The 72,089-nt window shown below is 44.4% G+C and overlaps 3 protein-coding genes across 6 annotated transcripts in view; 1 reads left to right on the plus strand and 2 right to left on the minus strand.

Annotated features, from left to right (window-relative positions):
- Nucleotides 1–6,019: 6,019 nt before the first annotated feature.
- On the plus strand, nt 6,020–30,221 carry LOC138770371 (zinc finger protein 300-like). Of its 4 annotated transcripts, XM_069949448.1 has the most exons (4): nt 13,305–13,394; nt 20,755–21,357; nt 23,737–23,814; nt 24,076–24,625. In XM_069949448.1, exons 2-4 carry the CDS (start codon nt 20,886–20,888, stop codon nt 24,591–24,593), a joined length of 1,068 nt encoding a protein of 355 aa, XP_069805549.1. In that variant the 5' UTR covers nt 13,305–13,394; nt 20,755–20,885; the 3' UTR covers nt 24,594–24,625. The 4 variants fall into 4 exon arrangements, with proteins under 4 accessions (XP_069805548.1, XP_069805545.1, XP_069805547.1 ...); XM_069949447.1 differs by lacking the exons at nt 20,755–21,357; nt 23,737–23,814; nt 24,076–24,625 and adding exons at nt 6,020–6,123; nt 27,616–30,221 and having other exon boundaries at nt 13,294–13,394; XM_069949444.1 differs by lacking the exons at nt 20,755–21,357; nt 23,737–23,814; nt 24,076–24,625 and adding exons at nt 9,498–9,674; nt 27,616–30,221 and having other exon boundaries at nt 13,294–13,394.
- Nucleotides 30,222–38,436: 8,215 nt separating this feature from the next.
- Nucleotides 38,437–39,333, minus strand: LOC138770448 (olfactory receptor 5P6-like). The gene has a single exon (XM_069949550.1). The coding sequence runs from the start codon at nt 39,331–39,333 to the stop codon at nt 38,437–38,439; it is 897 nt and encodes a 298-aa protein (XP_069805651.1).
- Nucleotides 39,334–45,975: 6,642 nt separating this feature from the next.
- The window catches only part of LOC138770449 (matrix metalloproteinase-18-like), a 30,506-nt gene continuing 4,392 nt past the window's right edge, over nt 45,976–72,089 (minus strand). Inside the window, exons 5-11 of the mRNA XM_069949551.1 lie at nt 69,602–69,752; nt 65,280–65,461; nt 61,292–61,526; nt 54,886–55,263; nt 54,016–54,182; nt 50,128–50,299; nt 45,976–46,223 (exon numbers count right to left, since the gene is read on the minus strand). Coding sequence (XP_069805652.1) covers nt 45,976–46,223; nt 50,128–50,299; nt 54,016–54,182; nt 54,886–55,263; nt 61,292–61,526; nt 65,280–65,461; nt 69,602–69,752 — 1,533 coding nt within the window. The remainder of the gene's footprint in view (nt 46,224–50,127; nt 50,300–54,015; nt 54,183–54,885; nt 55,264–61,291; nt 61,527–65,279; nt 65,462–69,601; nt 69,753–72,089) is intronic.

Consider the following 72,089-nt stretch of genomic DNA (forward strand, 5'->3'; position numbering starts at 1 on the left):
TCTTCTGGCAGCTTCTCACCTGTGCTGAGCTGGCTTCCTGGGGAATTGGGCTCCCTCTAGTGGCAGACGCACACCTGTTCACCTATATTTATTGGCTCAGCACACAAGTTCTAGTAAATTCTAGGCTGATCACCCAAAGGTATTTATTGCCATCACCTCCAGACCTCTGTGTTCAGCTGTTGCTATTTATTCAGTCAGCAAACTACATCTGTGTTTCCATCTGTGTTCCCAGCAAACTACATCTGTGTTATGCGCCACTTCCTCACTTCCTATTGACCTTCAGCTCAAGTCTGAACTACACATTCTCATTGCATTTTGAAGTTCAACTGCAGAAGAAGAGCATCTAGCACTGGGCTCCAGAACACCTTCATTTCTTTCAGTTGGTGGTCATTGCGGACCTTCTCAGGGGTATCAACCTCCATGTGTGGTGAACCCCCAGGGATGTTGTGTCGGAGGAGCAGACGGTCACTTGCCAGATGTTGCAGTGTGACACCACGCTGGTGGTGGATGGCCGAGACACAGCCGGACCTTAGATAGTTGTCACGTGATGCCAGTGCCTGGTGGGCACACAGGTGTGATGGCATGCCTGCTTTTAGTGGGTAAGGCCGGTTGTACCCGGTTGGATCTCTTGGGATAGTGTCACAGATTATGTAGTCACAGGTGGCCAGGGCGGTGTAATGACCCTGCCGGATAGTAGGACCCGCCACCCACAGAAGGGGGAAGTGTCCCAAGGTTGCGGTGTGTATGCTGTACAGGTGGTGACGAATAATCACAGACTCTTTAAGTAAAGTTGAGTTGGTTTACTACTTGTAAATATGCAACAGGTAATACAGAAAGTCTCGGGTATATACTTGACAAAGTTCCAATAAATACTTGAAAATAGGACAACCAAATCTGTAGGATGAGTTCAGTGTAGGAGATAGTTGTGTTGGTAGAATTGTGCTGAGGTAGAGTAGCAGAGAGGAGGATGCCGTGAGAGTCTCAACCTAAGTAGTAATGTGCTCTGCCGGGATGTTGGAAGATATAATAGAATACTTGTAGAAGAAGAAAATAAGAACACCAGTGCCCGTGTATTGACCTTTGCTTTCAGTCTTCACACCACCTTATGCCCACTAGCTTTGGCCGAACCGTACTAATTGGTAACACAGGTCCAAGACCTTGTTACCTGGGCTAAGCGGAATGCTGAGGGTTCCCTGCTGACACCCGCGCTGTGAGATGGAGTTCATAGGCTTACTGCAACTTTGTTCCACCCGGATCAGTTCTTGACTCTGTGGCTCTTTAGTGGATACTGTCCTGCACCGTTACTTCTCCTAATCCACGGCGTGGGTTGTTGTTATCTGTTGGCGAGTCCTCTCCTAAAAGGTTTAACAGTGCATAGTACTTGGTGTAGGGACTTGTGAGGAAGTGAATAACAGTGTGCTGTCTTGCGTCTTACCCATGCGGGGTACTGGCTAAGACTAACCCTTTGGGGACCTGGCAGGGGCCCAGGGCCCAGACAGGACCATTGTATAGAGCTATCTAACTTGCGTCCTTCCTCCAACTGTCTTGAAAGGAAAACTCTTGCTCCTCCCTCACCCCTGGGACTAACTTCCTCTACAGCGTGTAGGGTGCGCGGTAATTGGGCGAAATGAGTGCAATAGAAGAACAGAGAGGAGAGGTGATAGGAAAGAAGAAAGCAGAAATTCTACTGGACTACAGATTCTGGTAACACATAAACACAATAACCCTTTGCGATCCTTCAGCTGTGCAGCTTCCATATATCCATACACAATACAGCGACATCCAGTGATCAACTCTTAATACTGCTTTCACTACAATAAGACCACAAAAAGTACAGACTTTTGCGAAGGGTGTGGGTAATAGTAACACCACTAGTGGGACACCACACATGCACTTGTTTTTTCACAGTTAGTGTACCCCCCAAAATTGCACACAATTGGCAATTAAACAGGCTGTGTGTAAAAACTCACAACAATATTTTACTCTTAACTTGCCACACTTACCTTTATCTGTGTTGTTCACTGATCGCTGTACTTCCAAGATCGTCTAGCACCTGCTATTAGAAAATGGCTGCTGCAGCTACATGCATAGGCTTATATAGTAGCTCTGACACCACCCCTCTACTAAATTCTTAATGGCTCCAAGAACTGTTTGAAAGGAATTATGGGTTACCCTGAGGTCATGTGATCCTCTCCCCTTCTCCTTTCTGCCATGTTGCCAATGCTATTTTAGCAGGTCGGCTAAAACAAACTATCCACCGTGACCGATCAGGAGAATGAGGCGGGAGAAGTCAGTGTGTGGTGGGTTTTCTCTCGGTTATTCGTTATGTGAACTGAACAGTCACATTATGTAAGTCTATGGGTCCATCCAGGTCAGACAGACATAGAGCGGGGAGAGGAACCCTAACCAATCAAAACATTTGACATATCTCTATACATAACAAAGAAGTCGGGGACCCAATATGAAGATGGGGGGAATGGAGGTTGGACCCCCGCGATCTCTTACTTGTCCCCTACTTGTCTTACTTGTCCCCTGACAGGGTGGTGGCTAGAGAGCGGGGCGGGCACAGACAGTGCCACAGACCCACCTCTGTCATACTTTCAACTCATAATAAAGATTTTACTGAAGATGCCGGATCACACAGCAGCACTAAAATATGCAATGCTTGTGTAATAGCCATTTGGAAATTGGCAGCACGGATATATGAATAGCAAGGAAAGGAAAGCTAGGCTTCCTCCCTGTAGTGTCTGGGGAACCCATGTTCCACCCGTTGTGAACAGGTACTCTCTAAGCTAAAGGGTTAATTATTCATCCAATTAACAGATCCTGTTCCAGCATGGTTACTGTGTTCCTGTCATCTGTCCTAGTCTGTCTGTGATATTGGAAGGTTAAGTCACTCATCAAACAATTTAGGGACCATTCACACACCCACATTATATGGTCTATGCGCTGACTGTATACTGCGTACCCAATGGCACACATACGCAATGTGGGATAAAATGTTCTCTATCTTTCGGGGCCAATCACATGTTGACAATGTTTAAACTGTTTTGGCGTTCCCGGCATCATAACGAATCATGATATTGGGAGTTCTAAGGTTGGGTCCGCAGTATACCCTCTATGCACAGACCACATAGTGTGAATGTGTTAGAGAACATTTTATCCCAAGTTGACTATATCTGTTATTTTAGCAGTGATTAAAGGGACAGAGACCAAATCTAAAAGCGATGTAACACTGTGCCTTGAAGACTGTATGTCCTGTCTATTCTGCAGTTGAGTGAAGTTTGTTCAAGTTATCTTGTTCATTGCTTCTCTCTGTACCTTGGTAAGCTACAGCAATTAGTATATAGATTTATATAGAAAGTTTATGAGATTTCCAGCAAGTCCACAAACCGGTGGTTTCCTGAGCTGCAGCCTGTGCGCTCTCCCCTTGTAGTATATAGCCCCCATGTGCACTATCCCCCAGTAGTATATAGACCCCCTGTGTGCTCTCCCCTTGTAGTATATAGCCCCCATGTGCGCTGTCCACCAGTAGTATATAGCCCCCCTGTGCTCTCTCACCTTGTAGTATATAGCCCCCATGTGCGCTGTCCCCCAGTAGTATATAGACCCCCTGTGCGCTCTCCCCTTGTAGTATATAGCCCCCATGTGCGCTGTCCCCCAGTAGTATATAGACCCCCTGTGCGCTCTCCCCTTGTAGTATATAGCCCCCATGTGCGCTGTCCCCCAGTAGTATATAGACCCCCTGTGCGCTCTCCCCCTCCCATATAGCATATAGCCCCCCTGTGCACTCTCCCCCTCCCATATAGCCCCCTTGTGCTCTCTGCCCCTGTAGTATATAGCCCCCTTGTGTGCTTTCCCCCTACCATATAGCATTTAGCCCCCTGTGCGCTCTCCCCCTCCCATATAGCCCCCCTGTGCGTTCTTCCCCTCCCATATAGCCCCCCCCCCCTGTGCGCCCCTCCCCTCTCCCATAGAGCATATAACATAAAATAAACAAACACACTCACCTGGGTCCGGGCTTTTCCTCTTCTTTCCGCTCTTGTGGCCGCACTGCAGTAGTCACAAGAGGCCGCTCTCCCCTTTTCCTTTTCTCCCCTTTAACTTTTGTGCCTGTATACTTGGTCTACTTGACCCATGTCAGGTGAGTCCTATCTTTTGTATACCATATACTTTCACTTGTTGATATACTATTAGGGTACAAACACACACATACGCAGCAGATACGCAGCAGATCTGCAGCAGATTTGATGCTGTGTTCAGTTATTTAGATCTAATCTGCTGCGTATTTGTTTCGTATTTGCTGCGTATCACAGCAGTAAATACGCTGCGTATACGGTGTGTGGGTTTATACCCTTATCTCACTTTTTTAATGGTAGCACTGACTGTCCGGTGGTCCCAGGTTTAGACCACACATAACTGATCTTCTGTCATCTAATCTTGGGGTCCCCAGTATTAGGCCTCCTATTATAAGATATTTCCTATAGTTTCAATGTCTTTTTTTTTTCAATAAACCAGCTATAACCATAGATTTCTTTAACAATACCAATTATACATTGCAGCATAGGGATTTAATCTTCTCCGTCTCCTGTCTGTTTCCCAGAGGTAACAATAAACATACTAAATTAAACAGTGTCAAAGGTAAATTACACCCTACGGAATAGGGAAAATATAACTGCAAAACAAACAGTGGAAATGCAGTAAGTGGCTCCCAGGACGCGGCTTGTTTGAGGTCTTTGGAGAGTTCTTCGTGCCAGCGGTGATCTCATGTCTCGCTCGATTTTTATTAGCAGGCAAAATGGAGTCTATTCTGTATACATGTACATTGCAGATATTATAGACAATGATTTGTTTGTACATCATGCATTCTGGTAGGGAATTTATCTGTAGGACAAGTAAAGGATTATGGGAAAAACTGTGATATTCTATTAAATACACAATGCACTGTAGAATATATATATATATATATATATATATATATATATATGTGTACCTATGGCATGCATGTTCAGCTGGACAGGAGGATCTCCTGGTGGGCCAGCCGCCAGTAGATGCATAAGCTGCCCCCTACTGTTGGAGTGGAGAAGCCACATGTCTGTGCACTGTTGGTGCAAGCAGCATCATAGCACTGTAAGTCAAAGTACAGTTGTTCCAACCTCATCGCATAGACTCAGCATTAGATACAAGTTTTTCTAGTAGCTCTCTAGGTTATTGGACATCTTAATAGAGTGGCGCTGAAAATAACCAGAGCATGCCATCTGCCAAACAAGGTGCCTAATTACACTATGGTGGCACAAGGAGTCTCAACTACAGTGAGAGCACACAAAAAAGGGGCCTAACTACATTGTGGAGGTGCAAAGGGGACCTTGCTACTATATGAGGGCACAATTATGGGCCTAACTACTGTTTGGGGGCACAGATGAGGCCTAACTACTGTGTTTGAGCAGAGGGAGCCTAGCTACTGTATGGGGGCACAGAGGGGGGTCTAAACTATTGTGTGAAGGCACAGAGGTGACCTAACTATTGTGTGAGGGCACAGAGGGGGAGCTAACTACAGTGTGATAGCACAGAGGGGGCCTAACTACTGTGTGAGCCTATAGGCGGCCTAACTACAGTATCAATATAGGGGCACAAATATGGGTTTGATTACTGCATGAGGGTGCAGAGGAAGCCTAACTGCTGTATGGGGGCACAGAGGAGGCCTTACTACTATGTATAGGAGCAGATGGAGCCTAATTACTGTATGCGGGCACAGAGGGGGTCTAACTATTGCATACCTCCCAACTGTCCCGGATTCAGCGGGACGGTCCCGATTTTGGGGTCACATCCCGCTGTCCCGGTACAGCCCCCGTGTGTCCCGCCGCCCCCCCCCCCCCCCCGCACACTGGCAGAGCAGGAAGCATCGGCTTCCTGCTCTGCTAAAACTCTTGTGGCCAAAGGCGTCATTCTGTCTCCGGCCACAAGAGGCCGCTCTCTCCCCCATAGCTCCCAGGGCCGGATCTATGGTGCGCCCCCTATACACCATCAGTACCTGGCAGAGAGAGCTGGGGCCGGAGGAGGAGGCTGCCGGGGTCCAAAGCACATGACCTGCATCAGCCTGGAGGGAGGGAGAGCAGAACAGTGGTGAGTGCTCCGGGGAGGGGGGTCTGTCAGGTGTCCCTCAGCTGTGCATGGTGCTTATCCCCCCTCCTTCCCCAGCTCTGTGCCCCTGTGCTTATCTCCACCAGCTCTGTGCCCCTGTGCTTATCTCCACCAGCTCTCTGTGCCCCTGTGCTTATCTCCACCAGCTCTCTGTGCCCCTGTGCTTATCTCCACCAGCTCTGTGCCCCTGTGCTTATCTCCACCAGCTCTGTGCCCCTGTGCTTATCTCCACCAGCTCTGTTCCCCTGTGCTTATCTCCACCAGCTCTGTGCCCCTGTGCTTATCTCCACCAGCTCTCAGTGCCCCTGTGCTTATCTCCACCAGCTCTGTGCCCCTGTGCTTATCTCCACCAGCTCTGTGCCCCTGTGCTTATCTCCTTATGGGGGTCACAGAGGTGGGGTATCTACTATATGAGGGCACAGAGGTGGTTTATCTACCTTATGAGGGCACAGAGGTGGCTTATCTACTATATGAGTACACAGAGGTGGTTTATCTACTATATGAGGGCACAGAGGTGGGGTATCTACTGTATGAGGGCACAGAGGTGGCTTATCTACTATATGGGGGCACAGAGGTGGGGTATCTACTATATGAGGGAACAGAGGTGGGGTATCTACTATATGAGGGCACAGAGGTGGGGTATCTACTATATGAGGACACAGAGGTGGTTTATCTACTATATGAGGGCACAGAGGTGGTGTATCTACTATATGAGGGCACAGAGGTGGTGTATCTACTATATGAGGGCACAGAGGGGGTGTATATACTATATGAGGGCACAGAGGTGGTGTATCTACTATATGAGGGCACAGAGGTGGCGTATATACTATTTGAGGGTACAGAGGTGGGGTATCTACTATATGAGGGCACAGAGGGGTCTAACTACTATAAGAGGGCACAGAGGTGGTGTATCTACTATTTGAGGGCACAGAGGGGCCTAAGTACTATTTGAGGGTCCACAGTAGGCCTAAACACTACAGGGTGGCATAGAGTGAGCACTGTTACAGTGCAGAGCAATATAGATGGGGACTTAGTATAGATGGTGAGGATGGTGCAAAAGCAAAAAGCCTAAAATATTTGTCTGCCAGATTCTTCAGGGACGAGGCAATGCCAGGAGTGGTTTTCATGATGGACTGTACCAGATGGAGAAGAAGAGAAAAAGTGAGCAATTCCGATCAGAGAAGATGCCCCCTGTGAGTCACTGAATGTGGCTGTACTGTAATCACGTATATGATGTAAAGAGCCTGTGCAGCATTTGTATCTACCTCCATATGGGTCAGTGTAGTGGAGATACTGGTCTTTATATAATGGATGTTATGTAGTAATGGTATGGGGGGTATAAGTCATGATGTGGTGATATTTGTTTTTTATATAATGGTAATAGGTGACGTGGATATGAGGGTGTGGCTATGGGGGCGTGGTTATGGGGAGGGCGTGGCTATAGGGGGCGCGGGGCATTGCCGTGACTGTCCCTCTTTCCTCTCAGCAAAAGTTGGGAGGTATGCTATTGTGTGAGGGCACAGAGGGGGAACTAATTACAGTGTGACATCAGAGAGGTGGCTAACTACGGTGTGGGCCCAGAGGCAGCCTAACTAGAATATGAGGGCAGAGAGATGGTCTTGATTTCACAGAGGGGGTCTAACTATTGTAAAGGGACACAGAGAGGGCCTAACTACAGTGTTGGGGCACAGAGGAAGCCTAACTACAATATCATAGTAATATGTATGGGTATAATATTTGATCTTTGTAAACTGGTATTATTTGGCTTACTGTAACTCCCAGTGGATGTTGATCCACTATGCTATGCAATTGGTTTCACTTATGGTCAAACTCAACTTTTCTTTTGCTTCAGATATGAACTAAACTTTTGCTGCTAGAGGGTACTAGGCTGCTACCCTTTGAGTATTGCTGTATGGGACAGCAGTGATTGTCCATAGAGCAGAAGATGGCTGAAGCCTTCTGCCTCTTAACGCTTACTTCCTGTCATTCTACATCTTGGTAACATCCCTTCCGAGACATTGTGGGTTGGGTCTAAGTCCTGATCATCATGTATGGTCAAAACCATGCCTAATATTGCGGCAACACTATGCATGGGGACATGGTTTTACCATCACACAATGATTGGGGACCCGCTCCTACACATCGCTAAAAAATAGCCAGAAAAACTTCCAGTGATGGGGAGCAGAAGTCTTTAGCCATCTTCTGCTCCTCAAACAAGACTTTTAAGGAAGCAAGTAAGATGATTATGACTAGAGATGATCGAACAGCGGAAAATCTTAGGTTCTATAGAACTCGAACCTTGTCAAACCTTCCGCATTTGATTCCCGACACCTTCCCGATCCGTGCGGAAGGTTCAAATTCTATAGAACCTAAGATTTTCCGCTGTTAGATCATCTCTAATTATGACCTGGGGGGTACACAATAAATAAAAGGGACCTAGGGCAAAATTGGGAGCTTTTCCAAAGAGTAATATACTTGGCGGGGTATTGAGAATTTTCAGCTTAGTTATCAAGAAGTCTCAATCTCAATCAAAATACTTGGTAAAAATAAAAAAAAACTGTGCAAATTTGGTATTGCAGTAAATGATAAAATTATATGAACCCCGAAATGGCGCCATTATAAATAAAACTTGTCCTACACAAAAGCTCTTAAAAGGTCACAATGGACAAACGAAGAAAACTGTAGGAGGATTTTTTTTTCACTGTTACCCAGGCAGGTGGTAAGAATAATATAAAGTATTGTTCCCTCCCCAATCCTCATTGTTCCCGCAGAGCGCTGGTCCTGCTGCACAACACTTCTCCAATCAGGGTCAGCATGAGGAATTGCCTGCTCAGCCAATCAGTGGCCACCATGGTGTTCCCCCTGGATGCAGTCTGGGACTTAAAGGGATACTCTAGTAGTTTTTTCTTAAATTTTGCCCAGGCTGGAGGTAAGAAGACTGAAAACGTCAGATTTTATTTTCCTTACTGTCTGCTAAAGGAATTATAAGAAAAGTACCGCTTTAAGGCCCAGAATGCATTCAAGGGGAAGGGGTTAAAACATAAAGTGAAAGAGGTGATTTTATTGTTACAAATATGTAAAAAAAAATATTATTATTATTAATTTTTATAACAGTGAGGTAAATGGATCCCCATGTTGTCCCATACTTCTCATCATGGCAGTATAATATAAACTCCAGCCCACATATACGAGTCCTATCAGTTTCACTAGTTATATGCATCTAGAACCACTAGGTGGCGCTGAACCAAGCCAGAGCTTCTGCTGCGCGAAGTAATAAAGTTTCGTTTGAGAAAAAGAAAAAAAAAAGAATAACATAAAACCAGTCCGTCGTGTAGAGACTGTGATGCATTCTGGGAGTTGTAGTTTTATGATTACTGCTCTACTCGGGAACATCCTACTGAAGAACTTCAAATCCCATAGTTCAACGAGCACGCCTCGGTTAAGCCTGTCAGCCAATCAGGTTACAGAACTGGAAGAGAACCTTTGTCCGGCGAAATATAGTCTCGGCGCATGCGCAAAGCAAGCCGAAGCAGGTAAGCGCTGGAGCTACTAGTTGACTGTGTACGCAGGATGGATGTGTTGTCAGGGAGTGGCTCTGCGGAGAGATGCACTGAGTAGTCTAAGGAGAAGGATCTAGGATCGGGTCATGGGGTGATGTGCTCATGTAGTACTACAAGTCCCAGGCTGCTGCACGACTCTATACATGGCAGTGTCTGACGTGTGCATGTAGTGTTATGTATATACAGTATATGTATATTTATATATATTTTATATATATATATATATATATATATATATATATATATATATATAGTTTGCATCTGTTCTTAAAGGGGCTTTATCCTGGGCAGAGCTCTGTTCACACTGTTTCCTGATGCAAGAATGGGAAGAGATGCACAGCTATAGAGTCCTCTTCCTCTATTACCTTGCAACCCCATGAAGACGCCATGTATGGTGAAACCCGTCGGAGAAGCCGGGTGTGCAGGCTGCTTGTACACGTAGTGCTTGTGGTTTCCTATGTGTTTCCACGCAGCCCCTGCTTTATGTGTGAGACCTCAAGAAACAAAACAATGCAGGAGATCACAAGCTGGTGTGTAGTGTACGGGCAGACCTAGGCCACGGCCCCTCAGCGGTTAAAGGGCCGTTTTACTTTTCAGGTCAAAATGCCCTCAATACATTCTCGGTATCAATGGGATATATGTGGCCTAGTTTACAATGCAATACAATTACGATTAGCCCAGTGGAACGTGTCCGTTATACTAAGAAAAGCTAAAATTGCAGGGTTATTTCTGCACAATAAATAAGAATAACTCTCTCCCCCCCCCCCCCCAAAAAAAATAGCTCTTGCACGTTTGAAAAAATAAAGAATTAAAGTGTCACTGTTACAAAAAACTTTTCACATGTCATAGAGACGTGTCATAAGTTTTAAACGGGTCTGGGTCTGAGTGTTCTGCGTCTGATGCGCTGCCGCACGGTCCTCCCTCTGCTCGTTCTCCCGATTGATACAAGTATGAAAACTCAGACCCGGAACGATCAAAACTTTTGACATGTCTCTATGACCTGCTTTTTGTAACTACAGTGACACTTTAATATGACACTGTGTAATCTATAAAGAGGGGAGGAGGGAGATTAGTCAGAAGCAACGAAGAGTGAACAAAGCATTACACAGTGGGACCTGTGTGAAAGCCGCATTCAGAGATCAGAGAGGTCAGTTCTGACTTCAGAGGAGATAGCCCGGTGATGTAGCTGTAAATTAACTGCTCCTGGCTGATATGTGCAGCCGGGGAGCATCTCTATTAGCCAGCGCTGGTCCCATTGCCACGCTGGCTAATTAAGCCTCTAAATGCAGCTGTCAAACCTGACAGCTGCATTTAGAGGCTTTGCTCGCATGTCTCTGGTGTCTAGTGGGACTGATCTCCCCCCCACGATGCGATCGCGGGGGGGTGGGGGTGGGAAATCCGTTCTTCTGGCCGTGCCGGGCCTCAGCGTCCGCAGGCCATAGCAATCTATCACCGATTACAATGATCTTTGCTGTGTATATACACAGCATTGATCTCTATGAGAGATCAGTGCTGTTTATATACAAGTCCCCCAGGGGGACTTCTAGTTATTGTAAAAAAAACAAGTAAATATGTTTTTTTATTAATAAAAAATCCCCTCCCCTTAAAAGTCCAAATCACCCCCCTTTTCCCATTTTATAAATATAAATAAATAAACAAATAAATAAACGTGTTTGCTATCGCCGCACGCGTAATCGCCCGAACTATTAATTTATCACATTCCCGATCTTGCACGGTAAACGGCGTCAGCTGATCTGAGCAGGACCGGAGCCGGCAGTCTCACTGCAGCCGCGCCGACGAGCAGGTACTGTATGCTCTCGGCGGCGGGCTGCAGGATGCGGCCGGGGATGGGGGGATGCGGCTGGAGATGGGGGATGCGGGCTGCTGAATGTGGTCGGGATGGGCTGATGCGGCCGGGGATGGGGGATGCGGCGGGACTGCGGACAGCGGGGGGTAAAGCACATATTCACAGCAGGATGTCAATCCCGCTGAGAATATGTGCTATCATAGGGGTGAGTTGATACTGGATCCGCAGCTGATCTCGCTGCGAATCCGCAGAAGTGAGATCTGCTGCGGATGCGGTAGGTGTGAAGGCACCCTAATGGTGTGTTTACGCAGAGAGATTTATCTGACAGGTTTTGGAAGCCAAAGCCAGGAATGGATTTGAAAAGAGGGATCCCAGTCTTTCCTTTATGACCTGATCCTTGTTTATAGTCTGTTCCTGGCTTTGGCTTCAAAGATCTGTCACATAAATCTGTCTGTGTAAACGCACCATTACACAGAGTAATCTATATAAACAATATGTCATTTTAATTATCTTTTCCTATTGAATTTGTTAGTGAATATTTTGTCAAAAGTTACAATTGGAATCATTCAAATGTAATTTTAACCCCCTTGTGTGATATGTTATTTTTTTTATCATTTCTGTAAATCACTTTGTTTTCCAAAAAAATATTCCTTAACCCTCCAAAAACTGCTTTAACATCTTAACCACTAGGTGTCCCACTTCTCTGCGATTTGCTGCACTGCCTGTTGTTAGGAGCACAGAGACCAAGACAGAACACAGAAAGTAGGGTGTGGCTTAGGTAGTGCTATGTGCAGGAGTGATCCTGGACTATGTACATGCACCCTGGCCTTATTAGCCTCTTCCAAAGAGTCCACACTCTGCCTGAAAGGCAAATCAAGACTTCACTCCTATATTTACTACCCATACAGTTCTGGGCAGCTGTCTGCTGCACAGTGCTGCCTCCTGAGTGTAATCCCCTCTTGAATGATAGCAGTAACAGCAGTTCACTGCTTGGAAAAGGGGCATAATCCCTTCTTTGCTGTGATCCTACTGCAGGTTCATTCCCTTCTGCCTAGTGCATCAATTAACCCCTTCTCCACCCACCGGTCATATATAGAACAGTGCCAGTCTGTTCAGTCCAGTGCATTTTCTCCAGCACAGTGTCATGTAAGTAATTGGCCAGCCACATAAGGGAAAGTAAGTCCAAATGTGAGTACTGCTGGCTTGAAATCGGAAAATGAGAGATAACTGTGCACCTTAACACTATAACAGCAGTAGAAGCACAGATTTTTCAAGCCAAAAACCGTTGTGAAAAATAAGTGTGTGAAAGGATCTGATCATTTTGGGTCTGACTTCTGGGTCCTTCACCTACCTTGTTCCCCCAGCAGCTCTTGGGTGGCTTCATCCAGCCCTCTGCATTGACAGCCAATGATTGACTGACACCGAATACCACTGTGGCGAATGATTGGCTGAGCAGGCAGTCAGTGTCAGCATTAGGAAGAGTGGTGAGCAGGGGAACCACATGATGTCATACCTAGAGCTGCATGGGACTGGGGTAAGTATTTGTTTTTACAGCACCCCCAGCAAAATATAAAGTTTATATGCCCGCATAACCCCTTTAGGGACTTAAGAGGCTGACTGTGACATTTTTTAGTGGATTGGCTAAAAGTTCTGTAGGCTCAGAAAGTTAGGCACCGGCAGCCCATCTTCAGGCTTATTGGCCAGCTGGCTCCTGAGCTGTATCCAGACATGAATCTGATTGGTTTGTGTAAATGACAAATTAACCGATATGTTTTGGTTTTACAGAGATCTAACCATGGACCAGGAGGTGACACCTAAGGGCGACACCAAAGACGAACAAGGCACAAGTGTCCAACAGAACGGAGCGGAGTCTGAGCCCATCACAAGTGAGTAACCCCAGGCACGTTGGTGTTAGTATATAGTAGGACAACTATGGGATAGGCAGGAATCAGTCATCCCGATCGATCGATTGTCACTGTGTTCTGGAGACATGTTGCCAAAATGTGCAGACAACATCCATCCACTTTGATCTAGACTAATGAACCCGCAACCTGGCGGACTCTGCTTAGTAAATGACGGCCATTGCGATCAGTTGTCTCATCTCTTATGTAGAGGCTACTACAAGCAGACTCATAATGGAGTCCGTATCCTGCAGTGAGATAGGGATTGCATGGGGACAGGGAGTGAAGCCCATAACCACATGCCTCTAGCGGCTCATTCTACTGTCTACTGTACCATGAAATAAATAAGGACAATCACACATGATGCATTGTACCTCAGCCCATACAGATGCTATAGTATACTGTATCCGATACTACTGCTAGATAACATAGTGATTCTGTGTACTCAGTAAGTCTGGTAGTTCTGATCGGTGATCTGTGCTGGTACTTTGTGTAGATTTACACTGTAAGATTTGTGACTAATGTCATCTGAAACTGAGCTGATACATAGACGCCACTTTATGTTTGAAAAACTCCAGTGTAGGTAAAGGTGCCCATACACTGGGCAGTACTGTGTAGGTAAAGGTGGCCATACACTGGACAGTACTGTGTAGGTAAAGGTGCCAATACACTGGACAGTACTGTGTAGGTAAAGGTGCCCATACACTGGACAGTACTGTGTAGGTAAAGGTGCCCATACACTGGACAGTACTGTGTAGGTAAAGGTGCCCATACACTGGACAGTACTGTGTAGGTAAAGGTGCCAATACACTGGACAGTACTGTGTAGGTAAAGGTGCCCATACACTGGACAGTACTGTGTAGTAAAGGTGCCCATACACTGGACAGTACTGTGTAGGTAAAGGTGCCCATACACTGGACAGTACTGTGTAGGTAAAGGTGCCCATACACTGGACAGTACTGCGTAGGTAATGGTGGCCATACACTGGACAGTACTGCGTAGGTAATGGTGCCCATACACTGGACAGTACTGTGTAGGTAAAGGTGCCCATACACTGGACAGTACTGTGTAGTAAAGGTGCCCATACACTGGACAGTACTGTGTAGGTAAAGGTGCCCATACACTGGACAGTACTGTGTAGGTAAAGGTGCCCATACACTGGACAGTACTGCGTAGGTAATGGTGGCCATACACTGGACAGTACTGCGTAGGTAATGGTGCCCATACACTGGACAGTACTGTGTAGGTAAAGGTGCCCATACACTGGACAGTACTGTGTAGTAAAGGTGCCCATACACTGGACAGTACTGTGTAGTAAAGGTGCCCATACACTTTACACTAAAGTCTGTGAACAAACTTTTTTAATTAGAATAGGACTTATTGGATGTGGCGACCTAATTCCCCTGCCAGTGTAAGTTTCCATGTGGTTTATCAAGAGTTGCACACCTCTTATTAAGTCGTAATGCATCGGAGGCTGCCGCATCTATGTCAGCTCAGATCTGGCGTAAAATCCCCCCACAAATTATGCCTAACAGGCTAGCTGACATAAAGCCACGCCCCTCCACTGTAAGCCCGCCCACTTGTACAGATTGTGTGTACAGATTGTCAAAATGCTGCAAATTGTTGTGCAAACCAGAAGGTTCACCCTGAGTGTTCATTTTCTCTACAGTGCCACCACAGGACAATAGAAGTATTATACATTTCTCTATTTTAGCTATTAGATTCAGGTCGTAAAAATATATATATATATTCTAGACAGCCCCTTTAAATATTGTTTTACACCAGACAAGAATGGATTACGAGCATAATTCGTTCCGGGACCGTACTTGTAATCCAAATCCACTCTTAAACCAAAGCAGTTTTTCCCATAAGAAATCATTGAAATGCAGACAATTGGTTCCACACCCCAAAAATAATACTTTATTATTCTGAATAACATGTAGAACAGATGAAACAAACATTCAGAAACAGCAGAATATGTGATATTATAAGTTACTGTACAGTAATGGAGAGGATGGGAAACACAAGGGATGACAGAGACTGCAGGGGGCATGAAGGAATGAGCAGGACATATATGGGCACAGTATAGCAGCTCTCTGTCCAGGGAGAGAGGGGTTACAGCTATGGAGAGATTACCTCCACAGTCCTGTCCCCTGATGTAAGCCCCAGCCTGAAGTGGATCTGCTATGATTTGGAAGGTGAGGGAGACTTCCTGGGTCAGAGTACAGGGCTGTAGGCCACACTATGCAGATCATGTCCCTCCCCCACTCCCCCTCCCACCCAGTACAGGGAGCTCTTAAACCAAAGCAAAACTCTTATACCAAGTCAGAATTTTGAAAAACTGTAAGCTCTTAAACCAAAACGCTCTTAAACCAAGTTACTCTTAAACAGTGTCGGACTGGGGTACCTTGGCCCACCAGGGAAATTGATTCTTGGGGCCCACCCAACATATAAAGACATAATCAGCGCCAAACCTTTCACGTTAGTACAGCGACTTTGCATAGAGCTGTGTATGTGACCAGCAACGCTAGTGCACTGCCAGTCACTTATACAGTTGTTACTGATTTATGCAGTTGTGGTAAAACTGCACCATTTATGTAGAAACTTTAATGAAATTCCAACAATATTGCTGTAAAAACACATAAAAAATGTCATGTGTGAACACAGCCTCAGAAGATGAAGGAAAAAAAGACCATCTAGTCTGCTCCTCTATTACAATCTCCAGCAGAGGAGACCCATGACGGTTTTGCCTCACCACAAGGTGTTGGGCTGGAATAAGACTTTAAAGGACCATCATGAAAAGCACATCAGTGGTCATTAAAGCGTTAAGGGGTACTCTGGTAAAAAAAATATATATATATTTTTTAAATCTGATGTCAGAAGTTACAGATTAGTAAATTACTTCTAATTGAAAATCTTCAGTCTTCCAGTACTTATCAGCTGCTATATGTCCTGCAGGAAGTGGTGTATTCTCTCCAGTCTGACACAGTGCTCTCTGCTGCCACCTCTGTCCATGTCAGGAACTGTTCAGAGCAGCAGCAAATCCCCACAGAAAACCTCTCCTGCTTTGGACAGTTCCTGACATGGAGAGAGGTGGCAGCAGAGAGTACTGTGTCAGACCCAAAAGAATACACCACTTCCTGCAGGACATACAGCAGTTGAAAAGTACTGGAAGACTGGAGATTTTTAATTAGAAGTAATAAACAAATTCGTATAACTTCCTCACACCAGTTAGTTTGAAAAAATATTTTTCACTGGAGTACCCCTTTAAGGTCAATACAAAATGTCAGACAGATGTGATTAAAAGTTTAATCTGTCTCAGGGTTGAGACACCCAACAATGGCCAGAATGTCACTCAGTCCATCACAATGCAAGTGAGGGGCTGAGCACTCATTATAGGAGATGGGTTCCATTATAGTCTATGGGCCCGTCATGTGTAACATGACTGATGGAGTGATGATCTAGCCACCACAGGAGGTCTCAGCACTGACACCCCGACTGATCGAAACATTTCACACGTCTGCATGATGTCAAAAGTTTTCAGTGGAAAGAAAGCGGTAAGCATGGTGTCACACAGCTAGGTTCACACAGTAGTTTGGTCATTTTTTTGTAACCAAAACCGGGAGTGGATTTGAAGCAAAGAAAGGCTCTGTTCACACACTGTTAAAATTTAAAATAACGCCAATTATTTGCCATTAAATGGCGGTTGTGCAGGAGATCCGTGAGGCTTGGGCGCTGATCAGCTGATTCAGGATTCTCACATCAAAGATGATAGGTGTTGTAGTAGACGTAGGAGTAAGATTTAAATCAATGGATAATGTGTTTCTAAGGGAATCCTCAATAGATCTGATGATCTCATTTGATGAAACCCGTCATCCATTGATTAAAGTCTTACTGTTATATCTACTACAACTCCTATCATCTGTGATGTGAGAATCCTCAGCTGATCAGAGCCCAAGCCTGACGGATCTCCTGCACAACTGGACCTCCAAAGTGTGAACTTCTCATCACATACATACAGTATACATATATACACAAATAGACATACTGCAGACATACACACTGTATACATATATACACAAATAGACATACTGCAGACATACACACGGTATACATATATACACAAATAGACATACTGCAGACATACACACTGTATACATATATACACAAATAGACATACTGCAGACATACACACTGTATACATATATACACAAATAGACATACTGCAGACATACATACTGTATACATATATACTCAAATAGACATACTGCAGACATACACACGGTATACATATATACACAAATAGACATACTGCAGACATACACACTGTATACATATATACACAAATAGACATACTGCAGACATACACACTGTATACATATATACACAAATAGACATACTTCAGACATACACACGGTATACATATATACACAAATAGACATACTGCAGACATACATACTGTATACATATATACACAAATAGACATACTGCAGACATACACACTGTATACATATATACACAAATAGACATACTGCAGACATACACACTGTATACATATATACACAAATAGACATACTTCAGACATACACACGGTATACATATATACACAAATAGACATACTGCAGCCATACACACTGTATACATATATATACACAAATAGACATACTGCAGCCATACACACTGTATACATATATACTCAAATAGACATACTGCAGACATACATACTGTATACATATATACACAAATAGACATACTGCAGACATACATACTGTATACATATATACACAAATAGGCATACTGCAGCCATACACACTGTATACATATATATACACAAATAGACATACTGCAGCCATACACACTGTATACATATATACTCAAATAGACATACTGCAGACATACATACTGTATACATATATACACAAATAGACATACTGCAGACATACATACTGTATACATATATACACAAATAGACATACTGCAGACATACATACTGTATACATATATACACAAATAGACATACTGCAGACATACACACTGTATACATATATACACAAATAGACATACTGCAGACATACACACTGTATACATATATACACAAATAGGCATACTGCAGACATACACACTGTATACATATATACACAAATAGACATACTGCAGACATACACACTGTATACATATATACACAAATAGACATACTGCAGACATACATACTGTATACATATATACACAAATAGACATACTGCAGACATACACACTGTATACATATATACACAAATAGACATACTGCAGACATACACACTGTATACATATATACACAAATAGACATACTGCAGACATATATACTGTATACATATATACGCAAATAGACATACTGCAGACATACACACTGTATACATATATACACAAATAGACATACTGCAGACATACACACTGTATACATATATACACAAATAGACATACTGCAGACATACACACTGTATACATATATACACAAATAGGCATACTGCAGACATACATACTGTATACATATATACACAAATAGACATACTGCAGACATACACACTGTATACATATATACACAAATAGACATACTGCAGACATACACACTGTATACATATATACACAAATAGACATACTGCAGACATATATACTGTATACATATATACACAAATAGACATACTGCAGACATACACAAACATGCAGACACAACACACCTTACATATATACATCTAATCATACTAACACACACAGACTCACCAACATGGATACACAGATACAAAAGCATGCAGATTACACATATAAACCATCTATAGAACTACATTACATAATATACACTATATACATGATAGACAACACACACACACACACACACATATATATATATATATATATATATATATATATATATATATGTCACTCACATGCATAAACACATGACACATGTACAGACACCCACGGATGACAGATAGACAAGTATATACACACACACATGTTCAGCAGGGCAGGAGGCTTCAGTCTTCTTGTCTCCATCTTCTCTTCTCCCAGCCAGGCCGGGCAGCCTCCAGCCTCTCCCCATCTCCTGTGCACCGACTGCACACACAGCAACAGGAGACAGTCACATGATTGCAGAGGGGAGGGGGATGGAGGAGGCCCTGCTGCTGCTGCTGCTCTCGTGACAGGCAGGAAGAGGGCAGCGCTGAGGCCCAGAGCTGATGTAAGGGAGTCAGGTGAGCAGGAGGGAGGGGAGGGCCCATGATTACAGAAAGAACAGGCCCTGATGCCGTGCTGAACTCACCCAGCAGTGTGGGAGCCAGCAGGGGGCCCCTTGAGCTCCCGACACTAGGCAGCTTCCAAACGGGAGGCCCCTCTCTGGCTTAGGGGAAGGGCCCTGCAAGAGGGAGGAGGGGGTGGGGCCCACCGGGGAATCCCCCGGCTCCCCGGTGGCCCAGTCCGACCCTGCTCTTAAACCAAGGTACCACTGTATATATTTATTTCATAATGGAAATTAGTTATAGAATGAAAGCATTAGAAGAATGCATGGCCACCTGGCACTTTTGTAATAGTAAGGGCCCTTTTACACGGCCAGACTGTCCTATTAACTTCATCAGAGTTGGCAAGTTATCGCCAGTGCGAGTTCTTGCCTGCCGATAGTCATCCGATGTACCTTACATCTACCCTATACTGTAGTGTATGCTAAGGGCCCTATTCCATCGGACGATTATCCTTTGCATAATCGTTAACGATTAACGATCTGAAACGACCGCTATTGCGAAAGACCTGAAAACGTTCACTCATTTCCATGGAACGATAATCGTTACTTATGATCGTAATTGCGATCCTTTTTTCTTCGCTATTTATTCACTATTGCGTTCACATCTATTGCGAACGACCGACGAAGTCTTATTCAATGCAAACGATTTGCGAACGTTTTGCGAACAAGCAACGATAAAAATAGGTCCAGGTCTTATATAGCGTTCAACGATTTCTCGTTCGGTCGTTAATCGTTAACTGCATTTCAGCCGACGATTATCGTTTAGATTCGAACGATTTAACGATAATCTGAACGTTAATTGTCCGGTGGAATAGGGCCCTTAGGCGTTTTACAAAGGCACATGTCTGTCTTGACTCCTTATCCTGTTTTTGGATTGTATTGTTGTTTTAGTTTTTATGCTTTAAAAAAAAAAAAAAAAAAAATTTAATAATTTTTTTATATTGCAAAGAGAATCTCCTCTATTCACTTAATGGGATGTGCTGCTTTCTAATCCAAGGTAAAATAATCTACTGTAACCCAGGAACCACCCAGAATGGCAAGAGCCTGTGATATCTTTTTTTGTTCTTTTTCCAGCCCTGCTATAAGGACACTTCCCATGCATCGCACCCATTAACATTCATGTATCTGAAGACATTCAGTTTTTCCTTTGCTGTCTTTCATTTACACATCTAACTACATTACAGTTTATATCTATTAAACTGAGAATGCAAAGTACTGGAGAGGAGGTTGTCCCTGGCCATTCAGATGAGGGTGCTCAGAGAGGGCAGGGAGACAATTGTGCCGGTCAGTCGGGAAGAGCCACTAGATTCTCCTATCAAGAAAACAGCGTCCTCATCTCTAAGGTGGTGGAGTATTACCATCAGATCATTGGCCAGAAGGCCACCAAGGTACCCAAATCCAGGAAGAAGGCTCTGTGGATTAGTATTACCGATGCAGTGAACGCCGTGGGCCCCCATCTGCGCAGTGTGGATGTCTGTAAGAAGAGATATCACGATATCAAGAGACACGTGAAAAAAAAGTTGTCCGAGGCCGAAAAACATAAGAAGTCGAATGGGAGAGAACCGCCAGGAGATGTAGAACTCACTGACTATGAGGAGGAACTGAGGAAAATTCTGAGCACTGAAATGACAGATGGTGCCAAGATCAAGGGATACATAGATACTGGCCTTTCCTCAGGTAATACCCCATTTTCTTGTGTGTGTTTTTTTTTTAATCTCTTTAAATGTGACAGAAATATTAAAGCCTTGCTTGCAGTACCACATCTGACAACATGGTGTGCTGTGATTTTTCCATGAGCAATAAAGAGGACAAGCCGCTATCTATGAATGTGTAATGTGCCACTTGGTGGTAAAAAAAATCTATATAAAAGAATCAACCCTTGCAGATTATGGGCACCGGGACAATCAGCCGCTCACCCTGTGTCCTACTGGTGAATTCTCTACAGCTAAGGAAAGGGCTGAACAGCTAGCCATTTGCTATAGGGGATTTTTAGACTTCCGTTTACTGTTTACATGAATGGTTGTCCTTGCAACACAAAGGGGGGGCTTGAGTCTGCTACAACAGGAGCCGCTTATACATAACAGCACCTCAGGCTCATAGAGGGGAGTCCCAAATTCAGGATATCCATACTCTTTGAATGGGTATTCCACTGAAACATTACTTTTCATATATTGCTGCCCTAGTGAGAGTAACAATTTCTTTCATACTTGTCTCCTTCCCCCAGTTCTCAGCTGTTGCTTTCTGCTGAAGACACAAAAATCTGTGTGTGAGCCTTTCTCTCTGTCTCCCCCTCCCCCCTCCCTTCTGAGACAGCTAATGTAAACAAGTTCTTGGCAGGCTTTATCTTCAACTTTGTAGCTTTATTGTGATGCTGGGAGGGTAAATCTGAGGTCAAGTTGTTAATGAACTCACTGTTATTATCCCTCCCGGCATTACAAAGAAGTTACAGAGTTGCAGATAGGGACTTTTTACATTAGCCGTCTTAGAAGGGAGGGGGGAGACAGAGAGAGAAGCTCACACACAGATTTTTTGTGCTCAGAACACAACACCTGTATGCACTCTCAGTGAAGATAGGTGGTAGCTGTAGGAGCCAGGTTTCAGAGATGTACACCGCGATCCTAAGCCATCAGGAGTAGATGATTGAAGGATAAGTGTCAGATCCACGGAGCTCACCGGGGACCATAGGGACCGAATGGACAGCGCTTCACAGCTTTAGTCAACAGGTTCCGTAAAACAATGTAGTTTAACAGTCTTAATAAACTTTATTGTTTTACCGAACCTGTTAAATGAAGCGCCGTCTATTTGGTTCCTATGGTCCCCAGTGAGCTTTGTGGATCTGACACTTCTCCTTCAGGCTGGAGTAGATGTTATCTATAGTGTTGAGGGGAGATGTCGAACTATTTGGGTTTGGCAAGTTTCTCCAAACGCATATGTTTGGCATTGCAGCTGCGGGAAGCCAAATGCTGAACGTTCAAGTTCAGATAATGTTGACTTACCCAAACAGTTTGGCATCTCCGCTCAACACCAGCTATCAATGCATGATGAGAATTGTCTTCTGCCACCAACATGGGGTACTCTTGAATGCTGAGAAGGAGCAAATTTGTGTGTGATTTCTCTTCTTACTCTGGAATACACATTTAACTTTAACTGTTTTAAATCTTCATTAAACATATCCTACCTTTTTGTTGCTACTGCTCCTAAGCAGGTTATTGTGTCTCCATGGTAACAGACTACAAACAAATACTGTGTAGTCTGACCCTACAGTTATACTTCATTAGTGTAACTGGCCAAATATGTCTCTAAGCAGCCCTGCCTCTCCCGCTATAATAGGTTGCTCCAAATAGGGGAAATCAACAGTTCCATTCTGTCTCACAGTTGTCCTCCGCCAGGGTCAGTCCCTACATGTTTTGTCATATAAACTCAGGCAAAGGTCTAACGTAAAGCTGTTAGGCCCTAATGCAGAATCTGGAGCAGCACCCACCATGTTCTTTTTGTTATACTGATGTATTGTTATGTGGCAGAGGGGCCTTTTGCAGCCCAGGGGCTCCAGGGCTTGGGTGCCACTAATGCCTCTGCACTTTAGAGTGAGAGAAATATTAGACACGACCACCAAATATTTTTCTGGCTACAATGAGCGGTAGCCATTAAGCGTAGTAGTTAGAGCTGTTGTTCTTTTATGTGGTTGTGGGGCCTAAGTGTAGCTTCTGCTATAGCTAACCCCATTGAATCCTATATTTATGTCTTCTTGTATTTATTATGCCTTTACCTCCTGCAGAATTTAGAACTCTGTTGCAATATGTTAACACTCTAGTCTTCATTATCTGGAATCTAAGGGCTTACAGACTTTGGGCGTGCTCTCTAGGGGGTACGCATGTTGTATGTGACAGCTATGTAACGTGTGTGGCTTTAGTGTTAGGACTTTGTTTGCAGACTGGTTGGATATAAAAGATCTGTTCCTATATAAGATACCCAGTTCTAGAGCAAATACATGTAGGATGTGCACCACCCTTGGCTTATAATTCATTTTTTAATTTGCTTCCTTTAACGTTCTTTCAGAAATGTTTCAGGACCTGATGGGCTTTGGGGCCTCTCCCGAGCACACAGCCGACAGCGACTTTGGTTCTACATCTTCCGGTAACTATGTAGCTGTAAATAAAGTGAAACCTATCCAAAGACCACCGCTTTTGAGAAGGCCACCCCCCTTATCCAGACTAGACTTTGTTTGAGGATTTTTTTAGTCCACCATACATAACTATAGTGGCCAGCAGAGAAGACCACTTTTATAATGCAGTATTGGGTGGTCTTCTCAAGGTTCTCGAGGTTTCACTGGACTTGCATTCTTGTTCAGAGCTGCTTGCGTAGACATCTATACTAAGTTCTCTTTTTCTTTATTAGATGAGAATCAAGAAATCATAGTAACGAAAGTGGACCCTCAAGACGTTGAAGCAATGTCAACCATAGAGGACGTTGAAAAGCAGGGAATGTTACAGGATAAATCTGATTTGGACATTGTAGACTGTGAACCTTTGTCTGACAAAACGGTAAAACCTGAAGAATGTGTGCATTGTCAAGGTAAAGCTATGCAAGAATTGGGCAGCAGTATACAGCGCTTACATGCAGAGGTGGTGGCCATGAACCACATGCTGGACCTTCTAGCTACCAACCAAGAAAAAGCAAGAGAGGACACTGCGCGCTATCGAGAAGAGACGGCGCGCTATCGGGCTAATAAGCTCAGACTTCTCAAGGAAGCCAATGAAATTGCAGCCAAAAGGCTTGTAAAGGAATCCTCCTTGGAGACTAACTCTCACCGTCAACACCTTCAACCAGGAGAAGGCAGGCCAAGTAACAAGAGGAGGACTACCTTACGTACAAGGGGAGGAGCTTCTCACGCTCGGAGAGGAGGGAAATTATAAGGATTTTTTTTACTTTTGCTGGCATGGCAAACTTGGGTTGGGGTTATATTTTATTATATACACTGGCTAATTTAGTAGAACTACATTTCGTGATGGACTTTCGGGACTGAATGACCATGTCAGTGTTTTAAGCTGTTGATATAAATATATACAGTATATTGGTTGTAGTTTCTTTTATTTCTTCTACATTATTGATATAGAGACTTGTTTTTTATTTTGTTCAGTGGCTTTTGGATATCACACAATTGAGCTTATAATTGAGCTGCAGTACTAGACACAACCACCCTGGTACCCACTGGGTTTATTGAATGGGACTAGGCTGCAGTACTATGCACAGCCACCCTTGTACATACTGGGTTCACTGAATAGGACTAGGCTGCATTACTAGGCACAGCCACCCTTGTACATACTGGGTTCACTGAATGGGAATAGGCTGCATTACTAGGCACAGCCACCCTGGTACATGTTGGGTTTGCTGAATGGGATGGAGTTTCAGTACTAGGCACAGACACCCATGTGCATGTTGGGCTCAATGAATGGGACTGAGTATCAGTACTAGGTGCAGCCATCCTAGTACATGCTATGTTCACTGAATGGGACTAGGCTGCAGTACTGGGCACAGCCACCTTGGTACATGTAGAGTTAGGGGAACACAGCTCGTTTGGGGCTTTGAGGAGCTAAACTGATCCAACGTGGATGGTATATCCTAAGGCTCGGCCACCAGAGTTTACTAACTGGAATAGGGAAGGGTATTTATTGGGACACAATTAAAGGTTAATCACTTAGAGCCCTTTCATGTGACTATTTCTACCTTCAGTGTCAGCTGCTTACCGTGAGGACATAACAAATTTGCTAAAACAGTGCATGGACTAGGGCCAGGTATACAATGACTGTAGAGCAGTCTTTATTCAATGGCACCCAAGAACAATGGAGCATTCAATTGATGAAGGTTAATGGTCATGGTAAGGCTGGGTTCACACTGCGTTTTTGCAATCCGTTTTTTTAATCCGTTTTTTGAAAAAAACGGATGAAAAACGGATTTCAAAAACTGATGCATTTGTGTGCATCTGTTTTGATCCGTTTTTCCATCGACTTCCATTTTAAAAAAAAGGATCCGTTTTTTTTTGACGGACGCAAAAACGTTGCTGACACTATTTTTTTTGTCTGTTGAAAAAACGGATCCGTTAAACGGATTGCAAAAACGCAGTGTGAACCCACCCTAAACCCGAGGTGACAAGTAAATGGCATCACAAGTGGATATGCTCAGATGAGTATAAAAAAACAATAGTTAGTCAGGCCATGTTTATAGTGCCCTGCTGTTATAGCTTCTACCTGCAAAATGAGATGATGATTGTTACTGAAGAAATCCAAAATCTATGAGCTAGAAGGTCATATAGGCAGGTACTTGACAATGGCTAGGAAGGCTTATAATAATAGTTTCATTAATATAAACTTTAAACGTGTCAGAAGTTTAAATTGCACTGGATCATGAGTAAATGGCTCCATGGCACGCTTCCCTTCCTGTCCGGCCAATTGCAAGATCCGGCTTATAACAGGAGTCGGGTTCCATAGACTTTGATGGAACCCAACTTCTATAATCAGTAGAATCAGGAAGCCAGCCTGGAGTGGAGTGCTGTGTGCTTCTTCCCGCTATACATATACAATGTCTATGACACCACCCGTATCCTGACACTTTTCTAGCAATCCCTTTTATCATGGAGGAGATTTTCTTTAGCCAATAAGAACATTTCCCCCAAAGACAAGGTCATTGTCAGTATATAAGACTGAAGTAGCCCATAGGTCCAGGCTGCAGAGATCTATCCTATCATATATACTTATAGAAGGTCAAGGATGTAGTGGAGATTGCAGATGGTTAGTTATCAAAAATTGTACACCCTTTTCTTTAGAATAGGACATTAATATGCGACCAGTGGCAGCGCCGATTCCACGTTCTCTGATGTCTGAGGCGAAACCTGAAAAGTCGCCCCCCCCCACAAGCCTATTGCTAATCATAAGAAAATATGATATAGCTATAAGTGCATACACACAACCCAGCTTCACTATAAATCACCCTGCTAAAGCCCTACCTTTCATCCTTGGTGGGGACAAGACAGAAAAAGTTTCCAATTCCATGAGTGTTTATACAATTCTTCAATCTATTGCTTCTCCCAAAAAAAAATCACCTGACATATAAAAGAGTCAATGCATTATGAGTACTCATGGTGATCTTATTCATGGTCATACTACCATTACACCTTGTGCTCCATTTAAAGGGATAATGATCACTTTTTCTTTCTGAAAGATATAACAATACCTGCAAAGTCCTGACTGCCTTGCATTCTGCGTCTTTGTCCAGCTATCATTTGCAGGTCATGGGGTCCATTGGCCTAATGGCAGGAACAGCCCTGATCACAAGGTGTCTTTGGGTCATCATGGAAGCCAGTTGCCTAGTCGTGTGAATTTTTGGCCTTTAGATAGAAAAGAGAACAAAAACTAGGCAAAGCCTATTGGAAATGTTAAAGGAGAACTATCAGCAGATTAGACGAATCTAACCTGCTGATCTGTCCCTACTGTACAGGAGACGCTGAAGAGGACGGGATGGCTCTTATCTTCCTTAGTGCTGTTCTGGTCCAGAGAGACCATTAGGAGCATTGCTCACCTCCATAGTGTCGATTTGTAATGATAATGAATGGAGCGGGCCAGCCAGGGGCGGCCTTGATTGGTGATATGGGGGCGGGCAGTGCTTCTGACAGGTCTCACCGAACCAAGGAGCAAACAACTAACTGCACCGTAACGGAGAAGAGGAGAAAGGTAAGAGACGTTACCTTCCTCCTCGGCATCTCCTGTGCAGTAGGGACATAACAGGTCAGGTTCATCCAACCTGCTGATAGTTCCCCTTTAAGGTCTCCACTGTAACCAGTAGTTTTTTGTCAATAGTATATAAGTAATAATAATGACAGGTATTGTACTAAAATTGTGTATAAGAATAGTTTTTAATGTCTTGTTTGTACTTTCCTCTTAGCGGAACCTGTCTCACCAGGCGGACATCAGTCTTCATCTCAGAATGATGAGGAAGATACAAAGAAGCATAAACCTAACCGTACTCAACAAACATTAAGGTGCAGGAAGTCAACCAAACAAAAAAACACTGAGAGAAATCCAAGTAAGAAATCTACTTACTGTAAGGAACCGGATAATGCCTTAGAGAACGGGAGTTCTCCAGAAAGCAAAGCAGAAAGTGAAAATGAAAATGAAGAGGACGAAGAGAAGAACAGCAGGAAGCCTCGTCTACGGAAATCACCTGCGGAGTCTAAATATAGGAATAAGAAACGGAACAAAGATTCTATGGAGATCTCAAAGTTCACTATCCCTTATACCGCTTACAAGGTGCAGAAAACCTATGTATGCACTGAATGTGGCCGAAGCTGCATCTCAAGTTCTCACCTCATCATCCATCAGAGGTCCCACACCGGAGAACGGCCTTTCTCTTGTAATGACTGTGGAAAAAGTTTTGCCCGCAAATCTTCTCTGGTCATACACGAAAGGATCCACACAGGAGAACGGCCATACACTTGCACGCATTGTGAGAAGAGCTTTACCAGCAGTGCCACGCTCTCTACTCACATAAGGATCCACACTGGAGAGAGGCCTTATGTCTGCTGGGAGTGCGGGAAAAGCTTTACCAGTAACTCATCCCTGTTTATACATAACAGGACTCACACAGGAGAGAAGCCATACATCTGCGTAGAATGCGGGAAGACTTTTTCATGCACGTCCGCTCTTGTTATACACAAGAGGTCTCATACTGGGGAGAAGCCATTCACCTGCGAAGAGTGTGGAAAAAGTTTTGCCGATAACTCTCGACTTGTGAAACATAAAGCTGCTCATACCGGTGACTGGGCTTTTGTCTGTACTGTGTGCGGTAAAGGATTCACTTGCTACTCCAACCTTAATGTCCACCAGAGGTCACACACGGGGGAAAGACCATACGCATGTAACAAGTGCGACAAGAGGTTTGCTCTCAACAGGGATCTTGTCCGCCATCAGACAACCCACACCGGTGAAAGACCCTATGCTTGTTCCGAGTGTGGCAAGTGTTTCACTCGTAAGGCTCACCTGACCACCCACGTCAAAATCCATTCACGTGTAAAAACAGTCACATTGGCCGATTGAACAAAAATTGCCGATTCAGCAAACTTCATCCATGTGGGTAACCAAGGTGCCATCTCTGAAGTATTGCTAGAAAGGTCAGAAGTACAGCGGGAAGTAGTCTTCATATAGGGCTGATAACATTGTGTCCTGCACGACCATCGCAAAGTATTAACATGAGGTATCACAGGACGTAAGACCTAAGGAATTTAAATTTTATGAACTTTACAGCAATTTATGTAACGTTGTGGTTGTCATGAACTTGTTTGCCTCCATGATACAGTGTAGTATGTTTATGAGGTGTAAATTCACAGTCTCCAAGTCAGGGCACATGGTTTCTTTTACATCTGTTTTTGATGTTAAAGAACATGGGTTTATCATGTAGGACATCATCTGCAAGTTATGGGGGTAACCATAGACATCGCACCTGCAACGGGGCCCAGAGCCTGAGGGGACCTACCCAGAGCAATGCTTTTATTATATTCTAGAGGCAAATGCCATGGGCAGCTTCAAGCTATGTTCACACAATGTATAATCAGCTGCCTTTTTTTACGTTCAAAACAACTATGAAGGCTATGGACAACAGCCGTAAATAACATGTTCATTATTTTGACGCCCTTAGTAAACGACGGCAGTTGTTCAATACATTGTGTGAAACGACGGACGTTGTTTGCATTAACAGATGCAATATGGAAAGTATGGCTGATGTTATAATTGAAAACAACGACCATTGTTTTTATAAAAAGTACGTTGTGTGACCATAGCCTAAGGGAGTAAAGGGAGACAACAATACGGAGAGTACCAGGTGAGCAGGCAGCCACCCTAGAACATTTTTTTCTGTTAGGTTTTGTACAAGTCTACTATATGACTTTCTATGTGTTCCTCTAGATATATAGTATATGCCGTGCATATTGATTTACACCTAAAATTGAAAGTAAACTATCAGCAGTTTAGACAAATCTAACCTGCTGATTGCTCCCTATTTTGCACAGGGTGCTGGGGAGGAAGATATGTTTCTTACCTTCATCCTCGGCACAGTTTCTGCACTGTTTGTAGTTGAATCCAGCATCATGTAACATGGTTTGGCGCACTGGGGGTGGGACTACCACTGATCCACCACCCTTGTAATGATTATCAGTGGAGCAGACCGGTCGGGGGTGGGCCGGATTGGTGCTCTGGGGGCGGTAGTCCTGCCCCCAGTGCTTCAAACTCCCTTACTATTTGGCATAAACTACAGATAGCTCGGAGACATACATTCCTCCTCAGTGTCCCGTGCGCTATAGGAATATATGAGCAGGTTAGATTTGTCTAACCTGCTGATAGTTTCTCTTTATACAGACTATAGTAGATGGCGACATGGATGATATTTATGGCTCAGAATATTGCATATTTATATTTTCTTAAATATTGCATAAGGCCTTAGGCTTATATCTGCTATTAGTTACTTTGGTGTATTGTTATGTTGACACATTGTTGCTCTGTACCTCATTGCATTGTTTTGAAACTCAATAAATTCTAGACTATTGAAAAAGCTGTTTTAACTGCACAGTATGTACAGAACAGCACATGAAAAAAAAAGAATAGCATTAGATATAATACAAGGGGCTCAGTCTGCTTTTGTATACCTTCTCTGTGTTTTACTGAAGCTTTGCTAAGACTGGCCAAACATGTGAATGAGATGCATATGGTAAACAGGTCTTAGGGAGAGCAGCTAAAGAGGACAATGTCAGCTGCCGCTTAAAGCGCTCAACACAGTGAAATCCTAGGTGCATTGTCCCCTGGGAAACATGAATATGCTAAAAATGTTATTGGAGCCTAATTTATGAGTCTCAGGACACGGAACTAGCCAGATATCCCTTCAGGGAGGGACCTAAAAAAGCGATGGCTCCTGTACAGAGACCACCATACCCACCATATTACGTGGCCCCTTCAGTTAGTATCCAACTCAATTACGAGTCTGACGATAATGACATCCACAGACAGCTGTTTTAGGGTGTTGTCCTTCATCAGTACGGAGCAGGATTCTGGCTAGGTGGGAGTAGTGCCTAGTAGAGCAATAAGGTTAAAGGGAGACCAGCTAAAGAATATTAGACTAAAGAAGGCTAGTCCCATGTTTTGAGACCCGTAACTGAGGCTCCATGTATTTTTTTTGCATATTGATGTTTCTCAGGAGGCAGTGTACCTAGGATTTCACTGTATTGAGTGCTTTAGCTGGCAGCTGACAGTGGCTGGTCTCCCTGAGATCAATGACCTGTTTACTGTATTGGTCTACAAGGCATTGCTCCCATCTAGCCAGAATCCTGCTGCACACTGATGAGGGGCAACACCCCGAAACAGCTGTCTGTGCATGAATACCTGACCTATGTTTTTCCTTTGTCATGTCCTTGACCTTGTAAATTCGCTTGAATAGTGACTGAAAGGGCTACTTAATATGGTGGTTTTTGTAGTCTCCGTACGGGGAGCCACCCCTTTGCTAGTTTTTTCCTTGGAGGGATATCTGGCTAGTCCTGAGTAGGATCCATTTCTGTAGTTATTAGGGAGAAAAAGGATCATGTTAAACTTTAATGCCTGATCCTTTTTTTCTCTGGGTATATAAACCAGCAAGAGTGGTTGCTATCAATGGATAACTCCCCTTTCCCTATCGCGATACCCATGTGCTCTCTTAGTTTGGAGACTATCATGTACAGTATTTTCCAGCATATAAGACGACTTGGCATATAAGATGACCCCCAACTTTTCCAGTTAATATATAAAGTTTTTGGGATGTACTCCCTGTATAAGACTACCCCTCTTCCATTCTCACACCAAATAAAATTAATAAAAAACATCAGACAGCGAGATCTGAGAGGCAGAAAAAAGAGATACCGTAATACCAGTAGGATACACAGGTGGTCAGATGGGTGAAAGAGGTGTGTTTTTATGGGCACAGCGCCACTCTACCAAATCTCTTTTTTCCATACCCCGGATGCCTGAAGCTTGCTCTGCCCTTCATAGGGCGGCTGCATACGGCGGGGAAGTGGCCGTTTATTTGCTCCATCCTCTGTATGCGGTGACCATGGATTCTCCAGTCTGGTTCCAAAGTTTTTCATCACTCGCCCTATAAGTCGACACCCGACGTATAAGACGACCCCTGAATTTTGAGAAGATTTTCCTGGGTTAAAAAGTAGTCTTATACACAGGAAAATACAGTACATATATGTCATGGGAAAAGTCTACATCCAGGCATATACCATGGTCACTTGAAACTGGACAGAACCATATCAGAAACGGAAATGTGTGTAACACAAGACAGACAATAAGAAACAAAATGGTGCCGATTTGGCCGCTGGGAGGCCACGAGAAATGGTCTGCCTTCGTCAGTCCCAGATTAAGGGTCCTATTACACAGACCAATGGGGGCCTGATGAATACTGTAAACAAGCGCCGATCTGGTAGATCAGCGCCCGTTTACCGGGCCTATTACACAGCCTGATAATCGTTGGACATTGTTACATGGGCTGATCGTTGCCTCTATTACACTGAGCAATAATTGGGCTGATTGGGCAAATTATCACTCCGTGTAATAGGGCCCTAAGTGAGTGATGTGGCAGTGTACATGGTTGACCACTGCACCAGTCACATAGAGGACAAGGGACCCTGGCTTTCATGATCAGTGGGCATCTAAGTGGTTGCCCCTCCGATCACCTAATCTAATGTAAGTAGCATATTTTATCAGTTGTTATAATGCTGATTAACACACCATAATATAGCCAATATAATATAGCCAGAGCATAGTCCTTCTTCAAGGTTACGTGCTTCTCGAAGATGAGCCCCATAACTGTAGGGGAACAGCACTAAACCCTGTACATTGTGCATGCTTACTTAAAACATCCACCCTAAATGGTGGTTTTCCATTGGGCAATGAAACTCTAAGGGCACAGGATAGTCATGGAAAAATTAAGTCAATGGTCCGGGCCTGAGCCAGTTGGTCTTGTCAAATCCAAATTAAGACCCAGATACAAAGATTACAGGGATCAGAACCAGAGGGTAGTGTCAGAAGACAATCAGGTCCAAGTACAATAGCAGAGATCAAGCTGTGTCACCACAGGGGGTCATGTCAGGTGCATAAAACAATAATAAATTATTTTAGGAATATGTTCTTTGGATTCTCGAATCATGTCTGGTGTGCAGCAAATCCAGCAACAAGACCTTCACTAACAGTCAGACATGGTAGTGGTAGTAAGATGGTTAGGGACATGTAGGGTCATGATATTGGTATATCTAAACCTTCTTAAAGGAGAAGTCTGGTGAAATTTTTTATTAAAGTATTGTATTGCCCCCCATAAATTATACAAATCACCGATATACACTTTTTACAGGAAATGCTTAGTTCTTTTTTCCCTGCACTTACTACTGCATCAAGGCTTCACTTCCTGGATAACATGGTGATGTCACTTCCTGGATAACATGGTGATGTCACGACCTGGATAACATGGTGATGTCACAACCTGGATAACATGGTGATGTCACTTCCTGGATAACTTGGTGATGTCACTTACTGCATAAAATGGTGATGTCACGACCCGACTCCCAGAGCTGTGCGGGCTGTGGCTGCTGGGGAGGATGATGGCAGGAGGACACTGAGGGACACAGGGCACTGGAGGGACACTGAGCATCCCTCTGCCATCATCCTCTCCAGCAGACACAGACACAACTTTGGTCAGAATGGCCCACATAGCAGGCATCTTGCTTCTTGCTTCTTTTAGTGCAAATATTCTTTGCCCTCTCCTCAAAGTCTGTCAGCTGGGCAGAATATATTTGTGTGCATTGTAGAGGCAGTCAACAGGCAAGAAATACTCTACCAAAAAGTAGCCTCTGAGAGCCTTATTATAAGGCAGCAGGGGAAGCACTTTTACACACTCTTGTGGTAAGACCCAGTGTTCAACTAGACCACACCTGTATTTATTTGCATGTCCACCTAACACGTACACTACAGGCTGAGTTTTGCAGCAATCCAACATTTCTGTCTGGGTCCATTATTTTTTTTGGGGGGGCAATTAATGTATTTGTGTTATTACAATACCATATATAAAAAGGGATTGTGGCAAAAGATGTATTTTTAAGATCAACAGAGGTTTTGATATGACCGCATATGACCACTATACGCCTCCTTTTTGTCAAACTGCTGTCCATGCTCCCTCCATGCCAATGTTTGGTCCTTACTCTGTTCAGAAAAAGAGACCAAACACAGGAAGTTCCTGTCCTTTTTGCACTCACAGGCATGGTTTGGTATTAATTGACAGCCATTCCTGAGCACGCACAGAGTGGGACAAGTCATCACTCTGCATGTGTACTGCTGCTGCATGTCCACAGTGAGTAGCAGAGAATCCTGGGGGTACTTGCATTGTATGGTCAGCTCTCTTGTGACACAGCACCAAAACCTCTGCAAGCACACAGTGTCACTGTGTTAAAGCGCTGTGGAATCTATAAACAGCTGCAGAATCTGTTGGTACTATACAAATTAATATTATTATTATTATTACATTTTTTTGTAACAAAGAACATTGTCTCGTGATAGATAAGCATGCAGAGTTGATAATAGAATTAGCAAATATTAACGGAGAAGTCCGAAAATATTTATTGAAGTACTGTATTGCCCCCCAAAAGTTATACAAATTACCAATATACACTTATTACGGGAAATGCAGCACATAAAGTGTTTTTTTTCCTGCACTTACAACAGCATTAGAGATGAGCAAACCAGGTTCGGGTTCGAGTCCATCCGAACCTGATCGTTCGGCATTTGATTAGCGGTGGCTGCTGAAGTTGGATAAAGCTCTAAGGTTGTCTGGAAAACATGAATACCGCCAATGACTATATCCATGATTTCCACATATCCATGCAACCACCGCTAATCAAATGCCGAAAGTTCGGGTTTGGATCGACTCGAGCATGCTCGAGGTTCGTCAGCTCTATACAGCATCAAGACTTCACTTCCTGGATAACATGGTGATGTCACTTCCTGGATAACATGGTGATGTTACTTCCTGAATAACATGGTGATGTCACTTCCTGAATAACATGGTTATGTCACGCCCTGACTCCCAGAACTGTGCGGGCTGTGGCTGCTGGAGAGGATGATGGCAGGGGGATGCTCAGTGTCTCTCCAGTGACCTGTGTCCCTCTGCCATCATCTTCTCCAGCAGCCACAGCCCGCACAGTCGGGTTGTGACATCACCATGTTATCCAGGAAGTGACATCACCAGGTTATCCAGGAAGTGACAATACCATGTTATCCAGTGAAGCCTTGATGCAGTAGTAAGTGCAGGGAAAACAACACTTTATGTGCATTTCCCGTAATAAGTGTATATTGGTAATTTGTATAACTTTTGGAGGGCAATACAATACTTTCATAAACTTTTTTGCCAGACTTCTCCTTCAATACTAAAATTAGCCTAAGTTAATGGCCCTCAGTTGATATACAACCTGCATGATGAACAGGTGTCTTTCCTTGTGTGATCGCACAAAAGCCTGGGACTTCCTGTGTTTGGTCTCTTTTTTTGAGCAGAGAAAAGATCAACCCCACTATTACACAGAAAGTTTATGGTGCGAAAAATCGTTAAATCGGTTAAATTTAAGCGATAATCTTTCCGTGTGTGTGTGCAGGCAACAATCAAACGACTAACGAAAATTCATTTATATGTAGATGATCGCATCTTTTGGGCTGACTATAAAATCGTTGTTAATCGCTCGCTAATCTTTTGGTAAATGTACACATCGTATGATCATTAGTATACTAGAGTATAGAAAGGATTGGAATTAGCGGGCCGTGCCCGCTAATTAGCTTTCTAAATGCAGCTGCATTTAAAAAGCAGCTTTTCCCCTTCCCTGGTGTCTAGTGGGGGGGACGCCTCCCGCAACGTGTCTGTTACCAGCCGAGGTCTGTGCCGTAATCTCATCGATCTATGCAATATAACTATACTGCATAGATCTTAATGAGAGATCAGTCTGGCTATACTAGAAGTCCCCCAGGGGAAATAACCCTAACCCCAGGAGGAATACCCTTAACCCCAGGGGGAATAACCCTAACCCCAGGGGGAATAACCCTAACCCCAGGGGGGATAACCCTAACCCCAGGGGGAATAACCCTAACCCCAGGGGGGCTTCTAGTAGAAGTGTAAAAATTTTTTTTATTATTAATATAAAAGTTTGAATCACCCCCCTTTTCCCATTCTATAAATAAAATTAAATAAACATGTTTTGTATCGCCTCGTGCATAATCGCCTAAACTATTAATTTATCACATTCCTGATCTCGTACTGTAAACGCTGTAAGCGTAAAACAATTCCAAAGTGCAAAATTGCACTTTTTTGGTCGCATCAAATCCAGAAAAATTGCAATAAAAAGCGATCAAAAAGTCGTATATGCGCAATCAGGGTACCGATAGACCAAAGGATAAAAGCGCTATAAGCCTGGGAATAGAGCGATTTTAAGGAACATATATTTGTTAACAATGGTTTGAATTTTTTACAAGCCATCAAATCAAATAAAAGTTATACATGTTACATATTGTTGTAATTGTAACAACTTGAGGAACATGCATAACAAGTCAGTTTTACCCCAGGGGGAACAGCGTAAAAAAAAAAAAAAAAATGTGTTTTTTTTTTCAATTTCACCACACATTTAATTTTTTCTGGTTTCGCAGTGTACTTTATGCAAAAATTCAACCTGTCATTGCAAAGTACAATTAGTCGCTCAAAAAATAAGGGCTCATGTGGGTCTCTAGGTAAAAAAAAAATGCAACTGCTATGGCCTTTTAAGCACAAGGAGAAAAAAGCGAAAACGCAAAAATTATGCATTTTGTGATGCAAATTATACCCCCCCTTCCCCACTTTGCTGTCAGCTGTGCAATATACTACAGCTACTACAACTACATAATAATATTCAGTTACAGTTGGAAGTTTAGTGTTTACAGAACAATTTCATTCATTTTTACAGAATTTTTGGATGATGACATCACAGATGATATCGCATGTGCTAACATAGTGTTTGCAAGTACCAAGAGTCTGGTGGCGTGGTAAGACAAACTGACTCTTAACTGGGAGAGGGGAGAAAGCCACTGCCAGACATCAAGGTTACCCCCAGGGGAACAAATGACTTGGAGACTTGAAATGTAACATTTCTTCCCCTGCTGCTGGGGGACAGATAGGAAACCTCCTGCAAAGTAGATAGTTGACCGGTCCTTCTAAAATCAGTAGGTTCAGTCGATGCTTTTCAATGTGTATGGTCACTTTAAGGATTATTGGGGTTCCCAGTGGTCTGAACCCATATGCCATCACTTACTCTAAAGGAAGAACCCCTTTTAAGAACCAATAGTGCAATACCTGACACAACCCATAGACAAGAGCGGCGCTGTGAGCAGACCCCTTTTTCCAACCCTTCTACAACCCCTTTAATTACTAGAAAACTATTTTAATTTTTATTGGGGTGTTCTATTGTAGGCCCCTCTGGAAGAAGAATTGCAAAGGAAAGAAGCTCAACAAATACACAGAAGGATGCTGAAGAAGATGCTAAGAGATGCACAAGGCTGCTTGCCTGATCTTTCCTATAAATATCTGAGTGATATAATCTGAGACTACAATAAAGTTGTAGTGCAATTGTACAAAGAACCTGGAGCCCATATTTATTGCCAATAAACAATGACCTACTATAAAACATACTGCTAAAGAGTTTAAAGGGTGATCCAGAAAAATGTTTTACTGTAAGGCCGGTTTAACACACTGTGTATAACACTGGCCGTTCTGTCACCCGGCCGTGTCACAGAACGGCCAGTGTTACTGAAGATAATCCTGGCCAGTACTGCAGTAACGGCTGGATGATCTTCATTGCTGCTGAATTCGGATGCGGGCGCATCAGTGTGTACCCGCATCCGAATTCACCGCTGCACACAATGGAGGGTGCGGCCGGAGCCGCACCCTCAAATTTCCAGAGTTTTGTACGTCTCTTGTAAGAGAACAGCTATTGTGTGAGCCAGTGGACTAGCCTATATGATATCTGTCATACACTGCACACACACACAAAAGCAGTAGCATGGAGGAAATTATAGAGCAGTACTGAGCACTGTGAATTAAGTGTTAACGGTGATCTCTGACGTGAAATACAACACTTAGTATTAATACCAGGCACTGAACAGTACTTTAAAGGGAATCTGTCCCTAGGTTTATGCTGTCTTAAGTGAGGGCAGCATAAACTAGTGATAGAAATGCTGAAGAGATCGGCGTATTACTTACATTATTTTGTTTAGCTGTTCTCCTAATATGCAGAAGAAAAGGATTCTTGCCACACCCCTCCCTCCGCCTTCCAGGTGCTGATTGACAGGTGACTGCCTATACACAGCATGGATAGATAAATGCCAATCAGCAGCTGGTGGGCAGAGTTTTCTGCTTCTCATGAATATTGAGGACAACTTAGCACACGCACATAATGGAGAGGCCTACTTATTGTCCATGTTATTCAGGAGGATATCCCAGAATCAGCTGCGCAGAACAATGTTGGTGCTACATCATTCTGTTCAGCTTCTCGGTCAGTAGTTTATACTACCTTTAGCTGGGACAGCCTAAACCTACTGACTTTTTATTATTACCAATGGACTAACATTTGGGCAGAAGAAGTGTAATATAGTTTGGTTCCTATATCTTGTACACAGAGTGAATGTTTTACATTTCTTCCTTTTTCTTAAAAACATATCTTTTTATGGCTCCCTTTATCTCACTATTCCTCAGACTATATATAATCGGGTTAAATAACGGAGTCACAAAAGTGTACAGAAGGGAAAGGACTTTGTTAGCATTGAGTGAATGTCCATCGGAGGGAACTACGTACAGAGAAGCCAAGGTCCCATAAAACATTCCTACGATGGTCAGATGAGAACTACAGGTGGAGAACGTCTTCTGTCGGCCAGTGGAAGATGGGATTTTGAGGATGGTGATGAAGATATAGACGTATGTCACGGAGATGAAAACGAGAGGAAACAGCGTTAAGGGAGTAGCCAACAATATGTTCTCCAGTATCACCGATGACGTATCCGAGCAAGAGAGTTTAAGAAGAGGGACTAAGTCACAGAAGAAATGGTCGATGACATGAGGCCCACAAAAGTCTTGCTTACTGGTCATGATCACAGTCACTAAGGAGATGGCAAATCCAAAGAACCAACATAAGGCAACAAGCTGAGCGCACAGATTGGTGTCCATGATAAAGACGTAATGTAAGGGGCTACAGATGGCCAAGTATCTGTCATAAGACATAACAGCTAGAAGAAGACATTCTGCAACCAAAGAAACACCAAAGATCTGGAGCTGCGTGACGCATCCAAGAAAAGATATGGTGGCTCCTTCGCTCACAATGACCCATAACATATTAGGCACAATATTGGTAATGAACATGATGTCGGAGATAGAAAGATTTACCAAGAAGAAGAACATTGGGTGTTTGAGATTGGGGGATAGTGATACCAGTACAATGATCATGATGTTCCCATATAACGTCACATTGTACAAAATAAGAAACAAAAGGAAGGAAGGGATCTTAAGACTGCTGGGCATTTGTAGTCCCATCAGGAATATGTCTTTCACCGTACTGTGGTTGGCTTCATTGATCTGGAAATATTATTACAATTAACATGGAGACATTTCTTCTCTTTACCATCTACCTAAACATTATAAAAGTCACTAGATCATGGGCTTCAGGTCATAGTGATAGACGCCATATGTTGTAATGAGAGACATTTTTATATGAGCTTATCTATCATATACCCCAATTGAATGCCAGTGGGTGTTACCCTAAACGTGCCGACCCCATCCCCATCACCAGAATGGAGAAGACCATTATTATCAGTATATAATGTGAAGGTTCTTGAAGCAGGAAAGGTTGACGACTAGATGGATTACTACCGGAGTGATTCCAGTCTCTCTTTCCACATAAGGGGCTTGATCAATAGCTGTCCCATTATTTATGTATAGGGAAAGATCTATCAATTAGAAGAGTACAGCGGTCCCTCAACTTACAATGGCCTCAGGATCTGCGGCACATGTAAGAAAAACCTAGATGACCGACCAATGAAAGTGGCAATTTTACTGGTAAAATCCCAGTATTACTGAAGTGGATGCAGTGACTGGCTGTTGAGTATCCCCTCCCTTACAGTATAGTGTGATACTACATATATGCCCTGTACTGCTTCTTTACCTCTACCAGCATGAGCTGCTCCTTTGGGCACCTGGTGAGTAGAGATAATCGAACAACACAAATTTTCAGGTTCGTTCAAACTCCAACCATCGGCATTTGACTCCCGCTGCCTTACCGTTCCGTAGGGAAGGTGGAGACAGCCCGAGTACCGCCTGGAAAACACAGATACAGCCTATTACCTAGGTTGTATTCCTGTTTTCCAGGCGGTACTTGGGTTGTCTCCACCTTCTCCATGGAACGGGAAGGCAGCGGGAGTCAAACGTCGATGGTTCGAGTTTGAACGAAATTGAAAATTCGCGCTGTTCGATCATCTCTACAGTTGAGGACAGCTTTATTTTATTTTTCTGGGACCCTGTGTGATCTGTACAGGAACCTGAAGATGCTTCTGTATTTTACAAAAAAAATGTTGATTAATGGTGCGTTCACACCTACAGGATCTGCAGCTGATTTTCTGCAGCAGATTTCATTTAAATAACTGAACACAGCATCAAATATGCTGCAGATCCTGTAGGTGTGAACGCACCCTTACAGTCCCCAGCAGCTCTTTCTGACTATAGTATGTAAGGACTTGCTTTATCCTCATTAGTTATATGCATATTTTGCTTGAAATTTTCATATTTTCCTTATTTTAGGATAACGTTTTGGGATACCAGTTTTCCATAGAGTTTTGGTTTTAACATACAATGGTCGTCCTGGAACCAATTAATATCGTACTGTATGTTGAGGGACCACTGTAGTTGGCTGACTTCTACATGGTTTGGACAGCATGGAACCAATCACATGTTCTCTGTAAAGCATTACTGTCATATACAAAAAAAAAAAACTTTTGACCTCTCACACAGAAGTGTCAACAGTCGGGGTCTTATGGTGCGTTTACACAGACAGATTTATCGGACAGATTTTTGAAGCCAAAACCAGGAACAGACTATAAACAGATCATAAAGGAAACACTGAGATTTCTCCTCTTTTCTAATCCATTCCTGGTAGGGATAGTCCAAACCTGCCGAGGTTCGGGTTCGCATGAACCCGAACTCTCGGCAATGATTCCCACTGTCTTCCTCCTCCGTGGAGAGGGTGGATACAGCGGGAGGACCGCCTGGAAAACTGGTATACAGCCATAGCCATAGGCTCCCGCTGTATCCATTCGCTGCACAGAGCGGCCAGACAGCGGGAATCTGATGCCGAGCGTTCGGGTTTATACGAACCCTGGCAGGTTCGGACCATCCTTAATTCCTGGCTTTGGCTTAAAAAATCTGTCAGATAAATCTGTCTGTGTAAACGCACCATTGGAGACCCAAACCAACCTGGGAGAGGATCATGGTAACATAGTTTATTTCCTGGCTTGGTGCTTGATCTGACTCATAGAAGGAGATGGTTTACACTTCAAATAAAGCCTGTCTCCTGCAATAAGATGGATGTAGCCAGGGGTGGGGGTGTGTGGTGTAGTCAGGGGGCTGACAGGTGAGTTTTTCTCCCAGCTAGATCTAGAGATCAGTCACTGGTGCCCCGAATGAGTAAACAGTTTGACATGTCAAAGGTTTGTTAAATGACTAAGGCTAAATTCACAAATTCCATAGTATTTTCCGTAATTGCGGATCCAAATTTAGACAAATTTAGACAAATTGGGACAAATTTAGAGTCCATTAATTTCAGTTGGACTGTTACACTGTCCAAATATTTACAGATCCACAATCTGCAGAAATTGCATCTGCAGAAACTACTGACAAGCTCTAATATGCACTATTAATTGTGGCATAGATTGACCCATAGAAGTCTATGGGATTGTACATCATTTTTAATGATGAAACGTCCGTAACGTCCACAGATCTGTAAAAAAGAAAAATATGGTTAAGTAATCATTTTAAACCATTCCCACTTATTTACCTATTTACGTATACAGATTATTGCGTATTGCGGATGAAGATTGTGGATGATTGCAGACATCATATACAGTCCTGAAAAAAACTACTGAAGGTGTGAATGTAGCCTTACACCTTAAAGGGGTTGTCCAGCGAAAATCTTTTTCTTTCAAATTAACTGGTGTCAGAAAGTTATATAGATTTGTAATTTACTTTTATGAAAAAATCTCAAGTTTTCCCATACTTATTAGCTGCTGTATGTCCTGCAGGAAATGTTGTTTTATTTTCAGTCTGACACAGTGTTCTCTGCTGACATCTCTGGCAGGAACTGTCCAGAGCAGGTGAGATTTTCTATGGGGATTCATAGAAAACCGAGACAGGGTTCCTGTCTCGGCCAGAGATGTCAGTAGAGAGCACTGTGTCAGACTGAAAATAAAACATTTCCTGCATGACATACAGCAGCTAATAAGTATGGGAAAACTTGAGATTTTTTAATAGAAGTAAATTACAAATCTATATAACTTTCTGACACCAGTTGATTTGAAAGTAAATGATTTTCACTGGACAACCCCTTTAAGATTCTCTCAGAAAATCAACACAATTATTTTGTAAGCAGAGGTTCTGTTGGTCTGACGCCTCCTCCACATATTCTTACAGGACTTCAGATCATTTTGTGGCTTGAAAAAAGACAAAAAAACTATAGTGATTTCTTTGGTGCATGATGATGCAGACATTCTGCAACTAAAGAACTGGAGTTGTATGATGCATCCAAGAAAAAAAATATGGTGGCTCCTTCATTTACAACAACATAACACCTTACAATAGCCTTACATAACGCCTGAGATACAAAGATTTTTAACGAAAATTTAAGTGTAGTTGTCACTATATGTATAGTTAGATATGGAGATCTTAATAGGCCCACACTTACCCCTTACACTCTATGGGCCCTATTCCACCGGACGATTATCATTCTGATTATCGTTAAATCGTTCGAATCTAAACGATAATTGTTTGGTTGAAATGCAGTTAACGATTAACGACCGAATGAGAAATCGTTGATCGCTTTATAAGAACTGGACCTATATTTATCGTTGCTCGTTCGCAAAATGTTCGCAAATCGTTCGCATTGAATAAGACGTCGTTCAGTTGCTTGCAGTAGATACGAACGCAATAGCGAAGAAATAACGAAGAAAAAACGATCGCAAATACGATCACAAGTAACGATTATCGTTCCATGGAAATGAGTGAACGTTTTCAGGTCTTTCGCAATAGCGGTCGTTTGAGATCGTTAATCATTAACGATTATGCGAACAGTAATCGTCCGGTGGAATAGGGCCCTATGTCTGGTAAATTGTGTAGAGCAGCTATTATATTATTATATTGCAGGTCACATGATAGATTTCTGATCATCTATGGTCTTTTTACGCGAGCAGATAACTCACTTAAACAATCGTTTGAAGATCGTTTACTGATTGTTTGTGGTTTGAAACAATTGTCGTTTACACGATGAGATAAATAGTTTCAAAAATTCGCTTTTTTCGGACGATTTAATATCATTCAAAAGATCGTTCAAGGCCAACCCACACACCAGGGTGAATCTGTTTAGACGAACCGATCTGCGAAATATCAGTGAACGATCAGGGATTTTAGGACACAATTTCACAAATAATATATACACGATAATATAATTAACGATTTGTTGCTCGTTGGAATATTTTTGAATGGCACCGTGTAAAAGGTCCATTACTTACCGTGTGTACAGCATCATTCTGCATCTTCTCAGTAGAACTTGTAAGATACCAGGAATGATAACCTATAGATGTGAGCTGCCTGGCTATAACAACCTGATATCACCCTAATATACATATATACCAGCGTCGCACCTCTTATACTTTCTGAATAGACGTTCGCTGAGGCTGCCATCCTCTGGAGGATAGAGCTGAGATACTTTGGGGAATCACATCATAGTAGATCAATAACAATTACAATATGTTACTGGAAAAATATATAAGCTGTGATTTAGAAAAAAAGACAAAAAGTCATAAAAGTAAAATCTATTGTCCTTGTCTGTCCATAGGATTGGAACTATTTAAATCAGTGAAAAGCCTAAAAAAAATACATGTTAACCTTGTACTTAGTGGGGCAAATTTACTATTACTAGACTAGGCCCAATTCACAGCCTACAGCTATGGACAGGACTGCCGACATGCAGCCCTAGCTGTCCGCATTAGCACGGACCCATTCATCCAGAATAAGTGATGCAGGCCGTATAATGGCTTTCCCAGTTTTTGCGGACTCACGAATATGGAGAGAATTGTTTTCTATGGCCCCATACATATACCCATACGTGTTACAGGTATAACATTGTGTTATATGCACGGGGTCAAAGAAATGACTGGGTCCTTATTCGCGGACAGAAAGTGTGTGTGTGTGACAGGGGCCTTACACTACATTCATTATGTTTTTAGACACTAGAGAGTTCAAAAGAGGTGTGGCCTTGGGAAAGGGGTGTGGTCTTGGGAAAGGGGTGTGGTCTAATTGTGCCCAAAAAATTTACACACAGTTCAGAAGTAGAAGCAGCCTACTAATTGTTCAAAGTTAGACTAGACAACCCACGTTGTGCAACATTTATGAAATAGCACAAGCACCCTAAAGATAAGGCTGTGTTCACACATTGCATATTTGATGCTTTTTTCCCAGAGAATTTAGCATCTCTCAGGAGCTGGCCGTCACGCTTGGCTCCCAGCACTGCTGGAGCATGTGGCTGGCCTCCTCCTGACTCTGGTGGCGTCCCTGGCAACCAGCCTGGCCGGGTGCAGGAAGCATGCCGATGGTGTCCCTGACGACCGACCCGGACGGTTGCTAGGGGCATGGTGGCTTCTTCCTTTGTTGTTGCGGCCAGCACTGCCAGTCAGCTTAGTGCATGGTCTGGAGCTAGAGTCTCAGCCCCAATCACATTCTGGTGCTGGGACCCCAGTCTCCATAAGTATTCTCCCATATGTGTACTCCTTGCCTGCGATAAAGCTTAATTCCTGAGTGTCACTTAGCTACAGTTTGTATCCTGGTTACATATTCCCTGGTTTCTTGGACTTTTCGGCTTGACTTCCTGACTATTCTCCCTGCCTTCTGATTTTGTACTGCATTGGCCAACAGTTTCTGACCTGACTAGACGACTTTGTATTTATTGTGTTTGTTTTGTCTCTGTGTTAAACACTCAAATAGGTTAGGGACTGTTGCCCAGTTACCGACTGCTGCCTAGGGCACATTGTGGTAAGTAGGCAGAGACAGCGGGGCGGGTGCCAGTGCAAGGGCCTCACCTGTCTTGTGTCCTTCTGTCCCAAACCTAACACAAACATTGTGCAAAACTGGCGCCATTTTCCTGCAATCGTGTAAATATCAGTAAAATAGCTCAAAGCTTGCTGCAATTTTACCAAAATCGTGGAGAAAAAAAAACCTTAACAATGTCAACATATGCCGTCCGTGTTGTGGGGGTCCCAGTAGTTGGCCCCTCACCAATCACCTAGTTATCCCTTTATCCTGGGAGGTCCCAGCAGTCGATCCTTCATCAATCACCTAGTTATTCCCTATAGAGATGATCGAACATCGGAAAATCTAAGGTTCTATAGAACTCGAACCTGGTTGAACCTTCCGCATTTGATTCCCGATGCCTTCCCGCTCCGTGGGGAAGGAGGAGACAGCCCAGGTACCGCCTGGAATTCTGGGATTCAGCCTAGGTCCCTCATCAATCACCTTGTTATCCTCTATCCTGATTTTACCTGATGAAGGCTTCATAGAGAATACAGGAAATACAGAGAATACGCCGAAACGCGTTGTTTTTATTATAATAAAGGTCCGAGTTTTATACTTTACACTTTATGGTGCTTATTCACATGACCCAATCTTAGATGCGTTTTTGCACATAGTCGGATGCACTATTTGATAGAGGAACATCCTGCGAGCTTGCTCCTGGCTAGTGATATCCTTTTGCATTTTAGATATAGACACAGGCAAAAAGTTCAACAAATAACTGGAAACGTTTTAAAAAATATTTTTTACATTGTATTTTACTCTCATTGCTGTTATAAAGATTGTATTATACAAATCAGCAATAATGAATATTAGTAGAACATGAACATTATATCACATCTGCCTGGCTTATTTCGTAGTTTGGCATGCAATCAGCTGATCTAGATCTTTGGCCTGGTGAATGTTGCCGTAGACCCGATTCTGGGAGTAAGTGAGTAGAAGAATTTTCTGGAACTTCTTTTTGCCGATAAGGTACATCTCATTCTTCCAGCTGAGAGCAGCAGTGATGGGAAGCTTCACTCCAACCCAGTCGTCTTGCAGTGTTTGTGGGCTTGAGCTATTGCCAGCAACTGGATCATACAAATAGAATTTTTTACCTGTAAAAAATAGAATAAAGGTGATGTTAAGAGATGAATTACAGTCATGCAGTGATGAGGACTTAAAAAAATCTTTTGTTTTATGAATTCACAATATTCTCCACATTGCTACATTACAGAGTTACCCAGAGTGCCTTGGTTGCAAAAGTAACTACATCAAAGTCAAAAAGTTAAGGGGTCCTTAAGGCCTGAACCAAAAGTCATTGGGGCGGGCCATGGTAGCCTCTCCCCACTCCACCAGCCTTGATAGATTTATACCCTGTTTGGGTATAAGGAGAGATCCGTGAATCAAGGCCAGTACTGCAGTGAGGAGTCACCAGGGATGATCCAGACGACTCGTCGTTCAGGCAGCATGAAACTAATGACAAGTTCTCTTTAAAGAGAATCTATCAGCAGTTTTTATACAGATTTCAGGAAAAAGGAGTGCAATGATACTTTGAACTTTTTCCATGTCTTTTGATGTCCCAGACGCCACTATGGCAGGTATCCAGAAGGGGTCTAGAGCTCTCTGTATTAAGAGCTTCCCTGGTCCCACCCCTAAGCTCTGAGTGGTAGTACTAACATCCAATTAGGAGACTGCTACAACTGTCAGTCTGTCAGTCATAGCTTAAAGTGAATCTGTAGAGGACACCACCCACCCGGAACCGCCAGTCCATGCCATGTCAAGTCTTGGGGTCAGGCTTCCTCCTGGGGCCAGTATTCTGTTGAAAAACAAGTTTTAATCTGTTGGCGTGATGGGGCAGGGAATCCATGGGGCACCCCCCTGCTGCACCTCTCGCCTCCATCCAGCCCAGGGGCGTGCCGAGAAAGAAGAGAGGCGGGGAGTGAGGTGCTGCAGCTAGGGGCACGGATGCTCTAGGCCCTGCCCCACTGACTCCTCCCCACTTCTGGAATAAAACTTGTTTTTAACCATTGTATCGGCCCCAGGAGAAAGACTAAGCCCGGGATCGGACATGATTTGAGGTGGGTGCCGGGCAGTAAAGATTCGCTTTGAAGAACAGTCAGGGCAGCACTGAATACAGAGAGCTGTGGGCACTCGCCAGCAGTGGCCAGACATCAAAATTACTATTTTTTTATAATTTAGTATATAAATCTACAGTACTCCAGAGCACACTTCAGTGCAAGTGGAGCAGACACCCACAGGTCTTATATTACATACCCCCTTCCCCCAATATGACGTCCAGGGACGTCATGAAAAGCAGTGCCAGACCGCATCATGACGTCCCTGGACGTCATGCCTTTTCTGCCTCCCCCGCTCTCCCTATCTGAGATCGGGCAGCAGGAGGAGGCTGTGTAACACAGTCTCCTACCGCTGCCACTGCCCGGAGGGGAGCCGTGCTCCTCCCGGGCAGTTAACCCCATAGACGCCGCGGTCGTTGCGACCGCTGCGTCTATGGGGAGATCTGATGCCTCCGGCTGATCAGGGCAGCATGAGGAGGCTACGGACATTGCCTCCTCCTGCCACCTCTGCTGATGTCCTCCCCCAGCCTCTATCCTTCCCTCCCCCCGCCCCACTCCAGCTCCCTCTCCAACTCCCTCTCCGCCTCGATCCTGCTCCCTCCGCTTGCGATCTGGCCCCCCCCCCTCCCCATGCGATCCGCCCCCCCCCCCCCATGCGATCCGCCCCCCCCCTCCCCATGCGATCCGCCCCCCCCCCTCCCCATGCGATCCGCCCCCCCCATGCGATCCGCCCCCCCCCCCATGCGATCCGCCCCCCCCCTCCCCATGCGATCCGCCCCCCCCTCCCCATGCGATCCGCCCCCCCGCTCCCCATGCGATCCGCCCCCCCCCCTCCCCGGAACCACCCCACATTACCTGTAATCTAATTTTTTTTATTTTATTTTAGTAACTGCGCTATTCTAATAACCATTACTAGCTGCGGTTTTGCTCCAGCAAATTGGCACTCCTTCCCTTCTGAGCCCTGCTGTGTGCCCATACAGTGGTTTATGCCCACATATGGGGTACCGTTGTACTCAGGAGAACCTGTGTTACAGATTTTGGGGTACATTTTTTCATCTGTTCCTTGTGAAATTTAGAAATTTCAAACTAAACCAACATATTATTGGAAAAATTCAAGTTTTTCATTTTTACTGGCCAATTTTGAATACTTTCCTCTAATACCTGTGGGGCCAAAATGCTCATCCTACCCCAAGACGAATTCTTTGAGGGGTGTACTTTCCGAAATGGGGTGACTTTTGGGGGGAATCTATTCTGCTGACACTACAGGGGCTCTGCAAACGCACCTGGTGCTCAGAAACTTCTTCAGAAAAATCTGCACGGAAAATGCTAATTGGCGCTCCTTCCCTTCTGAGCCCAGCTGTGTGCCCATACAATGGTTTATGCCCACATATGGAGTACCGTTGTACTCAGGAGAACCTGCGTTACAAATTTTGGGGTACATTTTTTCATCTGTTCCTTGTGAAATTTAGAAATTTCAAACTAAACCAACATATTATTGGAAAAATTCAAGTTTTTCATTTTTACTGTCTACTTTTGAATACTTTCCTCTAATACCTGTGGGGTCAAAATGCTCACCACACAGCAAGATGAATTCTTTGAGGGGTGCACTTTCCAAAATGGGGTGACTTATGGCGAGATTTTACTCCGCTGGCACTACAGGGGCTCTGCAAACGCACCTGGCGCTCAGAAACTTCTTCAGCAAAATCTGCATTGAAAAAGCTAATTGGCGCTCCTTCCCTTCTGAGCCCTGCTGTGTGCCCATACAGTGGTTTATACTGACATATGAGGTACTTTTTTACTCAGGAGAACCTGCGTTACAAATTTAGGGGTATTTTTTTTCTCTTGTTCCTCGTGAAATTGAGAAATTTCAAACTAAAGGAACATATTATTGGAAAAATTCGAGTTTTTCATTTTTACTGTCTACTTTTGAATACTTTCCTCTAACACCTGTGCGGTCAAAATGCTCATCCTACCCCAAGATGAATTCTTTGAGGGGTACACTTTCCAAAATGGGGTGACTTATGGCAAGATTTTACTCCGCTGGCACTACAGGGGCACTGCAAATGCACCTGGCGCTCAGAAACTTCTTCAGCAAAATCTGCATTGAAAAAGCTAATTGGCGCTCCTTTCCTTCTGAGCCCGGCTGTGTGCCCATGCAGTGGTTTATGCCCACATATGAGGTACCGTTTTATTCAGGAGAACCTGCGTTACAAATTTTGGCATGCTTTTTTTCTCATGTCCCTTTTGAAAATGAGAAACTTTAATCTAAACCTATATATTATTTGAAAATTTAAATTTTCGGTTTTTTTATGGCCTAATTGTGAATACTTTCCTCCAGCCCCTGTCAGGTTAAAATGCTCATTATACCCCTAGATTAATTCTTTAAGGTGTCTAGTTTCCAAAATGGGGTCACTTATGGGGGTTTTCAGTATACAAGCCTTCTAAATCCATTTAAAAAAAGAACTGGTCCCTAAAAAAAATCAGTTTGGGTTATTTTCACAAAATGTGATAATTTGCTAATAAATTTCTAAGCCCCATAACACCCAAAAAAGTAAAATATGTTTCCCAAATTATGCCAGAATAAAGAGGACATATTGGTAATGTGATTTAGCAACTAATTTATGTGCTATGACTTCCTTTTTTAGAAGCAGAGAATTTCAGAAGTTCATAAAATGCTAAATTTTCACATTTTTCATGATATTTTGATGTTTTTCACAAAAAATACACACAGTAGTGACCAATTTTGCTACTAATATAAAGTGTCATATGTGACGAAAAAACAGTCTAGCATACGTTAAAGCATCACTGAGCTATAAGCGCATAAAGTGAGACATGTCAGATTTTGAAAAATGAGCCTGGTCATTAAGGCCAAAACAGGCTGCGGAGGCAAGGGCATACAGAACCTCCGACATGTTTCCTGTGTTGCAATACAATACATTCTCACCTTTAATAAAGAAAATCCTCTCCTCTCGAATTACTTTGTTTCCCTTCGCTACAATGGCAGGCTGGCTGAATGCCGCATCAACACTGTTAGGAACACCCGGGAATCCTTCTTTTATCAGCTTAGGATAGCCAGCTTCTATTTTATCATTGTCATATTTCCAGTACTGATTTCCCTGTGGGGAAAAAAAACATAAAAATTGTAATAAAACTCTCAACCCAGAAGTTACAGCAATGATTCCTATAGGCAGTGGCATAGCTACCATAGAGGCAGGCCAGGCAGCTGCTATGGGGCCCAAGGATGCAGAGGGAAGACTGCCTTACCCCTTATGTACTGCAGTATGTGTAAGTGGCCCAAAGTTCACTTACATGCTGCTCAAAAAAGGGTTAAAAAGCAGAAGACAAGGAGATCTCTGGTTCACTGCTCCGATAACCCCAATCTCTGTTTTCCTGCTGCAAGCTTCGAGGTCAGGGGTTATCAGTGCATGAGCAGTGAAGCAGAGAGCTCATTGTCTTCTGCTTTTAACCTGTTTTTGTGCTGCAGCATGTGAGTGAACTTTGGGTCACTTACACACTGCAGTACATAAGGGGTTAAGCAGAAGGTAGTCCTCTCCTGCACCTTGAACCACGAGGGCACCTAATAGGCCCTTATAGTTAAATACAGTGGACTGACAGAGCAAGCAGCCATTGGCTCTCTGCTCTGCCAGTCACTCTTGTAGCTGCAGACAGGATTCTGCCTCTGTCCACAAACATTTTATTTTTGGCCACATCACCGATATATATATATGCAGTGCTTTGTGTTGTGCATAGGGGATGGGGGCCCCATAAATTTTTTTGCTATGGGGCCCCATAAATTCTTGCTACACCCCTGCCTATATAATTATTAGATGTGTTGGGGCTTTGGATGATCCGTCATGTCATGTAGAGTATAAAATGTCTATCTGCCCATAATTCTCTATGAGAAGTAGGATCATTAAAGGGGTTCACCAGGACCTTCTGCTTTGTCACATATATGTACATTAAGGAAATGGGCCTCTCCTCCACATCCTAAGCCGTATCTATGAATCAGTCCCTAGCGTAGAATTGACAGCCGGCAGCACCAATGGCAAGAAACCGGAAAAATGGCTGAATAGGCAAAAATTTCTCATTGTAACAGGTTTGAGAATCCGCTGATGTACAAGCAACTGCTCATGTGTTGCCTGAGCCCATCTTTTCTGCGACCCTAAGCCCCACCATTTGTTGGCTACATATGATTCGCATCTGACAATGATGGAGGTTCAGGGCCACATGTTATTCATTCATCTCTGCCTGCAAGATAATCCAGGTGTGTCATTGGGGCTCCTTACATTCTGTATATATACTATATACTGTGCCAATCTACTATGGAAAAACATTGTAATTGACCAATAGGCTGTAGATTTTGGATAGAGTTTGGTTGTAGATTATGTTATATTTGTAATCATTTTTCACTGTGTCTTTGGTCGGGTTTGAATGGAGAGCATGAATCTATATAAACTATAAATGCAGACACATTTATTTGGATGGTTAATTATTTCCCAGATATATGGTAACTCACTGGCTGAGCAAACATGGACTGGACTGGACTAGACTGGACTGGTCAGCTCTGGACGTTGTTCTGTAGGCTCAAGGCTGTGCCCCTGTTATCTGGGTTCAGAGGATGAATTCCCTTTTTATCTGTAAATTGGTAAACAGGACGCGTAACAAAGTGTCGTCAAATAAAGTCCGTATAGACTATGATGTTCTGCGGTAGATAGAATGGGAATGAACAGGGAGCTCCACAGTGCGGAGATCCCTATATCGGATGAGGTTAAAGGTCATAGGTGCTGAGCTCATCTCCGAGACTAATGCTAATGCTAAAGAGTGTACAGTAGCTGTGTCACTCTCAGCTGCTGCTGTCTCTTTGTCTTGAAGTCTACAAAATGATGCTGGAAAGAAAAAAGTATAAACAATCTAAAAAAACATACCTGGGATCAGGGGAAGTCAAAAGCCACAATGGAAACAATGTGTAGATACAACTGATAGTACAGTGGTACCTTCATTCTCAAACATAATTGGTTCCATAACTGAGTAGTTCGAGAACCCGCTTCTTTACGGGTGTACTCACAGCAGAGAGAGAAAGGCAGGAGCGGGTGGCTGTTTAAACTTGCCGCGCTGCTCCTGCTTCTCTCGGGAACAGTCTGTAAAGAGGCGGGGACTCCTGTCATAATGAGAGGAATCCCAGCTCCTATTACCTTGGTGTCCCGAACACCTCAATAACTGTCAGCTGAAGAATAGAATAGATATCTCCCCTGATTTTGTTCTGATATCCAACAATGTTCGAGTACAGAACAAAACATCAGGGGGAAATAAGTTTGAAAACCGAATTGTTCAAACACTGAGGTATTCGGGAACCGAGGTATTACTGTAATAAATACTTATGGGTTACACTTATACCTGTTTACATTGTAACATTTGACCTCCTAGGTTCCTAAGGCCATAACTATAGGGTGCACGGGTTGCAGTTACATCAGGGCCCTTATTCCCGGGAGGGCCCCAAGCCACCAGTATTATAAGTGACAAAGGGTAGACATGAGGCCTTATTACAGATTGTTCACTGGGGTCCAGAGGTTATACCTCTGTATGTTCCCATTTATTTTAACTATGATCTATACATACTTTTCATATTGGCAAAGACATCATTTTGATGCAGAAAGAGTTTACCATTCAATAAACTAAAGATTATTAGCTGAACTAATTCAGAGAGTGGTGACTAGACACGGGCAGTGAGCCACTCAGATGACTACCTCCCCGCCTCTGCCTGATGCGAACCCAGGTAATAAAACTTTTCTGCTGTATAAGGGTGGGTTCATACTGAGGAATTCTCTCGGATAATGTTCACGGAATTCAACTGTCTGTCCGGGCGCACGGACGCGCGCCTTTCTGCCGGCACCATAGACACCATTCTATGGGCCGGCGTATTCCGCTATCCGCCGAAAGAAGTGACATGACATGACGTGCCACTGGCTGCTGCAGGAGCTTTATACTGTGCTCCAGGGAACCATGCCAGCCCAATTAGGCTGATTGGTTCCCTTTAACTCCCTGTTAGGGTATATTCACACGGGCGGGCTCGCAGCGAGATTCTCGCTGCGAGCCCGGCAGGTCCTGTCAGTTCCCATAAACTACATACTTGCTGGGGTCTCGCTGCGAGCCCGCCCGTGTGAATATACCCTTACACTTGCATTTGTTCCCCAAGGTTGATATCACTGATTGAAATCATGCAGGGCAGAAAAGGGGGTGGCAGGGAGGAGGTGTGCTGCTTTGGCTTGGCTCCACCTGCCTGTCGCTTAAAGGGGAAGTGCGGTGCTTGACATTTATTCACTAAATAACAGTTATACAACTTTGTAATATGTGTTATTTAAGAGAATGCTCCCCTTCCTTGTGTTCTCCCCACCACCAGAAGTGTGGTGCATTATACTCACCGGAATACTGTGGACCCCGGCAGCCATCTTGGGACAATGACGTCGTCTTCAGGAGGCTGGCTGGACCACTCCACCCTCCCTCGTGCCAGCCCCCCTCTGGCGCGTCATCAACGTCATCATAACTATGCTCATTCAATCGCGGCTGAGCAGCTGATGACGCGCCGGAGGGGGGCCGGCACGAGGGAGGAGCGGTCCGGCCGGCCTCCCGAAGATGACGTCATTGTCCCAAGAAAACCCAAAACCCAGAAACACGTCAGATTCATGCAATATTCATTGTTTTGTATCTACCTTGGATGTTTTTATAGATTGCAAGTAAAGTGCTGACTATAACTTATCTTAGATAAACCTCTATCTTACTATAACCTAACTAGAGATTGAAGTTGTTGCAGAATACCAGAAAATTCTTAAAATACCTTGAAAAAAAAGATTTTCCCGTCTTGATCTGCTGCCGAGTTTTGCATTCGAATTGCTGCATCGATTGATGCCGGAAGCTCTTTCCACTTTGAGGAGATCAGTTGTGGGTATTTCTTCTTGGGGGTCATTGGGAGTTTTCCATGGCTAAGATCCCAGTAATATTCACCTATAAATTATAAAGAGCCACATTGGACGGGCCCACTATTGTTTTGGGGCTAAGCATTATTACAAGAAAAAAAAGCATAAAAGTATAAAATATAAAAGTTTTATCTGAACCTTTTCCTATGTTGATTTATGACCAAAATAAAGTTGAGATTCCATTTGGTTCTAAGGCTATGTTCACACACACTGCATGAACAATGGCCGCAAGTGTCAAACAACGGCTGTTGTTGCATTGATTTCAATGCACAATGGCCAGAAATAATTAACATGTCAATTATTTCCATGGCAGTGTTGAACAATGGTCGTTGTTTTTTATTACAAGAACGGACATTGTTTCAATTGCAAACAATGACCGTTCTTGTTATAAAAAATACGTTGTGTGAATTGTGTAAATCAGCTGTTCAGGAGAGAAGTGAGCTGTCAGGCAGCTGTTTGGATGGATTTCACTAAGAACAAGATAAAGGGGACTGTGCTATATTAGAATGAGGGCATGAAAGAGAAACTAAGCATAAATTTTAATAAAGACCTATAAGAAACTTTTTGTGTTTTTTACAACATAAGTATAATGCAATATTAACTAAAAAAAAAATAACCTGAATTCAAAAGGAGTCCATAGTCCACAAGCCATGAACTTCAACTACTTCAGAGATAGTAATGTAGTACTGTAGCAATGTAGAAGGGAAATACTACTCTTTGAGGAAAGTTACCTTTGAATAAGTAAATTGAACCATCCTTAGTAGCTACGAAGGTGTCGATCAGGTCTTCACTACATAACTTGACTATAGACTGCTTTTTAGGGTTTCTCTCATCTTCGGTTGCTTTGGCAGAAGTCACGTTCTTCTTCTCTGCACTGGGGGTCACAGCTTTAGACCCAGCACCTGGTGGAGCAGTAGATGGACTTGTGCCATTCTTGGGTGCAGGCTTTCCATATAAAGCTTGGATGGCATTTATATCATCTTGGTGAAGCTTGAAGGAAGGATTGTAGCCTTTGTAGGTGGGAGCCATCAGAGCTCCAGGAATGGTGGAGTGATCTAGCCCCAAGGCATGTCCAAGCTCATGGGCAGCCGCCTGAAGAAGGTTCACGCCTAAAAAAAGCATAGAAATGAATGTGTAAATGATCTACTGATACAATGGCAATGGCCTTACTATTCTACTATTACAGCCTGGCAAAAATAATGTGTGAACATAACCCGATACTGTCAGTGGTCAAAATAAATCCTTGGACCAACAACCCTTCTCCAGTATCTAGTTACTATAATCTGTAATATTATTACACTCCAGAAATGTAACCAGGCCCATTCTGAACTCTGGTAGTAAGTTGACCATGGCCACTTTCTCTGAGTTCTATAGTCTCGCTGCTCTTACCGTAAAGAATCCCCATCTGTGCTGGTGTTGAAAGTCTTAAAAGATGTCCCCTTGTTATAGATATAGTCCTGGGTATAAATAGATCATGGAAGAGATCTCTTTACTACCCCCTGATATATCTACAAATAGTTATTAGGTCTTTATATGTTATTAGGTTATATATATCTTTTTACTGAGATAAATAACCTAATTGTGATCATCCTTCTGGGTACTGTAGTCCTCCCGCTCCATGTATTTACTCTTTGAACCATCTCCAGCTCCATTATATCTTTCTTGTACATTGGTACCCAAAGCTAAACCCAGTATTCTATGTGCGGTCTGACTCGTGATTTGTACAATGGTCAACCTATTTCTATGTCATGTGTATCTAAGCTCCTTTTGATGCACCTGTAGCAGGTTGAATGGGTTAATCTGGCAAGGCAGGTATATTCCTCTCCGGCTACTAAGAGGTTAACCTGGAGGCTGATCTCCACACAGGTGCAGGTGGATTAAAACCCTAGCTAGTCTGATGGGAGTTGGACTTGGAAGCAGCTTGGTGTGGGTACTGTTCTGCTGCTAATACTGGAGCTGTATACCAGGAGAAACTGCTGAGTTACAGATGGGTGAGCGATAACCCTGTATCTGCTGTGACTGTGCTCCAGGATACTGTACAGGACTGTATAATTTTCTGTAAACTCTCATTTATGCCGTTTGAAAGACTTATTTCTGCTGGAGAAAGCTGTATTTTGTTTGTGGAGCTTCTATGCTTTGGAAATAAAGCGTCTGACACGTCTGGGTGACAAGAAACCTGCGTTTAGAGTGTCTCTTTACCTGAGCTCACACCCCAAACTGTTACATATGGTGGAGGTATGCTGTGGGCATTATCTGTGCTACTTCTCAGCTGCTAAGAGGAACCACAGCTTTAAAAGCCAGCAAGCAGTGTCTGTCCAGCAAGCAGTGTCTGTCCAGCAAGCAGTGTCTGTCCAGCAAGCAGTGTCTGTCCAGCAAGCAGTGTCTGTCCAGCAAGCAGTGTATGTCCTGGGTGTAAGCTGTTAATCTGGCGGCAGAGAAATCCACAGAGCAGCTAGTCCAGAAGCTTGTGCAAGCTAACCTACAGCAGCAGCAGGCTCATGCTGAGGCCATGCAGGCTCAGCAACAAACCAATAACCTACTCCTGAAACAACTGGCAGCATTGAAAGTGACTGGACCTGTCCCTCAGACCTCTCCTCTAACTGTTGCCAAGGACAACGCCAAAAAGTTGGTGCAAAGGGCAATGCAACGGATGGTGGAAGGAGAGGATGTTGAGGCTTACCTTGCTTTGTTTGAGCGAACTGCAGAAAGGGAACATCTGCCTGAGTCACAATGGGCTGAGGTTCTGGCTCCATTCTTAACAGGTGAACCACTAAAAGCTTACTGTGATTTGTCAACAGAATCTGCAAAAAGTTATGCTCTGCTTAAAAGGGAGATACACGGCTGGGGGTCACCTTGGCTGTCCGTGCTCAGCGAGTACATCAGTGGCAGTATGATGTCAGAAAACCCCCGAGGTCTCAAGTGCATGATCTGATGAATTTGATTCATAAATGGCTTGAGCCAGAAAGACTCTCTGCACGGGATGTGGTTGACCGCGTGGTCACATAACACCTGTTTTGTGCCCTCTCCAGAGACTTGCAACACTGGGTAATGCAGAGCGATTCCCAGAATACTGAGCAAATGATGTGCGCTCTGGAAAGACATTCTGTAACAGAAAGCCGTACTATAAAATATTCTGGGGTTCCACCACCTCAGAAAAATTCCCGGATATGCTGGGGACCAAGGGATGCTGTGGAGAGCTGCAAAAGTCCAAGGTTTACTGCTCCACAGGTTTTTCCATCCAATGTTGGCCCTCTGCTCAGGGTCATATCATCTAACCACCCCCCTAAGCTTCGTTGCTGGAGATGTCATGAGGTTGGTCACATTGCGGCTCGGTGCCCAACGCCTGAGGAGCCCATGGACTGCAATGTCATCAGGCGCCAGTCTATGTTAGTGCATGCTGTAAACTCTGCCAGTGCCGTGATGAAAGACTCTCGGCACAGTTGTGAAGTCTGGATCGGTGGCCTGCGAGTGCTAGCCCTCTTGGACACAGGCAGCATGGTCACTCTACTACAGGCCAAGTTCCCATATACACTGGTGCACGCTGAGAGTAAAATGTCAGTGCAGTGTGTGCACGGGGACACCAAGGAATACCCTTGTGCTCAGGTTACAGTGGAAACGTCCATGGGAACTGTGACCTGCCAAGTGGGGGTTGTTTCTGGGCTTGTACATGACCTGATTCTGGGCTGTGACTTTCCCCTGTTCTGGCAACTCTGGGAAAAAACATTGAGGTCTGTAGACACAGTCCAGGCTTCATGTAAGGAAGATTTATCTGTTCACAGTAATGATGATAATTCTGATGATGGTAAAAATATTCCTTTTCCATTTTGTGTCTTAGCGGGTGATGAGCCTGAAGACTCTCTCTCTGAGCAGGACATACATGACTTGGGAATTCCAAGGACTAATTTTGGGACTGCTCAGTTGAGAGACCCTAGCCTTAAAAAGGTATTTGAAAATATAAAAATCTTGAATGGTGTGCCCCAGGATTCTGAGGCAAATTTGTGTTACCCATATTTTGTGTTGATTAATGACCTACTGTATAGAGTGAATAAGTCAAATGATGAGGTTATTGAGCAGTTAGTCGTGCCTCAACAATATAGGCGCAAGGTCCTTGAACTGGCTCACATGCATCTGTTAGGAGGTCACTTAGGGGTTGAAAAAGCACTGGAGCGCATATTGCAGCGATTTTATTGGGCCGGTGTATATAATGAAGTAAGAGAATTTTGTAATTCCTGCCCTATATGTCAGATAAATGCTCCAATGCCCCATTTCCACAGCCCCTTAGTTCCACTCCCAATTATTGAAGTCCCCTTTTGAGCGTATAGCGATGGACATTGTGGGCCCTCTAGTCAAATCAGCCAGAGGTTATCAATATATCCTGGTCATCTTAGACTATGCCACCCGTTACCCTGAGGCTATACCCTTGAGAAATACCTCTTCTAAAGTAATTTCCAGAGAGCTGTTCACTAGAGTGGGTCTGCCACAAGAGATTCTTACAGACCAGGGTACACCCTTCATGTCGAAAATAATGAAAGAATTGTGCAAACTATTCCACATTAAACATTTGCGTACTTCTGTCTACCATCCTCAAACAGATGGCCTTGTTGAAAGGTTTAACAAGACCGTAAAAAACATGCTGAAAAAGGTTGTGAGTAAGGATGGCCGTGATTGGGATATGCTGTTACCGTATTTACGTTTTGCCATTCGTGAAGTCCCACAAGCCTCCACGGGCTTTTCACCGTTTGAATTGGTTTACGGTCGTCATCCCCGTGGACTGCTTGATATAGTCAAGGAAGCTTGGGAACAAGAGGTTAGTCCTTACAAAAGTGTGGTGGAACATGTGAGCCAGATGCAGAAAAGAATGGAGGCTGTAATGCCAGTGGTCAAACAACACCTGCTGCAGGCACAGGAAGCCCAGTGTAGGGTATACAACCAACCAGCCAAGGTCAGAGAGTTTAACCCTGGTGATCGGGTCCTGGTGCTCATACCAACGGTAGAAAGCAAGTTATTGGCTAAATGGCAGGGACCCTTTGAAGTTGTGGAGAAAGTGGGTCCAGTAAACTATAAAGTGTTTCAGCCAAGTAAAAGAAAACAATACCAGATTTACCATGTAAATCTCATCAAGCCTTGGAAAGAGAGGGAGTCATTGCCTGCAGAGGTAGTCACTAGAAAAGAAGGTCCTAGTGAGATAAATAAAGTAAAGGTGGCTGAAACTCTGTCCCCATCCCAACAACAAGAGATAAAAGAGTTCCTCCAGAGAAACAGGGATTTCTTTACAGAAATACCAGGAAGGACAGATGTGATAAAACATGAAATCCAGACAGATCCCCATGTTAAAGTGAATGTACGCCCTTATAGAATCCCTAAAGCCAGACGACAGGATGTTACAGGGGAAGTAAGAAAAATGCTTGAGCTTGGGGTCATTGAGCAATCCTCTAGTGGGTGGTCCAGTCCCATTGTTCTAGTACCCAAACCCAATGGCTCTTGGAGATTCTGCAGTGACTTTAGGAAGCTAAATGAGGTCTCTGAATTTGATGCCTATCCCATGCCAAGGGCTGACGAATTGATAGAAAGTCTTGGGCCAGCAAGGTATATTACAACTTTAGACCTCACTAAAGGTTACTGGCAAATTCCTCTGTCTGAGGAATCCAAAGAAAAGACTGCCTTCTCTACCCCTGAGGGTTTGTTCCAGTATGTTACCATGCCTTTTTGGCTACAGGGGGCCCCAGCCACATTCCAACGGGCTATGGACAAGGTCTTGAGGCCTCATAAAAAATATACTGCTGCATATCTAGATGATATTGTAGTCTACAGTTCAGATTGGGACAGTCACTTAGGCAAGGTTCAGAATGTGGTTAGCTCCCTCAGAAAGGCTGGATTCACTGCCAATCCTGAAAAATGTGCCATAGGCTTAGAGGAAGCCAAATATCTTGGCTATATTGTTGGCAGAGGTGTTATAAAGCCCCAAGTAAATAAAATTGAGGCAATACAAAATTGGCCCCGTTTCACTACTAAAAAACAAGTCAGGACATTTTTAGGTATTGTGGGATACTATAGAAGGTTTGTGCCAAATTTTGCCACACTTGCAGCCCCACTTATTGACCTAACAAAAGGGTCTAAGCTTAATACCATTCGCTGGACTCCTGACTTAGAAAAAACCTTCACTAAGTTAAAGTCAGTGTTGTGTGAACAGCCGGTACTCATAGCCCCTGACTTTAAGAAAGAGTTTATTGTACAGACAGATGCATCAGAGGTAGGATTAGGTGCCGTGTTGGCACAGATGGTAGATGGGGAAGAGCATCCTTTAATGTACCTCAGCAGAAAACTGTCATCAGCAGAGAAAAATTATTCCATTGTGGAAAAGGAATGCCTTGCCATAAAATGGGCATTAGATGTCCTCAGGTACTATTTGGTTGGTAGACCATTCAGGTTGGTTTCAGACCATGCACCCCTAACTTGGATGGCTCAGAATAAGGACCGTAATTCTAGAGTGACCAGGTGGTTCTTAGCTCTGCAGGAATATAAATTTAAAGTAGAGCACAGATCTGGGAGGAATCATCAGAATGCGCATGCCCTCTCAAGGGTCCATTGCCTGCTAGGAGGAAGTGTCCAGACCTACAGCCTGGAGCCGGGGGGAGGGATGTGTAGCAGGTTGAATGGGTTAATCTGGCAAGGCAGTTATATTCCTCTCCGGCTACTAAGAGGTTAACCTGGAGGCGGATCTCCACACAGGTGCAGGTGGATTAAAACCCTAGCTAGTCTGATGGGAGTTGGACTTGGAAGCAGCATGGTGTGGGTACTGTTTTGCTGCTAATACTTGCGCTGTATACCAGGAGAGACTGCTGAGTTACAGATGGGTGAGAGATAACCCTGTATCTGCTGTGACTGTGCTCCAGGATACTGTACAGGACTGTATGATTTTCTGTAAACTTTCATTTATGCCGTTTGAAAGACTTATTTCTGCTGGAGAAAGCTGTATTTTGTTTGTGGAGCTTCTATGCTTTGGAAATAAAGCGTCTGACACGTCTGGGTGACAAGAAACCTGCGTTTAGAGTGTCTTTACCTGAGCTAACATCCCAAACTGCTACAACCCCATAGATAGATAAAGTATGGAGATAGATTGGAGATAGATAGATTCACCTTTCTTTTCATTAATTGACCACTTCTCATCATTATCGAGATGCAGGTCTCCATCGATGGCTTTCTTAGACTTGGTGAATGGGGGCATGAAGGCATGGCCTAGTACACGACCTGGTCCATCAAAGGCATTCCTCTCTCCATCGTTGTGCAGTCCAGACACAAAGAACATATCAATGTCGGCTGTCTGATTGATACTGACTTCAACAAATTTCAGAGGAGACACGCTCTCCCAGACCTGTAGACAAGCAGTGATACCTGGTCAGTGACTTTTTCTGCTCTTCTGTGTGATGGGACTATAGGCAATGGCTTCCGCTCTCCATGTATATCAATGAGCCTTGGTTCCCATGACCCCATCCCTGGTTCTCCTTCCTTGGAGCAGTTTTTACAGGTAATGTCCTACCCACTACATACTGGGAACATTGCACAAGACCTGCCGTTCTGACTGGTCACTTGCTGCCTAATATACCCCACCCCATAACAGCTGCCAATATCACCATGTTATTGGGCCTCAGTCACCCTCATAGGCCATGACCAAAGAGGAACAAAGGGTTTTCAATAATGTTAGAATCCCCATTGTTATAAGTTATATAATATTGGCTGGTGGTTCCCATCCCATTCAGGCATGCTGGTATTTGTGGTTTTGAAACAACTAGACAACACTGATTTAGATAATAGAAGATCCATCAACAGCAACTAACAGTAAAAGAACAACCTAAAAAATACAAAACGGAACAAAACAAGGTTATAAAAGTGTGCCTTTTATATGTGATGACTATACAGTTTTTCCCCGAAAATAAGACAGTGCTTTATATTAATTTTTGTCCCCAAAGAGGCACTCTGTCTTATTTTTAGAGGATGTCTTAGGGCCCTATTCCACCTGACGATAATCGTTTGTTTGAGACGACTAACGACCGAACGAGAAATCGTAAATCGTTTAATAAGACCTGGACCTATTTTTATCGTTGCTCGTTCGCAAATCGGTCGCATTGAATAAGTAGTCGTTCGGTCGTTCGCAGTAGTGACGAACGCAATCGCGAAGACAAGACGACCACAAGAAAGATTATAAGTAACGATTATCTTTCCATGTAAATGGGCGAACGATTTCAGGTCTTTCGTAATAGCGATCGTTTATCGTTAACGATTATGCAAACGATAATCGTCCGGTGAAATAGGACCCTTATTTCTCAATCTCCCCCCAGGGAAGAGAGGGAGGTGAGCGACATGGGACAAGCATGGGGAGGGAGGGAAAGTGGCACGGGACAAGCATGGGAAAGGAGAAAGAGAGGTGAGTGGCACCAGATAAGCACAGAGACAGAGGGAGAGAGGTGAGGGTCATAGGACAAGCACGGGGAGGGAGGCAGAGAGGTGAGCTGCACAAGAAAAGCAAGGGGAGGGAGAGAGGTGAGTGGCACAGGATAGGCACAGGGAGGGAGAGAGGTGAGTGGCACAGGATAGGCACAGGGAGGGAGAGAGGTGAGTGGCACAGGACAAGCACTGAGAGGGAGAGAGGTGAGTGGCACAGGATAGGCACAGGGAGGGAGAGAGGGAGAGAGGTGAGTGGCACAGGGAGGGAGAGAAGTGAGTGGCACAGGATAGGCACAGGGAGGGAGAGAGGTGAGTGGCACAGGGAGGGAGAGAGGTGAGTGGCACAGGATAGGCACAGGGAGGGAGAGAGGTGAGTGGCACAGGATAGGCACAGGGAGGGAGGGAGAGAGGTGAGTGGCACAGGATAGGCACAGGGAGGGAGAGAGAGAGGTGAGTGGCACAGGACAAGCACTGAGAGGGAGAGAGGTGAGTGGCACAGGATAGGCACAGGGAGGGAGAGAGGTGAATGGCACAGGATAGGCACAGGGAGGGAAAGAGGTGAGTGGCACAGGATAGGCACAGGGAGGGAGAGAGGTGAGTGGCACAGGATAGGCACAGGGAGGGAGAGAGGTGAGTGGCACAGGATAGGCACAGGGAGGGAGAGAGGTGAGTGGCACAGGATAGGCACAGGGAGGGAGAGAGGTGAGTGGCACAGGATAGGCACAGGGAGGGAGGGAGAGAGGTGAGTGGCACAGGATAGGCACAGGGAGGGAGGGAGAGAGGTGAGTGGCACAGGATAGGCACAGGGAGGGAGAGAGAGAGGTGAGTGGCACAGGACAAGCACTGAGAGGGAGAGAGGTGAGTGGCACAGGATAGGCACAGGGAGGGAGAGAGGTGAATGGCACAGGATAGGCACAGGGAGGGAGAGAGGTGAGTGGCACAGGATAGGCACAGGGAGGGAGAGAGGTGAGTGGCACAGGATAGGCACAGGGAGGGAGAGAGGTGAGTGGCACAGGATAGGCACAGGGAGGGAGGGAGAGAGGTGAGTGGCACAGGATAGGCACAGGGAGGGAGAGAGGTGAGTGGCACAGGATAGGCACAGGGAGGGAGAGAGGTGAGTGGCACAGGATAGGCACAGGGAGGGAGAGAGGTGAGTGGCACAGGATAGGCACAGGGAGGGAGAGAGGTGAGTGGCACAGGATAGGCACAGGGAGGGAGGGAGAGAGGTGAGTGGCACAGGATAGGCACAGGGAGGGAGAGAGAGAGGTGAGTGGCACAGGACAAGCACTGAGAGGGAGAGAGGTGAGTGGCACAGGATAGGCACAGGGAGGGAGAGAGGTGAATGGCACAGGATAGGCACAGGGAATGAAAGAGGTGAGTGGCACAGGATAGGCACAGGGAGGGAGAGAGGTGAGTGGCACAGGATAGGCACAGGGAGGGAGAGAGGTGAGTGGCACAGGACAAGCACTGAGAGGGAGAGAGGTGAGTGGCACAGGATAGGCATAGGGAGGGAGAGAGGTAAATGGCACAGGATAGGCACAGGGAGGGAGAGAGGTGAGTGGCACAGGATAGGCACAGGGAGGGAGAGAGGTGAGTGGCACAGGATAGGCACAGGGAGGGAGAGAGGTGAGTGGCACAGGATAGGCATAGGGAGGGAGAGAGGTGAGTGGCACAGGATAGGCGCAGGGAGGGAGAGAGGTGAGTGGCACAGGATAGGCACAGGGAGGGAGGGAGATAGGGAGAGAGGTGAGTGGCACAGGATAGGCACAGGGAGGGAGAGAGGTGAGTGGCACAGGATAGGCACAGGGAGGGAGAGAGGTGAGTGGCACAGGATAGGCACAGGGAGGGAGAGAGGTGAGTGGCACAGGATAGGCACAGGGAGGGAGAGAGGTGAGTGGCACAGGATAGGCACAGGGAGGGAGAGAGGTGAGTGGCACAGGATAGGCACAGGGAGGGAGGGAGAGAGGTGAGTGGCACAGGATAGGCACAGGGAGGGAGGGAGAGAGGTGAGTGGCACAGGATAGGCACAGGGAGGGAGGGAGAGAGGTGAGTGGCACAGGATAGGCACAGGGAGGGAGGGAGAGAGGTGAGTGGCACAGGATAGGCACAGGGAGGGAGGGAGAGAGGTGAGTGGCACAGGATAGGCACAGGGAGGGAGAGAGGTGAGTGGCACAGGATAGGCACAGGGAGGGAGGGAGAGAGGTGAGTGGCACAGGATAGGCACAGGGAGGGAGGGAGAGAGGTGAGTGGCACAGGATAGGCACAGGGAGGGAGGGAGAGAGGTGAGTGGCACAGGATAGGCACAGGGAGGGAGGGAGAGAGGTGAGTGGCACAGGATAGGCACAGGGAGGGAGAGAGGTGAGTGGCACAGGACAAGCACTGAGAGGGAGAGAGGTGAGTGGCACAGGATAGGCACAGGGAGGGAGAGAGGTCAATGGCACAGGATAGGCACAGGGAGGGAGAGAGGTGAGTGGCACAGGATAGGCACAGGGAGGGAGAGAGGTGAGTGGCACAGGATAGGCACAGGGAGGGAGGGAGAGAGGTGAGTGGAACAGGATAAGCACAGGGAGGGAGAAAGGGAGAGAGGTGAGTGGCACGGGACAAGCACTGAGAGGGAGAGAGGTGAGCACCACCGGACAAGAACGGGGACAGAGAGAGGTGAGCGGCCGCAGCCATGCCGTACCCCCAGTGCTTTGATTAGCTCTTCTCTGACAAGCTTGTCCGGTAGCAGGGCAGTAGTGTTAATGATTTTGTAGGTTAGAGACGGTTTATTCCACTTGGAGCCCACATTATACGACATGCGCTGCTCATGTTTGCCACAACGTGGCAGCTTCATGGCATCACTGGTTTCCTCGTCCAATCTACCTGTAGAAAGCAAAGAAAGATGAGGTCAGTACATGTATATCTGCAGGGACAAAAAGTTCAGCCCAAATTTCAGCTGCGATTCCCGTCATTGCCTATAGGATCAGTAAAAGTAGGCCTTGACATTTCACCTTACACCTCATACTATATATACTTTGTATAGTTATAGTTAAGCATGTATGGAGCCAAGCCCTCCCATATCCAGAGACCTCTTGCTGCCGACAGGAGCCTTTGGCTCTGTATATGCTAAATTAAAAGAGTTATAGCTTCTAGAAGGTGAGGTGGGAAAAAAATCAGCAGGGAGGTTATATACTACTTGGCAATTTACTTCATTTATATTTTTGCCTGTTTTCTATATGAAATACAATGCTATAAAATTGTCCACTAGGTGTCTCACTTACTGGAAAGCTTCACTTGATGCTAAGTTACTATAGCCATTTGGTCTTTAGTAACAGCAAAAAAAGAGACCAAATGCAGGAAGTGATGACAGTTGCCCCTCTGCTCTGCACAGACTGGCCCAGTCATGATGAACGCTGATTTGCCTGCAGCCATACATGTCCCCCCTGTACACACCCCTGTGCACTGCTGCAGTTGAGTAAATGAAAAAGTACTTGTCATTAAAAATAACTTCTGTAAAAAGTTATTAACCAGAGGGGGTCTTACTTCTGTGATCAGAAGATATAGCAGGGGAGAGAGCGCAGCAGTGGCCACAAATTCTGACAATGTTGTGCTCTCTCCCGGGCTATATCACCTGATATCAGAGAGTGTCAATACTGAGACTTCTTCTGATCAATAACTTTTCACATGCCTGCTGACATGTCAAAAATTATTTTGATGACAGATTCTCTTTAACCAAATGGCTGAGAGTGAAATGCAGGAGCGACAATATTAAAACCGACAGTGTTAGGAACTGGTCGCTCAGAAAGACAAGATGGCGGACACAGACAGTGGACCCTAAGCTGAACCCCGCCCACTGTCCCTGCCCACTTGCCTCAATCTGCCCTAGGTGACAGCGAGCGACTGGGCGGCAACCCCTGCATTGGCTAGGTGGAACACAAGACAAGATAAACAAACACAATAAAGAAGAGTCGACAGTCCAGGTCACAACTATCGGGCAGTGAAGTACAAATCATGATCCAAGAAGGAAGGTCAAAGTCAGGCAATAAGGTCAGGGGCAGGCAGCTAGGAGGGATGGTCAGAATACAAGGCAGAAGGGTCAGAGTTAACACAGAGAATAGCAGAAACACAAGCAGGCAGAGACGACTCAATAACCGGCACTAGAATGAGCCTCAGCTAAACACTTCTAGGGAACAAGGAGACAGTCCCAGCCCCTATTGGACAAGGCTCCTGGTTCCAAACAAAATCCAAACCGGCAGCAGTGTAAGGGTACTATTGCACGGAACGATAATCGTCCGAATTATCGTTGCGTGTAATAAACACAACGATCAGCCGATGATTGTTGTCATCGGCTGATCGTTGATATAGGTTTGAACCTATAATTGTCAGGCGCTGACCGCGCATCGCTACGTGCAATAGTGGTGTGCGGCCGGCGGCTGGCGATTTACATTACCTATATAGGCTGCAGGGCTTCTCTTGCAGTCTTCTCCCTGCGCGCTCCAGCTTCAGAGCGGCCTGTCTGAGCTGACAGGCCGCTCAGCCAATCACTGGCCGGGACCGCCCGGCTGGCTGAGCGGCCTGTCAGCTCAGACAGGGCGCTCTGAAGCTGGAGCGTGCAGGACCCGGGGAGATACAGACTGCAAGAGAAGCCCTGCAGCCTATATAGGTAATGTATAAGGTTAAGCAAGGGCTGCAAGGACATCGATAACGATGTCCCTGCAGCCCTTGTTAAATGATAATTGGGCCATGTAATAGGCCCAGTAAACGAGTGCCGATCTAGTAGATCGTCGCTCGTCTACAGTTGTTATCGGGCCTTCATCGGCCTGTGTAATAACGTCATAACTCCGCGGCACACAACAAACGGGTGGGGCTGAACATCCTGATAGAAATATGCCAGTGTTCAGACAGGGTTCAGGTTACAGCACAAGACATACAAAACACTGAATATCAGCGCCATCTCGACCGCCCAGCACGAGCCGAGGGGCGCACGGAAGTCAGCACAGGCACATTCATGACAGACAGCTTTCATAAGGTAGAGATAGGCACACATTTACTGTGCCATCTAAGGTCTACTATTAGGCTATGTTCACACAGTATTTTGGTCTGTATTTCTGTCAGTTTTTTTTTTCAGTATTTGTAGCCAAAAGCAGGAATGGAACCAACAGAGCAAAATTATAATGACAAGATTTGCATAGTTTTTGTATTTTTGACCCACTTCTGGTTTTGGTTAAAAGAATACTTTCCAAAAGACTGACCAAATTAGTGTGACCATCACCTAAGATTCCTATTACATGGGCCGATGGTGGCCCGATCAATACTGTAAATTATTGAGTTTACTGAACCAAATACATTGCCTGATAATTGTTTAGAAAGGGCTGCACGGACATTACTAGCGATGTCTGTGCAGCCTTTGCCTAAACAGTTTTTACATTACCTCTGCACGTTCCCGGTCTCCTCCTGTGCTCTGCCTCCTCCCCGGTGGTCCTGGCCAGTGATTAGCTGAGCGGCCTGTAAGCTGGGACAGGCCGCTCTGAAGCTGCAGAGTTCGCGACCGGGGAGGAGGCAGAGCGCAGGAGGAGAAAGTGGAGAGGTAATGTAAAAACTGTTTGTTGAATTGTCCATGTTACACATAGCGATGCGAAAGTTAGCTCCTGATGATTTTTGGTCAGGGCCTAAAAAAAACAATCGGCGATGATCATTGGCTGATTGTTGTCTTTTTGGGTCCATTTACACAGAAAGATTATGTGACAGATAATCTGCCAAAGATCTGAAGCCAAAGCCAGGAATGGATTCAAAAAGAGGAGAAATCTCAGGCTTTATGACCTGATCTCTGTTTATAGTCTATTTCTGGCTTTGGCGTCAAATCTTTGGCAGATAATCTGTCAGATAATCTTTCTGTGTAAATGGACCCTGATACACGGAACGATAGTTGGCCAAATCGTGCCGATTATCGTTCCGTGTAATAGAGCCCTTAGCCTGTAATCTACTATTATAGGCCGCACTAGTAGATAACTGATCAGATTGCAAAAAGTGTAAATAAATAAATAAATAATATTTATGTATTTAAAAAAAATCCTCAGAATAAATTTTTAAACCATCCCCTTTTTTCTATTGTTCAAAAGTCTAAACGCAAACTAAAAAAAAAAAAAAAAAAAAAAAAAAAAAAATTAAAGGGAATATACCTCTAGATTTCATGATGATAAACTTTTTGGATGACTGAATAGTGGAGTTTAGTGTGTAAGGAACGCTAGCATTAGCATCTTGATCAGCTGCTTCAATGTCCAAGAAAATGACCTTTCAATATGTAAATGAGCTCTTAAGTGCACCCCGGACATCTCTGTGCACTGCTTTGCCTGCCCTGATACCTCCCATTTCCTTTGTCAAACATGGCTACAGGTCAAGGGCGTAACTAGAAATGGCTAGGCCCCATAGCCAACTTTTGATTGGGCCCCCCTTCCTTCCAGACTGACCACTAAGCCACCAAGTGTAGTCATAACTGCAAGCACTCATCAGGAGTGCTTACAGTTAAAGGGACATTTGGAGAACCCTGGAGGCTCACCTGACCACCTGGTGCTCCAAATGATAACAGCTCAGGAGGCTCAGCGTATAGCAAGAGTAGACAATGGGGCCCCCTGATGTGGTGGGCCCCTTAGCAGTCGCTATGGCTGCTACAGTGGTAGTTACGCCCCTGCTACAGGTGGAAGGGGTCTGGGCAGGGATAACAGTGCACCAATAGATAAAGCCATGTCTGTAATGCAATTAAGCTATAATTTGCATACTGAATAAAAGTCATTTTCCTCGACAGCTAAGCAGATGAGATAGATGCTAACAGTAGCCTTCCTTACACACCGACCTCTCGATTCAGCAATTCAAACGATGGCAGACTCCTAATAAAAAAAGTAATTACAGTAACATTATACATAACATACATAGGACATTGGTGGCTCTTCATAGGACCACCTCTCTACCAGCCTAGAAGATCCGTGACCATCTCAGTTAGGACTCTCTGTAGTTTTTGCAGCTTACCGGTGACTTTTAGCCCGTTCTGTCTCTGGAACCATTCTAGCCCACTGATGAACTCTTCTGGCAGCTGGTCCTCTGAGATAAATGGAGTATCAGGAACATTATAATCTGTGAGGTTCTCATCTGGGAGGTAGCCAAATTGTATCAGATAGTCCTGGTGGGTGACAAAACCAAGAAATTAAAATATACCACACCCATAGTCTACTCAACATAAATCCTAAAGATGAATGGTAAGTACATTGCTTCTTGCCTTTGTCAGAGAACAGTTACCTAGGCTCCCCTGTATCAAACGTCTTTCTTTAGTCTATTGATCTTTTCTCTTCTTCCAGCTTCTGAGACGAGCACCTGCCGGCTCAGCTGATCACTGCCTGAAGCAGTGTTGCATCTTAGCCAATGATTGGTTAAGCTGGCAGGCTCTGGCAGCACTCATCTCAGAAAGGAGAGAGAGAAGATCAGGGTTCTGGGCGGAGGCGATCAGGGGCAGTAAAGGGACCTGGGCAAGGTAAGTATGTTTTTTTTCCGATTCAACCCCTGTCCTGGAAGCATATTCATTTTTATGTTAGGGCACTTGCACACTGAGTAAAAGAGGCTAAATTTACAAGCGGATTCCGCCCGTAATTCTGCTTGCCCTATTTCTTCAATGGGATTTCTCTTGCGCCTCTCCTCTCAAAGAATAAGCATGTTTGTTCTTTGAGCGGAGAGAAGAGGCACAAGAGAAATCCCATTGAAGAAATAGGACAGGCAGAATTATGGTGGAATCCGCTCATACATTTTGCATCTTTTACTCAGTGTGCAAAGGCCTTTAGGGACCGAATACCTCTTTAAAGGGATTGTTCTTGAAAAACCAGCACCACCCCTGTCCTTGGGTTGTGTATTACAGTGCAGAAATGCTGCTTACTTTGCCTCTAATGGTTGCTACAGGTTTGTTCATTTATTTTGTTGTCTATGCAGGAGTTTTGCATTTTATATCAGAAGAACATCGCAATATGGTAAACAGGTCCCTGATCTCAGGGAGACCAGCCAAAGAAAATACTGTCGGCTGCTGGTTAAAGGGCTCAGTACAGTGAAATCCTAGGTGCATTGCCCCCTGGGAAATACAATTAGCAAAAAGAGTCCATTGAGCCTCATTTAAAAGCCTCAAAACACAGGACTAGCCAGATATCCTTCCAGAGAAGGACCTGATGAGGAGCAACACCCTGAAACAGCTGTCTGTGGATGGACACCTGTCTTTGGTATTCCCTTGTCATGTCTTGGCTATTGATTGAAAGGGCCACTTAATACAGTGGTTTTGGTGGTCTCCTTCCAAGAGCCATCCCTTGGTTAGTTCCTTCCCTCAAGGAATATCTGGCTATTCCCTTTTTTTTTTCTTTGTTTTTTTTTTTTGAGACTTTTAAATGAGGCTCCATAGACTCTTTTTCCAATATGTATTTTCCCGGGGGGCAATGCACCTAGAATTTCACTGTATTGAGCGCTTTAACCAGCAGCTGACAGCGTTTTCTTTGGCTGTTCTCCCTGAGATCAGTGATCTGTTTGCCATATTGTTCTACAAAGCATTTCTCCCACCTAGCCAGAATCCTGCTCTACACCGATGAGGGGCAACACCCCGAAACAGCTGTCTGTGGATGGATACCTGGCTCTGGGTTTCACTTAATATGGTGTTTTTGGTTGCCTACGGTATCTTCTTTAGCTGAACTCCCTGAGATCAGCGATTGTTTTATGATGGTGGTCTCCTAGAAATTGATCCTACCTAACCAGAATCGTTCTGCACACTGATGGGGGACAACACCCCAAAACAGATGTCTGTGGATGGATACCTGGCTTTGGTTTTCCCTTGTCATGTCCTTAGACTCGTAAATTGAGCTGGATATTGAATGAAAGGGCCACTTATATCCTTCCAGGAGCCACCTCTTTGTTAGGTCCTTCCCTGGAGGAACATCACAAGTTATCCCCTATCCACAGTATAGGGAAGATCTTGTCAACTGTGGGGGTCCCACTGCTGGGGTCAAATGTCTCCAAACGAATATAATGGCAACGTGCAACGGCCAACCTCAGTTCTCAGGGACAGTGGCGGCTAGATCTCCACTAATCAGCTAGTTATCCCCTATCCTATGGATAGGAGACATCTTTTGATGTTGAAAATATTCTTTTGATTCAAGACCCATCCACCTCAGTAAATGTGCTGAGGGCTCTCTACATCATCTTATTGGCAAACAGAGGAATAACTGGCCTGTTGAGCTGGTTACCTCTGAATCTCTGGCACCTTCTCTGCTTATCAGAGGTGCTGCTGAGCAAGTGCAATGGCAGTCTCCTCCTCTGACAAACAGAGAACTTTTAGTTTTGTCAGCGTTTTTCGATGTTAGGCACACACACTTTTTTTTTTTTTTTTTAAAGGGTTGCGGGATGGACATGGAACAAATTATAAAGGAATGTGAGGATTTTTTTTTTTATTAGTAGTTTACGGGATGATACCACTTCTGGGGGCTGGAATAAT

Source organism: Dendropsophus ebraccatus, chromosome 13, assembly GCF_027789765.1.
Source record: "Dendropsophus ebraccatus isolate aDenEbr1 chromosome 13, aDenEbr1.pat, whole genome shotgun sequence".
NCBI lineage: Eukaryota > Metazoa > Chordata > Amphibia > Anura > Hylidae > Dendropsophus > Dendropsophus ebraccatus.

Excerpts from the sequence above, each read along its gene's own strand:
- LOC138770371 (XM_069949444.1), top strand. The coding sequence starts at position 9,652 with ATGCGCAAAGCAAGCCGAAGCAG. Across the intron at positions 9,675-13,293 it reads CGCAAAGCAAGCCGAAGCAG|AGATCTAACCATGGACCAGG; the intron begins GTAAGCGCTGGA and ends TTGGTTTTACAG. Across the intron at positions 13,395-27,615 it reads GGAGTCTGAGCCCATCACAA|CGGAACCTGTCTCACCAGGC; the intron begins GTGAGTAACCCC and ends CTTTCCTCTTAG.
- LOC138770448 (XM_069949550.1), bottom strand. The coding sequence starts at position 39,333 with ATGGGACTACAAATGCCCAGCAGTCTTAAGATCCCTTCCTTCCTTTTG.